Here is a 72,089-nt window from a genome sequence, read left to right as displayed (position 1 = left end):
AAAAAAAAATTAATGCTAGTTCGGTCATAGGTATAAACTGACCGTCATCGCTTTCAGCCGAATGAGCTGACATAGTAGAATTGTTCAATTCTTCGAGAACTTTTACTCTAGATAATCCATCCGCCACAACGTTCTGCTTTCCTGGCCTGTGACGAATTTCATAATCAAACTCTTCCAACCTTAGCTTGTATCTTATTAGCTTACTGTGGGGGTCTTTTAAATTCATCGCGTAAGTAAGAGGTTTGTGATCAGTGTACAAAATAAACTTCCTTCCAAAAAGATATGGTCTGAAATATTTGCATGCCCAATCTATTGCCAAAAGCTCTTTTTCTATTGTAGAATAGTTTTCCTCGTGTTTCGAGAGTGTCCTAGAAGCAAAAGCAATGGGTTTATCCTGTCCGATAGGCCCTTGGGAAAGCACTGCTCCAATAGCAAACTTGGATGCATCCGTAGTAAGAACAAATGCTTTTGTGAAATTTGGATAAATAAGAATACTACTACTACTAAGAATTGCCTTGCATTTTTCAAACGCAGCAGCGTATTCCTTTGAAAGAACGACAGAATAACCTTTACGCAATTGTGCAGTCAATGGTTTGGTAATTTTGGCGAAATCTTGTATGAACTTTCGATAGTATCCGATAACTCCCAGGAATGTTCTTAATTCTTTCTCAGATTTCGGTATAGGCCATTTTTGAATTATCAAAATTTTTTCGGGATTGGGTTTAACGCCCTCAGGAGTAACTATATGCCCCAGGAATGCAACTTCTTTATGTAGAAATTTGGTCTTTTCTAATTGAATTTTTAGGTCATATTTTCTTAGCGTTTCAAATATTTCTCTGAGATTAATCATGTGTTCTTGTAGACTGGTTGAAAATACAATGATATCGTCCATATACACGAGACATTGTTTGCCAATATGTGGTCTAAGGATGTCATCTAGTACTCTCTGTAAGGTGGACGGTGCGTTTTTCAGTCCAAATGGCATCCTAAGAAATTCATAATGACCATTATCGACACTAAACGCAGTTTTTGGGATATCCTTTTCAAAAACTTCAATCTGGTGGCATCCAGAAGCGAGATCTAAGGTCGTAAAATAAATGCTTCTTCCAAGTTTATCCAATATTTCTGTGATGTTAGGAATGGGGTAACGGTCACTTATTGTCTTTTGATTGACTTTACGGTAATCTATGACGAGTCTCCATTTAGGTACGCCTTGTAAAAAGTTCTTTTTTGGGACAATCCATATTGGTGAGGACCACGGGCTATTAGAAGGTCTAATAATCCCTTGCTCTAACAGTTTATCTATTTGATTTTGTACCTCATCTTTGTGACAATATGGATAGCGATATGATTTTGTGTATACTGGTATGTCATCTTTTGTATTAATGTGATGCTTGATAGCATTGGTAAATGTTAATTTATCACCTTCCACAAAAAAAATATCTTTGTAATCTGATAACAGTTTTTCAAGCTTCTTTATCTCCTCTGAATTCAAATGATCATTTTTAATGTTGTCAAGAAAATTATCGAGATTATTTTTGGACAAATTAGAAATAAATGTTGATTCAGATGGAATCTCGAAATTATTAATTTCAAAATCCATCAGTTTTGGGATCTCTATAGCCATTTTTGACGCATTACAATTGAAAATAGCAACATTAGCGACATGATTTCTTGAACTGTATACTCCAGGCAAAATAAAAACATTAGAAAAAAGTTCAAGTTCCTTCTCCAAATAAAAATCACCAGTTTCGTACGGGGTCTGTACAGGAGTAATTTTATATTCAAATCTTTCCAAATTCGTAATTTCGTTTTCACAATTTTTTGTATGTAAAGGAATAATAGTTTGGCCTATTTTTAAAGTGTTATTTGCCGTTATGATACTTGCATCTAGTTTTTTCAAAGATTCATAACCTAACAGACCATCGAAGAACGGATGAAAATCAAACACATAGAACCTGCATTTTTCCGAACAAGGGTTTCCAGGAAAAGGATTGAAATCCACAAATCTATCCACTTTGAACAACCTATGTACACTGTGTTCAGCCAATGGTTTTGTAGTGCGACAATTTTCAATTTTAACTAAACTTTTACGTATGTAATTTTTGTTTGCTCCGGTATCTATGAGAAAGTTTAATAGTTTCCCACTGCTGGTGCGAATTGTAACAAATGGTATACTGTTAGCTATGTTTGGTCTTTTTGCTGTTGAGCCATGTGAAAATTTAAATCATCATTAACTTCATCTGATTCATTCTGATGGACATTAGTTAAATCTTCGACATGAAAACGTGGTTGGCCTGTTGGCTTAAAATAACTTGTTTGCCTATTTCCTTGCATTTCATTTGATCGCCGATTCGATCGACTATTGTTTGACTGTCGCGTGGATGGGTCAACATCCATTGCTTCATTAGTATCACTTCGATTATAATGTGCAGAATGATTCGTTCTTACCGAAGGTTTATCTGTCGACTGATTCCTTTGTTTTTCTCTAACGTGTACTTCTGTTAATTCTCTTGCTGCCTTAAATGCATCTTCTAGTGACTCAGGTTTACTTGTTCTAACCAGTCTAGGCAAATCATAATTTAAACCATCGATAAACGCGTTCGTTATAGTGATCGTCATAACACGCATGATTGCACACTCATGCCCCGCATTGATTTGGTCCTGATAAATATTTGTGTTAAGCTCATAATAAAGTTCCTCACACACACTGATATAATTTTTAAGCGATAGACTATTTTGCTTTAGAACCAAAATATCTGACACAATATTGGATAAAATCCTTTTCGAAGAGAAATGTTCATTTAGGATTTGTTTCATTGTAGTCCAATTAAGTGGACAGTTCTTCGTCAGTAATGCTTTGTTTGCCTTGCCAACTACTCTATTTCGCACGTGTCCCAACCACATTTGATACACCGCACTTCCTTCTGACTCTTGACAAAGGATCAATGTCCTCTCCACTGTGTCAATCCATGTGGTTAACGTATTTTTATCGCCCGTAAATTCCGGTAGATACTTTAATGTGTCGGGTAGCTGGGTGTATTTCACCGCCGCGTCAACCTGTTCTACTATTTGTCTTTCCGCTAACCTCCTAGCTAGATCGTTTATCTGCGCTTGCAAATTTTCGACGGTCTTCTCCATTATTCACTCGGTATCGCAAACCTATACTCACAATTGTATTGATAATGCGAGGTCACGTCTATCGAGCAGCACAAATCCGCTGGTATTCCGCCAGAGATGGGTAAACCGGTTGCTCGGGTTCACCTTTCGAAGTCCAATACTCTCCGAAAATAATCGTTAATTGTTCACCAGTTGAACCGCCTTGGATGTACTGGATAAGCAACGTTGATTAGGGTTTCGTTTTTTTTTGTCGTTCGAAAGCTTCGGCTGCGCCAGTTATCGTTTGTTGCTCCCCGTTCTTTATTAACGTCCTTCCTTGTCGACGGTTGTAATAAAAGAGGGCGGACTGATGTGCTCAACTGACAGCGGAAACTAGCTGCTGTCAGAGAATTCCCGGTGCAAATGCTTAAGCAATAGTTCAACACAACCTTATTTGAATAAAGTTATACTAGCTATAACTTATATATATATATATATATATATATATATATATATATATATATATATATATATATATATATATATATATATATATATATTATATATATATATATATATATATATATATATATATATATATATATATATATGCCGTAGGAACCAATTAATGATGCCGTGGGGGCAGAGGATTACAGCGTATCTTTTACAATTTGGCACCGGTATTAGGAGAGGTAGGGTAAATGTACCTATAGTGGTGCTAGTACCAATAGTGGTGGTATTTCACTAAAATGCGTCTCATACGATAAATTAACAGTAGTTAAGTTATCTACGATAGTGTGAAATGTTCTCTAGCCTTTTGCAAAGGATTTAAAAATGAAATGGGGTCATTCCGTTTCTTAGTGACCGAAAAATCCATTATTTTGTGAAATGTGTCAACATTTTTCCAAAATCCTTAGGATTTCATAACTATACTCATATTTTTTTAACGTTCCAAATGACCACATAACAACGCAATTATTAGTTTTTTAACATAATTGTTATCAAATGATATTATTTTATTCAAATTCATTGGCTTTTGACCATATTTATGCATTTTTAAGTGTTTTTTTACCATAGTGCCATTATAGGTACACAAAACAGGCATGTTCCTATAGTGGTTATAGTTATAAAATCAATAAAAACAGGACGTTTTAGATTTTTTCGAGAATATTTTTGACATTTCGTACTGTTTTCACTAAAATAAGCAACAAAAATGAGTTTTCTGTAAGTAATTTACCTATCAAAGGCCAAAATTCGCTTATTCTACTGAGTGAAAAATCGACTTCAAATCAAGCAAACACTTCTGGGTATGGTTTGAGGACAGGTGTGATGCAGTACTTTAGTCAAGAGTTTCATCGATCAAATTTATACATTTTTTACGATCAAATTACGCAAGAAACCAATATTATGGCAGTAATCCTTGCTATTCATACGAAATCAGGTTCGAAACTAAGTTTCATTAATATTATACACTGTTTTTAAGGCATCTTTGTTTACCACCACTATAGGAACACAATACGACGACTATAGGAACCATACCACCATTATAGGTACAACGAAGCAGTCACAAAAAAATATATTTTTTCGTAAATTTGATGTATTTTATGGTAAAAATGATTGTGATAGCCAAGATAAAACATATTTCAATTGCTATGCGTTAAAATATTCAGAAATTGTCCTTCGTGACACTTTAAATCCATTAAAACACATCGGTATTATTTTATTCAAATTCATTGGCTTTTGACCATATTTATGCATTTTTAAGTGTTTTTTTACCATAGTGCCATTATAGGTACACAAAACAGGCATGTTCCTATAGTGGTTATAGTTATAAAATCAATAAAAACAGGACGTTTTAGATTTTTTCGAGAATATTTTTGACATTTCGTACTGTTTTCACTAAAATAAGCAACAAAAATGAGTTTTCTGTAAGTAATTTACCTATCAAAGGCCAAAATTCGCTTATTCTACTGAGTGAAAAATCGACTTCAAATCAAGCAAACACTTCTGGGTATGGTTTGAGGACAGGTGTGATGCAGTACTTTAGTCAAGAGTTTCATCGATCAAATTTATACATTTTTTACGATCAAATTACGCAAGAAACCAATATTATGGCAGTAATCCTTGCTATTCATACGAAATCAGGTTCGAAACTAAGTTTCATTAATATTATACACTGTTTTTAAGGCATCTTTGTTTACCACCACTATAGGAACACAATACGACGACTATAGGAACCATACCACCATTATAGGTACAACGAAGCAGTCACAAAAATATGTATTTTTTCGTAAATTTGATGTATTTTATGGTAAAAATGATTGTGATAGCCAAGATAAAACATATTTCAATTGCTATGCGTTAAAATATTCAGAAATTGTCCTTCGTGACACTTTAAATCCATTAAAACACATCGGTACCACTACAAAAAGCACCACTATTGGTACATCTACCCTATATCCGGATCCCCCTAAGCCACCGATGGCACCTCAAGAAATTCCCAAATATGATAATGCAGTTAAACGCCTTCACGCGTTCTTCATTGGGAAGCGAAACGAAAGGGTTGAACTCGAAGTATTCCGGTCAGTTCACTAAAAAAATGATGAACCCTTCAATCGCTACATGTTACGTCTGCGAACACAAGCTGCTAGTTGCGATTTTGGGGACCGCATAGAAAAAGAGATTCTCCAGCAAATCACGGTTGGAGCAAGTGATGAGAGAGTTAGAGACAAGGGGCTAGAAGGAGCGATGGATTTGACTAGTCTAATCAATTACGCGGTCGATCGGGAAGTGCTGGTAAAACAAAAGGAAAAACACACCCCTTTCAGGGAGAGGACAATGTGCTAGCTGTTAATTATACCACGGAAAAGAAAGCAGCATCTTCGGGGAGCGATTATCGGGGACGAAACTGGAGAACAGTTAACAGATCGTCTTTGGATTGTAATCGATGTGGCTCATGGAGACATCTACAGAAAGATTGTTATGCTAGAAATTCTCGATGCAACAGATGTGGACAATTGGGGCATTTTGCAAGGAAATGCACTGGTGGACAAAACAGGCGAGCAATTCAACCAGCGGATCGGTATCGGTGGCAGAAACCTGAAGGGACCAACGCATTGCGAAATGAGGTTTCTGAGGCAAGAAAAGGTAAAGTGACAACCTTTAATGATTTAGGGCGCTGGTGGATACCTTTCTATTGATTGGGGTATGTTGAATTCTTGTGTTCCTGTTAGTTGGTATATTTTTGGTTTACATTACTTAGTATGAAGAGAAAACGGAAATTATTGTAGAAATTATTGGAATTATGATATTCGTGAATTGAGGAGTAGAAGTCGTAAAGAAATATTATTAATAATAGTAATAAAAATAAATAAATAAATAAATAAATAAATAAATTAATAAATAAATAAATTAATAAATAAATAAATTAATAAATAAATAAATTAATAAATAAGGAATCTGAATATTCAACTATGCTAAAACTAATGACAGTATAATACCTTATATTTTAGCCACATAACACCGATGATGGAATGATCGAGGGATGCATCGACCAAGTACCGATTGTGTTTCTGAAATTTTGTGTGTGGTGAAATTTAAATGTAATTCAGTCAGGTTAATGCGTATGCATCCAATATACCATTAAAGGTGTTTTTGAGGCCTGGGTAAAAATTAACGAATCGAAACCAAAGGCATACACAGAATTCTTTGTGATAGAGGGAGCTAATCGATGTTTACTTTGCAAAAAGACAGCAGAAGAGTTAAGAATATTGAAGGTTGGATTAAAAGTTAATACCTTAGGACAAAGCAAAACCCCGTTTCCAAAATTTCCAGGCATTCAGTTACAGTTATCGATAGATCAGACTGTTATACCTAAGAAGCTAGCTTACCTCAGGATACCCATTGCAATGGAAGAGAAAGTTAATCAAAAACTACAAGAAATGTTGGATGCAGACATTATCGAAGCAGTTATTGGGCCTGCGAAATGGATATCACCAATGGTGGTAGTCCCCAAGGGTAAAGATGACATCCGTCTTTGTATTAACATGCGATACCCAAATAAGGCAATCCAATGGGAACACTACCCTCTCTCGATCATCGATACACTCCTTAACAAACTAAAAGGTGCCAAAACATTTTACAAGCTTGACATCACGTCAGCCTACTACCATGTGGAGTTACACCCAGATTCTCGTGAAATTACAACCTTTATGTCAGGAAAAGGGCTAATGAGAATTAAGCGGCTAATATTTGGGATAAACTGCGCACCTGAAATATTTCAGAGAATCATGATAGATGCTAGCTGAGATAGAAGGAGTAATTTTCTATAGAGATGATATTGTTGTATGGGGAGCATCCATTCTCGAACATAACACACGTTTGAAACAGGTGTTGGATAAACTAGAGCAAAATAAGGCACTGCTCAACAAAGAGAAATGCATGTTTCAGGTTGAAGAGCTAGAAATATTAGGATTCAAAATCAATTCAAAGGGCATAAGACCAACAGAGGATAAAATTGAGGCGATAAAAAATTTCAGGCTTCCAGAAACAAAAGAAGAAGCTCGTAGCTTTTTGGGCCTAGTTAACTTTGTGGGTCAATTTATCCCACATCTGTCCTCGCGGACAGAGCCCCTAAGAAGCTTCATTAGAGGCGAAACTTACGTGTTTGGAGAAGAACAACATAAGGCGTTTGATGATCTACGCAATGAGTTAGCAAACACAGTGCACAGTTTGTGTTTTTTCGATCCTAAAGACGCCACTGATTTGTATGTGGACGCGTCAGGAGTGGGCCTGGGGGCAGTACTGACGCAGAGAAATAGTAATGAGGATCCCAGGATTATCAGTTTCGCATCAAAGGGCCTCACAGATACCGAGAAAATTTACCCGCAAACGCAGAGAGAAGCGTTAGCTGTGGTCTGGGCTGTAGAGAAATTTTACACATACCGGAACACAGTTTACAATGTACACGGATCATAAAACATTGGAATACATATTTGGGGGAAAGCACCAAGAAGGAAAACGGGCCTGTACTCGGGCCGAGGGATGGGATTACAACCGTATGATTTTACAGTTGTACATGTTCCAGGCCATAACAATATTTCGGACATCTTGTCGAGGTTGTGTCCTCCCTCTAATATACCCTTTGATGAAGATCCAGATCACTATGTATGTTCTATTGGCACAGGACAATTGGCCATAACGTTAGAAGAAATCAAAGAAGAAACCTCTTCGGATACTATAATGAAAGGGCTTAAAAGAGCTATTGAAACACACACATGGCCACCACAGTTGTTTGTCTTTCAGGCCTTTGAAAAGGAACTAGGAGTGATAAATGGAGAGGTAGTCCGAAATGACCGCATCGTGCTTCCAAAAGAACTGCGACCTAGAGCATCCAGCGCCCATAGGGGTCATCCAGGAGTAGCAACAATGAAGAGAATTATCAGAGAGAAAATGTGGTGGCCGTACATGGATCGGGATGTTGAAAGTAGGGTACAGGAATGTGAAGGATGCGCGTTAGTAGGTCAACAAGGGCCACCGGAACCAAAGATAAGGAAAGAAATGCCAGAAAGAGCTTGGTAAGATCTAGCAATAGACTTTTTTTACTGCAAAGGAGAGTGCCACATTCTTAGTTCCAGTTGACTATTACAGTCGGTTCCTCACGGTTACGGAAATGCATGCTACGACTGCCATTAAAGCAATTGAAGCACTGGAAGATATATTTCATTGTCATACTTATCCTGAGACAATTCGATCTGATGATGGGCCACCTTTTAGCAGCGAAGAATTCTTAAGTTACTGTGGAAGTAAGAATATTCGACTCATACATACTATTCCGTACTGGCCGCAGATGAATGGGTTGGTTGAGCGACAGAATAGAGGTATCCTCCGGACGCTAAGAATTGCCAAAGCAACGAAAAACGATTGGAGGAAAGCTATTCAGGAATACGTGTATATTTATAATACAATGCCCCATTCGGTTACAGGAAAACCTCCAATGGAACTCCTAACGAGTAGACCTGTAAAAGATTTACTACCCTCATTAAAAACGGACCCTTACTGGAATAGGGACGAAGAAGTTCGGGACAAAGATAGGATGAAGAAGTTGCATGGGAAGTTGTATGCTGATAAAAAACGACATGCGAGAGCAGCTAAAATCAGTGTTGGAGACACCGTATTTAGAAAGAACTATGAAATAGGGAAACTGGAGCCTTTCCATCAGAGCGTTTTACTGTAACACAAACAAACGGTACAGAAGTAATTATCGTTAATGAGCAAAGAAACAAGTATCGTAGGCCAGTAGCACACGTAAAAAAAATGTCCTATAGCTAGCGAAATACGAGATGCCCTACAGGGTGAAGGCACAACTATGGACGCTCCCTTAATAGATAATTTATTTAAGGAAAAGATAGGACATAAGCAAAATCGAGATGAGACCCCAATAAGTAAAAGGCCAAGAAGTTGCATCAACATGCCATCGAGATACAAGGATTGAGTTTTCTTTATATATATATATGCGCTGTTAATTGCCATGTGTACAACCGCCCACCCGGGTAAGTTTCGCATCTTTATTCCAAAATAACTTTGGATTAAAGAATCGTATCGACTTACAATTTTTAAAATGCCTCAGAAAAGATGTTTTCTACCCATGTGAAAAAAATAAAAAATATCAAAAATGTTAAGATATTTTTTTATTTTTATAAGTTTATATACCCTTCACATGTACAACCGCCTACCCGGGTAGGCCATACATTTTGTATGGAACAATTTTTCGTGGTTAAAAGCGTATATCTTTTGAATTACTAGTTAGATTTGAATGAAAATTGTCTTATAGGATAACAATAATGTTTTATAAGATATCGTAGTAAAATTAGAATTTAAAAAATCCTAATAATATTTTTTTCAATAAAAAATATGCTGTAACTCCAACACCCCAACCGGCCTTGCCGCATGTTTTGAGAGGATGTTTATGTCTTTTTCTTTTCTTTCAAATGTTGTATTACAGTTGTGTACAGTTAAATAGTATTGCTTGTTGTGTAACAATATACTGAAATTAACACTGAAACCACCTCTTTTAAAATGATACCAACCACTACAACCAAACGAAATAGAATTGGCTGAAAGTTAACACACACATTCATACTTTTGTGTTACTCATAGTGTCATAGTGTTACTTGTTGTGTTTCGGAACGGGACGTACATTTGATACACTTAAATAAAACGGCACACTCGGACTCTTATCAAAACTTATACTCTATTACAACAATTATAAAACATCGACCATCCTGATCTGCAGCTTGATACCGAGTCGCAGCGATCGATCACCCGATCGCTGCCGAAGTCCTTCCCGGCCTTTTTGACATCACATGCTGTCAGTTACGTGACAGCATTGAGTCGCGGCTACACCTGCGCTACCTACACAACATCTCCTTCTCTTAATTCAACTGGTACGGTTGTAATCTACGCGGCAGTCTTCTAATGCGAGAAGAACGGCGAGGTGGACCGTCCAGTTGTACATACACTCGTTCACGACGTCTCGGAGGGTTCGATATATCACTCGTTAAAACTCGAGTAGGTGGCCTAGCTTCTAACACTTGTAACGAACTGCACTGTTCCGGTAGCTTCCACTCAGCCATTAAAATATCAAGCGGCAAGTTAATACTAGTGGTTTCTCTGCTTTAGTTCGGTATAATGCGTTTTCGTAGCTGATTTATATGACGCCTGTGTAACTGATTATTGCCAGTTCTAACCTCATACATAACATTTCCGATTCGCTTACTAATCAAATCAGACATCCATCTATAATTATTGTTTGCGTAAACCTTTGCGAATATTCTATCTCCTGCATTCAAAGCTCTTGTGGTCTTCAACGATTCATTTTCGGTTTTGCTTGCAGTCGGTCTTATGAGATCCAAATCGGTACGAATAGGTCTATTAAACATTATTTCAGCGGGTGTTTGATTTCGGTCTAACAAAGGGTTCGGGGTAGTGCGGTACGTTAGCAAAAATGTATCAAGAGCTTCGTTGAGCTTTATATCGGCTATTCTTATTTTCTTCAAAGCTCTTTTAAACGTATCAACAAAGCGTTCGGCCTGTCCATTACTTTGCGGGTGATATGGTGCAGTGGTTAAGTGTGCTATGCCGTAACGCTTACAAAAATCCTTAAAATCCTGTCCGACAAATTGTGGGCCGTTGTCGCTTACGAGGGTTATAGGCGCTCCGTATCTAGCAAATACTGCTCTTAACAAGGCTATGGTTGCGTATGCTGATATAGACGTGGTTTTAATTATCTCTGGCCATTTAGAAAACGCATCCACAATCACAAGGAAATACACTCCGTCTATCGGCCCGGCATAATCAATGTGTATCCTTTTCCACGGACCTAACGGCTTGGGCCAAGCTGCTGGTTCCACCTTCGACGGAGATCTCGATGCGCACTGACACAATGTACAGGTACCCACTGTCTCAATAATGTCTTCATCCATATGCGGCCAATAAACATAACTACGCGCAATTGCCTTCATGCGTACGATTCCCGGGTGTCCCTTATGCAACTGCATTAAACATCACTTTTGTAGTATTCTTGGTATCACTACCCTCTCTCCGAAAAGAATGCACCCTTTTACATTGCTCAACCATTCTCTTCTTCTATAAAAGCTAGCAATCTCTGAGCCATGCTCCATCTTTTTCGGCCATCCATTCACTATGTAGCTTTTCACGTTGCGTAAAAGGTAATCTCGTTGCGTAGCTTCAGCAACCTCGTTGAACAAAAGCGGGAAAATACTAAGCGCGTTGACTGCCACGTGCGCTAAATCATTGTCGGCCTCTATATTCGCGATTACGCATTCTGGCTCTGGCTTACTGTGGTTTCCGATCAACCGCGATAAAACAGCTGCTCCTCCAAATTCTTCCGATCGCACATACTGGATTTCAAAACCATACGCCAACAGAGTTAAGGCAAAACGCTGCAAGCGATTCGCGGTATAGGCCGGGATCCCCTTCTTTGATCCAAATATCCTCAATAACGGCTTGTGATCAGTTTGCAAAAGGAAGCGGCGGCCAAATATCATCTTATGGAACTTAGTGATGGCAGATACTATAGCAAGTGCTTCACGATCTATCTGACTGTAGGCCTGCTCAGTTTTTGTTAGTGCTCGCGAGGCATGTTGAACTACACGTACCGATCCATCCGCATATTTGTGGTTTATAGTAGCGCCTAAGCCTATTGACGATGCGTCCGCGGAAACAATAATTTCCTGTCTTGGATCGTAATGGGTGAGCAAAAGATCAGACGATAGGACTGCTTTAAACTTCTCGAACGCCGCCTTGCATTCCTCAGTCCAACGAAATGGCTTGTCTCCTTTCAGTAAGCAATCTAGAGGGTATCGCAACTCCCTCATATTCTTCACAAATCTCCCATAATAATTAACAGCTCCTAAGAATGCACGGACTCCGGTAACATCAGTCGGTTCTGGGAGTTTCAAGATAGCCACAATCTTTGCTGAATCCGGTCTTAATCCTCTACGATCTATAACATGCCCCAAATAGCTGATACGCTCCACGTTAAATGCACACTTTTCCGGTTTAATAGTAAATCCATACTCTTCTATACGTTTCAGCACCTCTTCTAAATTGGCATTATGTTCTCGAACTGTTGAACCACCGATAACGATATCATCCATACATCCAAATACGCCATTCAAACCAGCTAACATGACATCAATAATCTGCTGAAAAGCAGCCGGTGCTATTTTTAAACCGGGTGGTAGCCTGTTGTAACTGAAAAGCCCACGGTGCGTGTTGATGGTCAACAACGACCGATACTGCGGATCTATTTCTACCTGGAGGAAAGCGTCAGAGAGATCTAGCTTGCTGAAGACGCTGCAGTTTGCCAAACGTGCGAAAATATCCTCCGGGAGAGGCAAAGGGTAATCATACGGCTGAAGTGCATCATTCAGTCCCGTGGAATAATCTCCGCAAATTCTCACTGCTCCACTGGCTTTCCTTACTACCACTACTGGTGCTGCCCATTCTGAATGATTTATCGGGGTTATCACACCAATCTCTTCTAAGCGCTGAAGTTCTTTTTCGACGACCTCTTGCATGGCGTACGCTACTGGCCTTTTTGGTCTAAATACTGGCTGACAGCTGTCCTTGATCACAAGCTTTCAAATTGCCTTCTTACACAGCCCCGTTCCTTGGAACACTTGCGGAAACCGTTTCTGTACATCAAGCGGTTTCGAATCTGAGCCCTCTACGTAGCAGCAAAAACTCTGTATGGGTAAGGACCACAAATCCAAAGCATCAAACAAATCTGCACCACAAAGCAGAAGATCTTGCTTTGCCACTCTTATGGTTGCCTTTGTCGTTGCATTCCCTAATGTGGCCTCACATATAAACTCGCCTTCGAGCTCAAGTCCAGCTCCTGATGCAGTTTTCGCTATAACCGATACGGGCGTAAGCTTTAGACTCCCTATATAATTCCATGCGCTTCTATTGATAATTGATATGTCCGACCCTGTGTCGAGCTGCATGCGAACTGGTGCATTATTCAGTAATACCTCCACACATTTTCTTCCGGATTCTATATTCTGCACTTTTACCGTAACCACCCGTGATACGCTGTTATTCCGCTTCTTATATCCACGATTAAATTGGAACCTTGGTTGTCTAAATGGCCTTCGGTCTTTCTTACAATGGATCGCCTTGTGGCCTATCCCCTTGCATTTGAAACACTCTTTGTTGCGATATGGACAATCGCGCGCCCAGTGCCTATCACCACATGCCCAACACGGTTTACTTGGTCCCATAAACTGACCCGGTTGCGACCTTTTAAAATGTACTCGTTCTGACTGGACTGCCAACACACTTTCCTGTGCTGGGGACTCTATTATGGCACTATCTTTCTTTAAATTCACTATTCGGTTGCACTCCGCCGACAATTGTTGAAGCGTCAGATCGGCTTTATCCTCGATGCGCGCCAAAAGCTTCGTACGAAATTCGACCCCATGTTCTGACCTCAAACCACATACAAAGAGCAAGCACTTGAATTGCTCTTCCGATAGCTTGCCAAGCTCAAACTCAACGCAACCCTTATTAGGCCGACACGCATACGCTAAGTGATCCTCATTCCTTTTCTTCGTTATTTGCAAGCACTTAAACCGTTTACTTAACAAGGATTCCCGTGAATCAAATAGGTTTGTAAGCATCCGAACCGTTTCCACAAAAGAGATATCTCCCGCCCGCTGCGGTAATATGAATGACGCCCGCTGCGCAAAGCGACGGAAGGCGTTATGGCGTTCTGAGAATTTTATCATGCCTTCCTTTTCTCTCCAACGGCAAATTTGTCAAGCAGCTCGTCGAGCTACCCGTCCCTGGCTCCGCCTCGTACCCCTCGCCTGAGCGGGCTGCCGAAGGTTTGGATGTGTTGGTGCATCAGACGGCCAATCGCTGTCAGCCGTCGTCCGTGCTTTTTCCCTCCATAGCGCCATCTCTTTCTCGCGTGCGGTCAATGCTCGCGAGCTGTTGTGGCGCCTAAAAATGCCGTTAACAAACATTGCGGCGATGAAGTTGCATTTTCACAAATCAAACCAAAAAATCGCAATGAGTTCAATTGCTGCAATATAAAAATGACTAAAGAATCGCTAGTTTACGCAGGAGGGTTTGCTGTGCAACGCGCAGAATCCTAATCCGCATTAACACGTTCAGTCCGGCACTGATTTTCATGAGCTTACCGTTCCGCCGGCATCTAGAACACATTGTGATTGTGAACGTGATTGTGGAACCGGTATACTGGAAAGTTCACTGGCAGTCCCTGGGGCCTGCCATCGTGCTGAACGTGTTAAGCAGTAAGCATAACACTAAGATTTTGCTTTCGCCTGTTGTGGATTACATAGATATGCTAAGCATCCTGCGCATGGTTGTGAGTGTGCGTGTGTATGCAAAACTGTCGCCGAATGTATGCTCTTCCGGAATGTTATGATCCATAGGTCAAAGAAAGAAAGGTGTTCATGAAAGGCGAAAAGACGAATTGAGGCCCCTGTAAATGGTAACTGATGACCGGGAGGAGGGGGTACTGGCACACAGCTGTTGGGAGATAAATTGAACATTATACTTAAATTGCAGGCGGATGGAGGGGGGATGGATGGATTGAACATTATACTTCTCTAGCCACGGGGCACCAACGACCATCTTTCCGGGGGCCCTTGTCGCTAATACTCTGTCCACTTGTAGACATACGACATACTACAGACTAGAAATCTTCGGCGACCGCCTAGTCCGCCTACCGTTAGATCCACCGCTGGTTCATGACGGTGTTTTTTTCTATCGTGGAGTTGCATCCTTCCCCCTGCCTGCAGCGTATGCATCGAGCAGGAGACAGTGTGGCAGTATGCAAGTTGCCCGCTGGATAGGAGCGGTCCCGCGGCACCGCCATCATTCCGCACATCTTAACAGCATGCCCGTCATGGGTTCTAACCGCGTATGAACCGTCCGCCGTAGCAAAGGCTTACTATCCGGCTACGTGGTATTCAAGTCCTGAAAAGGCCGGCATGATCGCATAGGCTATTACCCCAACAATAATAATAATAATAAGAAGAAGAACTTAGCATAGCAGTTCACACCTGGGGAAGAGTTTGTCTTGACTTTGTTGCTGCCGGGCTACCGCTGTGACGCGACAAATGCACGGAATGCACTCGACCAAAACATGAACCTACCGAACCGAACTCATTCCAAGGCATTACCGGTCAATCGGTGTCATGATAACGACTACAAACCAACAAGCCACCAGATTCTGGACGGACTGGTGCAGTACCATACGCGCATCATAATAAACAAATCCAGAAACCTTTTTTGTATGGATTCAATTAAAAATGTTGTTTCCACTTGCGTCCGCTAGCTGAATTAGAAATAAATGTGCAATATATCACACGCACGTTTGCTTAGATCGTGTGTCTTTTTAATACCCCCAACAGCAGAGCCGATCGCAAAGATGCCAATGCCAATGGTTGTGTTGTCTCTCAGGTAGCGAGATCGAAAATGCATGGACTTTGTAGCCGCAGCGGATGAAAATGTACGCATCAGAATCAAATAGTTTTGAGGTTTCCAAACGCACGCACACAAACACACAAACACGCGCTAGCGAAATACGAGATGCCCTACAGGGTGAAGGCACAACTATGGACGCTCCCTTAATAGATAATTTATTTAAGGAAAAGATAGGACATAAGCAAAATCGAGATGAGACCCCAATAAGTAAAAGGCCAAGAAGATGCATCAACATGCCATCGAGATACAAGGATTGAGTTTTCTTTATATATATATGCGCTGTTAATTGCCATGTGTACAACCGCCCACCCGGGTAAGTTTCGCATCTTTATTCCAAAATAACTTTGGATTAAAGAATCGTATCGACTTACAATTTTTAAAATGCCTCAGAAAAGATGTTTTCTACCCATGTGAAAAAAATAAAAAATATCAAAAATGTTAAGATATTTTTTTATTTTTATAAGTTTATATACCCTTCACATGTACAACCGCCTACCCGGGTAGGCCATACATTTTGTATGGAACAATTTTTCGTGGTTAAAAGCGTATATCTTTTGAATTACTAGTTAGATTTGAATGAAAATTGTTTTATAGGATCACAATAATGTTTTATAAGATATCGTAGTAAAATTAGAATTTAAAAAATCCTAATAATATTTTTTTCAATAAAAAATATGCTGTAACTCCAACACCCCAACCGGCCTTGCCGCATGTTTTGAGAGGATGTTTATGTCTTTTTCTTTTCTTTCAAATGTTGTATTACAGTTGTGTACAGTTAAATAGTATTGCTTGTTGTGTAACAATATACTGAAATTAACACTGAAACCACCTCTTTTAAAATGATACCAACCACTACAACCAAACGAAATAGAATTGGCTGAAAGTTAACACACACATTCATACTTTTGTGTTACTCATAGTGTCATAGTGTTACTTGTTGTGTTTCGGAACGGGACGTACATTTGATACACTTTGTGATAGTGTGCAACACACTATCCGTTAGGATTCGGATACGATCATTTCCGAGTACACTCTTCGTTAGGATTCGGATACGATCATGATACGATCGGATACGAGTAATGATATGAGTTACCGTGAGTGGCATATATAAGCCAATTGCCGAGATAATAAACGCCCTCTTTTGCTCTCGAAACTACGACACCAAAGCGTTGCGTAATACTCTCCTGGTACACACATTTTGTAACATGGCGATCCTGCCAGGAGACAAGAAGCCAACAAGACAAGTCGAATTAGCAACGCACGGCAAAAAGTAAAGTTCGAGTCGATATTTTCTGAAAAGTTTTCGCGCTGTCGTAGAACGTTACGTTACATTAAATGCTGATTGATTTTCAACGAGCATTAATGCTGCTGGACGGACGGAGCAAATCCATCCGCTAAGTGCTGATCGATTATCGACGAGAATCGACGCTGTTGGACGAACGCAGTTTGGCGAAGAAGACGAAGAAACCGGGAGATGTAAAAGGAAGCGGTACAACGGTTGCGGAACAACTTTAACACGATATACAGCAGACGCATTTGGAGCACGTATAAGAGAGAACGAGACACGATACGCTACCGGTTGCAGATCACACATTATCCGTCTACACATCCGTTGTAAGTATGCGTGTCACGTGGTATGCGTAAAAAGCGAACAAAAAAAAAACGAACAAAAGAAAGATAAGGCTGTGGTATAAGTGAAAAAAAAAATTAGTGAAAGCACGTAGTATATGTAAACGAACAATTGAGACGGTGGTGTCAAAAAAAAAAAAATAAATAATATAATTAGAGCAGTGGTAAAAAAAAGAAAAAAAAAAAAGGCTGTGGTGTCAGTGAAGTGATTAGGTTGTGGTTGTGCTCGTTATAATGGCTGTAAGGTAGTTATTGCGAAAAAAAAAGAAATCTTATTCAATGTGTTCCTTGCCGTTACCAACAAGGCCCTACTAGAAAAAAAAGGAAAAAAAGCTGTATAAAAAAAAAAAAAAAAATTAGACTCACTTTTCTGCATTACATAATGGCATGAACCTATACATATGCATATGTTTTTCAATATAAAAGTGACTGTTTTACTTAAATTTGCAAAAAAAAAATAATGATAATCAGTTCAAAATATTAATAATATATTAATTATTAATTCCTACCTTTCCACGTATATCTTTTCCACATAACCTTTAATTTATGTACAGTGTGCGTTATACAAGTGCCTTGCATGTACCTCGCATGTCCACCAAACCACGTGGTAGACCAAAGGGTAAAACTGTAAAGAAGATGGCGAACACTTTGGACTTGAATTTAGCACTCAAGCTAGTTAAACCATTTGCAGGTAATCCTACAGAATTGTCTAGCTACAAAGAAAGTGTCGAACTTTTGAGGGATTATTCGAAAGATGTTAGCGAAACGCACATCTTAAGGTTAATGAAAGTTACACTAACTGGTGCTGCACATGGTGCTATTGACGGTGCCACGACTATCGATGAAGCATTTGTTTTTTTGAAAGCTAGATTCGGTATAAAAATTTCACCTAACGCAGTCGAGAATGAAATTAAATCCACTAGGCAGGCAGGAAAATCAATCACTGATTTCGGGGCTGAAATTGAGGCTCTTTCGACCAAGCTAGCAGCAGCTCATGTATCAATGGGAACTTTTCCTACTGAAGCATCAGCAGCAAATGTAGTGCAACCTATAGCAGTGAGAGCTTTTGTTAACGGTCTAACCAATGCGACAACCCGTTTTTTTTTGAAAGCCAGGAACCCCACGTCGATGACGAAGGCAATTTCAGATGCGCTCGAATGTGACGATTCAACACCAGAATCCACTACTGACTGTGCATTTTTAAATTCCTATTATCCACACCGGGTTGAGAATCAAAATATGCGCTATGCATATCCCCCTAGGTATTCTCAATACAACCGAAGCCAATATTACAATAGGGGCTACTACCGACAGGGTTACCAATCGAATAGAGGGTTTTATCCACAAAACAACAGGGCACATGGTCGAAATCGTCCTCCTCCACACCGAGGAAATTTTACTAGAGGTAATCCAAATGTGAGATCGTGGAAAAGAAATAATGCCAATTTAGCAGTGTTAGCACAGGCACCAGATAAAAATGAGGCAAACGGAACAGAAGTAAACGAATCCACTTCTCAATTAACTGATCTTTTTCGTTAGTTACAGTTTAAACAGTAACATATTGGCAAATTTCTTTCTTTTTAATAATCCGATTAAATTAATAATTGATAGCGGAGCATCTTGTTGTATTTTAAGCTCAAAAAATGTCCCTGAATATATAAACATAAATATTAGCCTTCAATTATCAGTACGAGGCATAAGTGGTTATACGAAAACAATAGGATTTATTGATACTTTTATTACTTATCAATCTATTCAATATCCGATAAGATTTCACGTTTTAGAAAATTTACCATCGAATGTTGAAGGATTAATTGGCACTGATTTTCTTAAGCAAGTAGGAGCAACTTTAAATTTTCAAAATCAAACTCTTTCCTTAAATAAATTACCTTATTCTCTAAATTTAGAAAAATCTAATAATCAAATATTGATACCAGCCAGGACAGAAATTGTCACCTTTGTTGAAACCAGCGAACAAGAGGCTTGTGTCGTATGGAATGAGGAATTATTACCCAACGTGTTTATTTCCAACACTATTTCAACCCCGTTAAATGGTAAAATACCAGTGAAAATATTGAATGTGAGAAACAAAGCAGTAATAATTGAACATCTTAGACCCACAATACGACCCTCCAAAGAGTATTTCATATTGACTGTGGAAACGAATAAGCATGATGCTGAACATGCAAAACAAACTCTTAAGGAATTTAAGTTAGATCATCTTTCTGAAAGGGAGAAAAATATGATAGAAGCTATTTGCCTTAAATATAATGATATATTTTGCATAGAAAACGATCAATTGAGTACAACCAAATTACTACAAGCATCTTTGAATGTTAAAAATAACGAACCTCCATCTTATTGCAAACAGTATAAATTACCTTACTATCAGAAGGAAGAAATAGCGAAGCAAATCCAAAGCATGTTAGACAACAAAGTAATAGAAGAAGCTCAATCCGAATGGAATAGTCCGATACTTCTTGTACCCAAGAAGTCGTCAACCGATAAGAAAAAGTGGCGATTAGTAGTTGACTATCGGAATGTTAACAAGGTACTGAAGGACGATAAATTCCCGCTACCTAATATCGAAGAAGTTATAAATTCTCTTTCAGGCGCGAAGTACTTCTCACACTTGGATTTATCGCAAGGATATTACCAGTGCGAGCTTAGGAAAGAAGATCGAAACATCACTGCTTTCACTACTTCGCAAGGACAATTCCAAATGACCAGGTTACCTATGGGATTGAAAGTGAGCCCATCAATTTTTTCACGTCTCATGACTGTAGCTATGTCTGGATTAAATTGTGAAAAATGTTTAATATATTTGGATGATATTATTGTTTTCGGCGATTCCATCGAACAACATAATAAAAACCTCATTGCAATTTTTAACCGATTACGGAAAGTATCTCTCAGACTTAATCCCAGCAAATGTAATTTTCTCCAAAAAGAACTTGTCTATTTGGGGCACTTAATTTCTGCTGAAGGTATAAAACCTGATCCCAGCAAGGTAGCGTGCATTAAAGAATGGCCGATTCCAACTACCGCAGATGAAGTCAAAAGATTCATAGCATTCGCTAACTATTATAGGAAACACATACCAAATTTCGCAAAGCTTTGCATTCCATTGAACATATTAACCAGAAAAAATGTACCCTTTGAATGGACAACTGAGTGTCAGAAAACATTTGATATATTAAAAGAAAAATTTATTAATCCTCCAGTGTTAGAATTTCCAGATTTCAGTAATAATAATACATTCGTACTTCATACAGATGCATCAGGGAAAGCTATAGGAGCAGTCTTGAGCAATAAAAATAGAAAACCCATAGCTTTCGCCAGTAGAGCTTTAAATAAAGCAGAGCAAAATTACGGCACAATAGAAAAGGAGCTACTTGCCATAGTATGGGCAATCAAACATTTCCGGCAATATTTGTACGGAAAACAGTTTGATATTTATACAGACCATCGACCACTGGTTTATCTCTTCTCGATGAATGACCCATCTAGTAGACTTACTAAGTTCAGGTTAGCTCTTGAAGAATATTCATTCACAGTTCATTATGAGAAAGGTTGTGAAAACGGAGCAGCGGACGCGTTGTCACGAATTCACATTTCTGATCTAAAGGACCTAAACCAGCAAGTCTTTGCTGTTACAAGAGCACAATCAAGAAAGGCAAGAAGTGCAAATCCAGATATGGATAAAGAGCAAAAAACAAACAGTGTCGGAACAATGGGAACTGATCAGCCCAGCGTACCAACTGTATTTGTGGAATTGCAAATTTGCGATTATATTAAAGAAACTGAGATAGGAAAAGAGACTATTAAAATTCCATCGATCATTAACTTAGTTCACCTACGGGGAACTTTGACACAGATCAAGGAACATTTAAAAAACAAAAAAGGGAAGGTGTGTCTGGTACTAAAAAATGAAAATAAAAAGGAAGATACATTCATGAAGAAACTAAAACAATTAAAGATAAAAGGATTACCGAGGATAATAGTCATCAACAAAAACATTAAAGTGTTAAAAGATGAAGAAAAACATAAAAAGCTTTTAATAATGAATGAACATCATATTTTACCTACAGCAGGTCATGCAGGAATTCATCGCACTTTAAATACCATACGACAAAAATATACATGGAAAGGTATAGAAGCAGATGTAAGGAAAATGGTCACAAACTGTAAAGAATGCCAAATGTATAAAAAGCGAAATGAACCTAAAATACCAATTCGAATCACAACAACAGCTAGCGAACCATTTCAAAAAATTTATCTGGATCTGGTGGGACCCTTGGTGAAATCAAAGGGATACGAATATATATTAACAACACAATGCGACCTTACAAAGTTTGTAACGGCCACACCCATTTCTGATAAACGAGCTGACACTGTAGCTAGAGCGTTGATGGAAAATGTAATTTTAAAATATGGAGTACCACAATCCATATGCACAGATAGAGGAACAGAATTTATGGCAAAAATATTTGAGGAGTTATGTATCGAACTTAATATTCAAAAGCTCAACTCGACAGCATATCACCACGAAACAATAGGAGCTTTAGAGAACTCGCATAAAATGCTAGGAAATTTCCTGCGAATCTATTGTAACGGCGCTCCGTTAGCATGGAAAGACTGGGTGCAATTTTATGAATTTGCGTACAATAACACGGTGCATTCAGCGACAGGATACACTCCGTTTTATTTAGTTTATGGTAGGCAATCTAATGTTCCATCAAATCAAAAATGTGACAATAATAGAATAAGCTATAATTTAGAAAATTATGTTGAATTACTCAAAGCAAAACTAACCATCGCGCATAAAGAAGTAAGAGATAGATTATTAAATCGGAAATCGGAAACAAAAATTAAATATGATGTGAATTGTAAACGGAAGGAATTTCATGAAGGAAACAAGGTATTAATACGGAGCGAAACGGCCAAGAAACTCGAACCTAAGTATCTAGAGCCATACGACGTAATCAGTGATAGAAATGAAAATGTAGAACTAAACATAAACGGAAAATCAGATATTGTACATAAAAATAGAGTTAAAAGGTTTCATGAAATGTAAAAAAAAAAAGGGATAGGGCGTGTGATAGTGTGCAACACACTATCCGTTAGGATTCGGATACGATCATTTCCGAGTACACTCTTCGTTAGGATTCGGATACGATCATGATACGATCGGATACGAGTAATGATATGAGTTACCGTGAGTGGCATATATAAGCCAATTGCCGAGATAATAAACGCCCTCTTTTGCTCTCGAAACTACGACACCAAAGCGTTGCGTAATACTCTCCTGGTACACACATTTTGTAACAACTTAAATAAAACGGCACACTCGGACTCTTATCAAAACTTATACTCTATTACAACAATTATAAAACATCGACCATCCTGATCTGCAGCTTGATACCGAGTCGCAGCGATCGATCACCCGATCGCTGCCGAAGTCCTTCCCGGCCTTTTTGACATCACATGCTGTCAGTTACGTGACAGCATTGAGTCGCGGCTACACCTGCGCTACCTACACAACATCTCCTTCTCTTAATTCAACTGGTACGGTTGTAATCTACGCGGCAGTCTTCTAATGCGAGAAGAACGGCGAGGTGGACCGTCCAGTTGTACATACACGCGTTCACGACGTCTCGGAGGGTTCGATATATCACTCGTTAAAACTCGAGTAGGTGGCCTAGCTTCTAACACTTGTAACGAACTGCACTGTTCCGGTAGCTTCCACTCAGCCATTAAAATATCAAGCGGCAAGTTAATACTAGTGGTTTCTCTGCTTTAGTTCGGTATAATGCGTTTTCGTAGCTGATTTATATGACGCCTGTGTAACTGATTATTGCCAGTTCTAACCTCATACATAACATTTCCGATTCGCTTACTAATCAAATCAGACATCCATCTATAATTATTGTTTGCGTAAACCTTTGCGAATATTCTATCTCCTGCATTCAAAGCTCTTGTGGTCTTCAACGATTCATTTTCGGTTTTGCTTGCAGTCGGTCTTATGAGATCCAAATCGGTACGAATAGGTCTATTAAACATTATTTCAGCGGGTGTTTGATTTCGGTCTAACAAAGGGTTCGGGGTAGTGCGGTACGTTAGCAAAAATGTATCAAGAGCTTCGTCGAGCTTTATATCGGCTATTCTTATTTTCTTCAAAGCTCTTTTAAACGTATCAACAAAGCGTTCGGCCTGTCCATTACTTTGCGGGTGATATGGTGCAGTGGTTAAGTGTACTATGCCGTAACACTTACAAAAATCCTTAAAATCCTGTCCGACAAATTGTGGGCCGTTGTCGCTTACGAGGGTTATAGGCGCTCCGTATCTAGCAAATACTGCTCTTAACAAGGCTATGGTTGCGTATGCTGATATAGACGTGGTTTTAATTATCTCTGGCCATTTAGAAAACGCATCCACAATCACAAGGAAATACACTCCGTCTATCGGCCCGGCATAATCAATGTGTATCCTTTTCCACGGACCTAACGGCTTGGGCCAAGCTGCTGGTTCCACCTTCGACGGAGATCTCGATGCGCACTGACACAATGTACAGGTACCCACTGTCTCAATAATGTCTTCATCCATATGCGGCCAATAAACATAACTACGCGCAATTGCCTTCATGCGTACGATTCCCGGGTGTCCCTTATGCAACTGCATTAAACATCACTTTTGTAGTATTCTTGGTATCACTACCCTCTCTCCGAAAAGAATGCACCCTTTTACATTGCTCAACCATTCTCTTCTTCTATAAAAGCTAGCAATCTCTGAGCCATGCTCCATCTTTTTCGGCCATCCATTCACTATGTAGCTTTTCACGTTGCGTAAAAGGTAATCTCGTTGCGTAGCTTCAGCAACCTCGTTGAACAAAAGCGGGAAAATACTAAGCGCGTTGACTGCCACGTGCGCTAAATCATTGTCGGCCTCTATATTCGCGATTACGCATTCTGGCTCTGGCTTACTGTGGTTTCCGATCAACCGCGATAAAACAGCTGCTCCTCCAAATTCTTCCGATCGCACATACTGGATTTCAAAACCATACGCCAACAGAGTTAAGGCAAAACGCTGCAAGCGATTCGCGGTATAGGCCGGGATCCCCTTCTTTGATCCAAATATCCTCAATAACGGCTTGTGATCAGTTTGCAAAAGGAAGCGGCGGCCAAATATCATCTTATGGAACTTAGTGATGGCAGATACTATAGCAAGTGCTTCACGATCTATCTGACTGTAGGCCTGCTCAGTTTTTGTTAGTGCTCGCGAGGCATGTTGAACTACACGTACCGATCCATCCGCATATTTGTGGTTTATAGTAGCGCCTAAGCCTATTGACGATGCGTCCGCGGAAACAATAATTTCCTGTCTTGGATCGTAATGGGTGAGCAAAAGATCAGACGATAGGACTGCTTTAAACTTCTCGAACGCCGCCTTGCATTCCTCAGTCCAACGAAATGGCTTGTCTCCTTTCAGTAAGCAATCTAGAGGGTATCGCAACTCCCTCATATTCTTCACAAATCTCCCATAATAATTAACAGCTCCTAAGAATGCACGGACTCCGGTAACATCAGTCGGTTCTGGGAGTTTCAAGATAGTCACAATCTTTGCTGAATCCGGTCTTAATCCTCTACGATCTATAACATGCCCCAAATAGCTGATACGCTCCACGTTAAATGCACACTTTTCCGGTTTAATAGTAAATCCATACTCTTCTATACGTTTCAGCACCTCTTCTAAATTGGCATTATGTTCTCGAACTGTTGAACCACCGATAACGATATCATCCATACATCCAAATACGCCATTCAAACCAGCTAACATGACATCAATAATCTGCTGAAAAGCAGCCGGTGCTATTTTTAAACCGGGTGGTAGCCTGTTGTAACTGAAAAGCCCACGGTGCGTGTTGATGGTCAACAACGACCGATACTGCGGATCTATTTCTACCTGGAGGAAAGCGTCAGAGAGATCTAGCTTGCTGAAGACGCTGCAGTTTGCCAAACGTGCGAAAATATCCTCCGGGAGAGGCAAAGGGTAATCATACGGCTGAAGTGCATCATTCAGTCCCGTGGAATAATCTCCGCAAATTCTCACTGCTCCACTGGCTTTCCTTACTACCACTACTGGTGCTGCCCATTCTGAATGATTTATCGGGGTTATCACACCAATCTCTTCTAAGCGCTGAAGTTCTTTTTCGACGACCTCTTGCATGGCGTACGCTACTGGCCTTTTTGGTCTAAATACTGGCTGACAGCTGTCCTTGATCACAAGCTTTCAAATTGCCTTCTTACACAGCCCCGTTCCTTGGAACACTTGCGGAAACCGTTTCTGTACATCAAGCGGTTTCGAATCTGAGCCCTCTACGTAGCAGCAAAAACTCTGTATGGGTAAGGACCACAAATCCAAAGCATCAAACAAATCTGCACCACAAAGCAGAAGATCTTGCTTTGCCACTCTTATGGTTGCCTTTGTCGTTGCATTCCCTAATGTGGCCTCACATATAAACTCGCCTTCGAGCTCAAGTCCAGCTCCTGATGCAGTTTTCGCTATAACCGATACGGGCGTAAGCTTTAGACTCCCTATATAATTCCATGCGCTTCTATTGATAATTGATATGTCCGACCCTGTGTCGAGCTGCATGCGAACTGGTGCATTATTCAGTAATACATCCACACATTTTCTTCCGGATTCTATATTCTGCACTTTTACCGTAACCACCCGTGATACGCTGTTATTCCGCTTCTTATATCCACGATTAAATTGGAACCTTGGTTGTCTAAATGGCCTTCGGTCTTTCTTACAATGGATCGCCTTGTGGCCTATCCCCTTGCATTTGAAACACTCTTTGTTGCGATATGGACAATCGCGCGCCCAGTGCCTATCACCACATGCCCAACACGGTTTACTTGGTCCCATAAACTGACCCGGTTGCGACCTTTTAAAATGTACTCGTTCTGACTGGACTGCCAACACACTTTCCTGTGCTGGGGACTCTATTATGGCACTATCTTTCTTTAAATTCACTATTCGGTTGCACTCCGCCGACAATTGTTGAAGCGTCAGATCGGCTTTATCCTCGATGCGCGCCAAAAGCTTCGTACGAAATTCGACCCCATGTTCTGACCTCAAACCACATACAAAGAGCAAGCACTTGAATTGCTCTTCCGATAGCTTGCCAAGCTCAAACTCAACGCAACCCTTATTAGGCCGACACGCATACGCTAAGTGATCCTCATTCCTTTTCTTCGTTATTTGCAAGCACTTAAACCGTTTACTTAACAACCCGCACAACAAAATCGAGCAGTTTTTGAGCTCGCTTTCTAGCTCGCTTTCCGCCGAAACCGATCGAGAAAGCGAGCAGAAATGTCCGAAGAACCGATCGAAGCTCTTGATCGGTTGAAGCGTTTACGGAATTTCGAGAGAGCGCGCTGTATGTGTATGTCTCTTTTTGACAAAAAAGCTCCGGTACGCGATCGTGTTGGCGCAAAAATGATAATGGCCGAAAAATGTTTCACATCCACGTTCTCTTTCTTTTCTCTTTTCCCTTTCACCTCGCTTTATCGTTATTGATTTTTGCTCTCTAGCTACATTGAGCGAGTGGCTGACAAGTTTTCGATCGCTTTGCGCAGCGGGAAGGATTCCCGTGAATCAAATAGGTTTGTAAGCATCCGAACCGTTTCCACAAAAGAGCTATCTCCCGCCCGCTGCGGTAATATGAATGACGCCCGCTGCGCAAAGCGACGGAAGGCGTTATGGCGTTCTGAGAATTTTATCATGCCTTCCTTTTCTCTCCAACGGCAAATTTGTCAAGCAGCTCGTCGAGCTACCCGTCCCTGGCTCCGCCTCATACCCCTCGCCTGAGCGGGCTGCCGAAGGTTTGGATGTGTTGGTGCATCAGACGGCCAATCGCTGTCAGCCGTCGTCCGTGCTTTTTCCCTCCATAGCGCCATCTCTTTCTCGCGTGCGGTCAATGCTCGCGAGCTGTTGTGGCGCCTAAAAATGCCGTTAACAAACATTGCGGCGATGAAGTTGCATTTTCACAAATCAAACCAAAAAATCGCAATGAGTTCAATTGCTGCAATATAAAAATGACTAAGGAATCGCTAGTTTACGCAGGAGGGTTTGCTGTGCAACGCGCAGAATCCTAATCCGCATTAACACGTTCAGTCCGGCGCTGATTTTCATGAGCTTACCGTTCCGCCGGCATCTAGAACGCAAGCTGATTGTGGAACCGGTATACTGGAAAGTTCACTGGCAGTCCCTGGGGCCTGCCATCGTGCTGAACGTGTTAAGCAGTAAGCATAACACTAAGATTTTGCTTTCGCCTGTTGTGGATTACATAGATATGCTAAGCATCCTGCGCATGGTTGTGAGTGTGCGTGTGTATGCAAAACTGTCGCCGAATGTATGCTCTTCCGGAATGTTATGATCCATAGGTCAAAGAAAGAAAGGTGTTCATGAAAGGCGGAAAGACGAATTGAGGCCCCTGTAAATGGTAACTGATGACCGGGAGGAGGGGGTACTGGCACACAGCTGTTGGGAGATAAATTGAACATTATACTTAAATTGCAGGCGGATGGAGGGGGGATGGATGGATTGAACATTATACTTCTCTAGCCACGGGGCACCAACGACCATCTTTCCGGGGGCCCTTGTCGCTAATACTCTGTCCACTTGTAGACATACGACATACTACAGACTAGAAATCTTCGGCGACCGCCTAGTCCGCCTACCGTTAGATCCACCGCTGGTTCATGACGGTGTTTTTTTCTATCGTGGAGGTGCATCCTTCCCCCTGCCTGCAGCGTATGCATCGAGCAGGAGACAGTGTGGCAGTATGCAAGTTGCCCGCTGGATAGGAGCGGTTCCGCGGCACCGCCATCATTCCGCACATCTTAACAGCATGCCCGTCATGGGTTCTAACCGCGTATGAACCGTCCGCCGTAGCAAAGGCTTACTATCCGGCTACGTGGTATTCAAGTCCTGAAAAGGCCGGCATGATCGCATAGGCTATTACCCCAACAATAATAATAATAATAAGAAGAAGAACTTAGCATAGCAGTTCACACCTGGGGAAGAGTTTGTCTTGACTTTGTTGCTGCCGGGCTACCGCTGTGACGCGACAAATGCACGGAATGCACTCGACCAAAACATGAACCTACCGATCCGAACTCATTCCAAGGCATTGCCGGTCAATCGGCGTCATGATAACGACTACAAACCAACAAGCCACCAGATTCTGGACGGACTGGTGCAGTACCATACGCGCATCATAATAAACAAATCCAGAAACCTTTTTTGTATGGATTCAATTAAAAATGTTGTTTCCACTTGCGTCCGCTAGCTGAATTAGAAAGAAATGTGCGACATATCACACGCACGTTTGCTTAGATCGTGTGTCTTTTTAATACCACCAACAGCAGAGCCGATCGCAAAGATGCCAATGCCAATGGTTGTGTTGTCTCTCAGGTAGCGAGATCGAAAATGCATGGACTTTGTAGCCGCAGCGGATGAAAATGTACGCATCAGAATCAAATAGTTTTGAGGTTTCCAAACGCACGCACACAAACACACAAACACGCGCGCGCAAACTCACACACAAACACGCGCGCGCAAACTCACACACAAATACGCGCGCGCAAACTCGCACACACATAACACACACACACACAAATACGCGCGCGCGCACATGCATGAACGCGCGTACGCCAGCACGCACGCACGCACACACACACGCACGTACGCGCGCCCGCGAGCATGAAAGCGCGCACGCCAGCACGCACCCACGAAAGCGCGCTCGCGAGCACGCACCCCCGAAGTCGCGCAAGCACGCACTCCCCCCCCCCACTAGACCACCCCCCCCCTCCACGCATGATCGATTACGGCTACCTTCTCGGTAGAACGGCTGGTTCAGGTTTCTTGTAGCGCATCCTCATCCCTAGCGCCGGGCGGGGTGGGGGATCGCGACATGATAGAGTGAACGGTCACTTTCCCCGCGCTGTGTGTGTGTTTGTAACGAGACCCAAAAACTCGAGACAGATTTCGGCACATTAAAAAAAAAATTTATAGCCACTATATATTGTGCTACATGATGCTTAGAAGGTTGTTGAAGCATCAAACATGTTCAAATTAAAAAATATTAGATTAGTGTTAGACGTTCTCCTACGCTTGTTTTAAATAGGCTTCTTCACCCTCAGTTGGCAGGGGCATCGAATGGTCTCATCAGCAGCGGCACGAAATAAAATAAACCATCAATACACCGATAACACTTTGAATGCCAATCCAGCTTCTCCCATAGCGCCTCAAAGGTCATACACAAATTAATAAATGCTAACACCCACCAATAACAATACACAACCGCAATGCACATATGAGTATCAACGCATACACCGCAACAGCCAATCAGCTGGCGGCGGAAGGCACGGGCAGAAGCGCAAGTAAGGCAAGGCAGGGCGAGGGAGGGAGAAGAAGCGGACGAGACAATGGGCGCCAATATTTTTAAATTTTTTGACCGTTTTTTTTTTTTGCTCCGTTGCCATAAATATATTTATAATTTATAAATATATTTAATATATTATAAATATATAAATATATTTATAAATATATTTATGGCAACGGAGCAAAAAAAACGGTCAAAAAAATTAAAATTATTGGCGCCCATTTTCTCGTCCGCTTCTTCTCCCTCCCTCGCCCTGCCTTGCCTTACTTGCGCTTCTGCCCGTGCCTATAATTTTTTTTTTAATGTGCCGAAATCTGTCTCGAGTTTTTGGGTCTCGTTACAAACACACACACAGCGCGGGGAAAGTGACCGTTCACTCTATCATGTCGCGATCCCCCACCCCGCCCGGCGCTAGGGATGAGGATGCGCTACAAGAAACCTGAACCAGCCGTTCTACCGAGAAGGTAGCCGTAATCGATCATGCGTGGTGGGGTGGTCTAGTGGTGGGGGGGGAGTGCGTGCTTGCGCGACTTCGGGGGTGCGTGCTCGCGAGCGCGCTTTCGTGGGTGCGTGCTGGCGTGCGCGCTTTCATGCTCGCGGGCGCGCGTACGTGCGTGTGTGTGTGTGTGCGTGCGTGCGTGCTGGCGTACGCGCGTTCATGCATGTGCGCGCGCGCGTATTTGTGTGTGTGTGTGTTATGTGTGTGCGAGTTTGCGCGCGCGTATTTGTGTGTGAGTTTGCGCGCGCGTGTTTGTGTGTGAGTTTGCGCGCGCGTGTTTGTGTGTTTGTGTACGTGCGTTTGGAAACCTCAAAACTATTTGATTCTGATGCGTACATTTTCATCCGCTGCGGCTACAAAGTCCATGCATTTTCGATCTCGCTACCTGAGAGACAACACAACCATTGGGATTGGCATCTTTGCGATCGGCTCTGCTGTTGGGGGTATTAAAAAGACACACGATCTAAGCAAACGTGCGTGTGATATATTGCACATTTATTTCTAATTCAGCTAGCGGACGCAACTGGAAACAAAACTTGAATTGAATTCATAAAAAAAGAGGATTCTGGATTTGTTTATTACGGTGCGCATATGGTGCTGCACCAGTCCGTCCAGAATCGGGCGTCTTGTTGGCTTGTCGGTATCGTGACGCCGGTTGACCGCCAATGCCTTGGAATGGGTTCGGATCGGTAGGTTCATGTTTTGGTCGAGTGCATTCCGTGTATTTGTCTCGTCACAGCGGTAGCCCGGCAGCAACAAAGTCAAGACATACTTTTACCCGGGTGTGGACTGCTATGCTAAGTTCTTCTTCTTATTATTATTATTATTATTATTATTGGCGTAATAGCCAACGCGATCATGCCGGCCTTTTCAGGACTTGAGTACCACGTAGCCGGAGCCGGTGACTAATCCCTTGCTATGACGGACGGTTCATACGCGATTAGAACCCACGACGGGCATGCAGATGTGCGGAATGATGGCGGTGCTGCGGGCCCGCTCCTATCCAGTGTGCAACTTTCATACTGCCACACTGTCTCCTGCCCGGTGCATACGCAGCAGGCAGGGGGAAGGATGCACCTCCACAGTAAAAAAAACACCGTCATGAACCAGCGGTGGATCTAACGGTAGGCGGACTAGGCGGTCACCGAAGATCTCTAGTCTGTAGTATGCCGTATGTCTACAAGTGGACAGAGTATTAGCGACAAGGGCCCCCGGAAAGATGGTCATTGGGGCTCCGTGGCAGGAGAACCTTTTGCACCCCTGCCCCCCCCCCCCCATGGCGACAACAATTTTAGGGCCTGTGACCGATGATCGTTGGGGTTCCATCGCCAATCCCTCCCCCCCCACCCCGCCGGCAATTTAAGTATAATGTTCAATCTCTTAACAGCTGTATGCCAGTACCCCCTCCTCCCGGTCATCAGCTATCATTTACAGGGGTCTCAATTCGTCTTTCCGCCTTTCATGAACACCTTCCTTTCCGATGGATCATAACATTCCGGAAAAGCATACATTCGGCGACAGTTTTGCACACACACGCAAACTCACACCCTTGCGCAGACGGCTCAGCATATCTGTGTAATCTACACCATACGAAAGCAAAAAAGCTTAGTGTAGCAAAGTTATGCTTAATGCTTAACACGTTAAGTTCGATGGCAGGCCCCAGGGACTGCCAGTGAACTTTCCAGTATACCGGTTTCACAATCAGCTTGCGTTCTAGATGCCGGGGGAACGGTAAGCTCATGAAAATCAGCGCCGGGCTGAATGTGTTAATGCGAATTAGGGTTCTGCGCGTTGCACAGCAAACCCTCTATCGTGCTAGCGATTCCTTAGTCATTTTTATATTGCAGCAATTGAACTCATTGCGCTTTTTTTGTTTGATTTGTGAAAATGCATCGCCGCAATGTTTGTTAACGGCATTTTTAGGCGCCACAACAGCTCGCGAGCATTGACCACACGCGAGAAAGAGATGGCGCTATGGAGGGAAAAAGCACGGACGACGGCTGACAGCGATTGGCCGTCTGACGCACCAACACATCCAAACCTTCGGCAGCGCGCTCAGGCGAGGGGTATGAGGCGGAGCGAACGGACAAAATAAGTAGAAGAATTCTACACACATATATATACATATATATATATATATAATATATATATATATATATATATATATATATATATATATATATATATATATATATATATATATATATATATATATATATATATATATACATAAATATATATATACGGCCTCAACGGAACGTGTCGAAGAGGTAACATTGTAGTAGGGTCAACGTTAGACTCTTGAAAGGAAGAGGATCTAGATGCCGTATTCCTTTTGGTTGCAAGAAGAGTTGTATTATAATTCCAAAGCAAGTGCAGACGTCTAAAGTTGTGTAGATGAATTGTTGCCAGAACGATTTTTTCAGCTACTTGTGGTTCTAATTCCATTGGTTTTGCTAAAACTCGCCAGACCTTTACATCAATGCCAAAACCGTTTTCTACCGTTCGACGAGCTCGCGAATGTTTGTAGTTAAAGTGGCGTTCTATTGAGTTTGCGGTGTGCATTCCAGCAAAAGGCCGGAGACAATATTCTTTCAATGCAAACGCTTGATCACCCAAAAAAACATAGGGAACCTCGATCTCGTAAGGAACTAGTAAAATTTCAGGAGCGGGTATATTTAGCTCACGGCGCTCCAGTTTCTGGTATATAGCACTGTTTGCTAACACTCCACCATCAGAAATTCGACCCTGGCAACCGACGTCAGCAAATATAAAATTTGAATTAGCATCCACTATGCCTAGCAAAACCATGCTGAAAGTGCTCTTATAGTTGAAAAACTGGCTTCCGCTATTAGCTGGTTGTTTTAAGGTGACATGTTTTCCATCAATGGCACCAATTACATGAGGAAAATTCCATTGTTCCTCGAATCCTTTTGAAATCTTCAACCATTCTGTAGCAGTAGACGGCAACTGTAAAGAAAAGTTATTTAAAAAAATATTATTAAACAACGTTTTGTTCTTCTTCTTCTATTTGGCGTAACGTCCTACGCGGACATGCCGGCCTATATACAGGCTTTCGGGACTTAATTCATTACCACGTATTCGGATAGTCAATCCTAGCTACGGGGGGACGGTCCGTTCTAGGTTTGAACCCATGGCGGATATGTTATTGAGTCTTTTGAGTTGACGACTGTACCAGGACCGCCCCGTTTTGTTATAATCATTACAATAACTCATACATATTCGCGGTTATCATTGAATACGTTTGTAGCGGTGGCTTACGTCCCGACAACCATTTTCGTGACTTACTAGATAGTTGCTTTAAATTGTTGCTATACCGCGACATTGGAAAACCGGGCACGAGAAATGTGTTGCCTACCCTAGAATTTCTTGTAAGCACCGTAAATTCCCGCTACGAACAGATTCAATGATACTAGCCATTATCACTGTTATAAACTATGTATTAAAACGATTAAATTTCTCTGTTTGTATGAACACCTAAAACATTAGTGTTAAGTTCCTTTCTTTCATTTGTTTCGCACACAAAGAGGTACACGCGTTCTTATATAAACGACACATGAACTTATACAATAAAACTTAGACGTTATTCTAACATTTAAAATACAAAAACAAAACATTCCCACCATTCCCTTTACGTGTGATTTCTGCTTTTGCCAGTTGTCAAATGCCGGCGTGTTCGCCGGTCAACTCCGTTGACCGCGCAAACGATGACCCGGATGGATTGCACAAACACATTGACCAATGACCGCTTACGCGTCAATGGTGAGTTACCAGTATCAAACCATCTCGTCCACGTTAGCCTACAACATTAATGCCCATAAAGGGATATGCGGTTATGTTAGCAATAAAAGTAGAAAAATCCAATCCAGACTGATACAATTTTAAATGAAAGTTCCCCAGCACGTTGGAACGAACATTGGGAAAATTAACTGTGCTATAAGACAAAGTTCGTTCCTATTTTTATGGTTGGTTAGTAAAAAAATTGTCCTGTGAACCTTACGTTTAACTGAGTTTTGTATTTTTAGTAGGGTACAATCTCAATGTGCAATAGTTTTTATATTCAAAAAGGTTTTGACATAAATTTATTTCCATCAATATAATTTTAATACTATGAATTTAGTCATTTCTAGCATAATCCAACGCCAAAATTTAAGCTTTTTGCGTGTTCACAAGGTTTTAATGTTGCAGCCATTTGTTTTACATCGAACATGGTCAGGGCTGTGTGGATTGATGGACAAACTATTCATAAACTTAACAATAGAAAAAGCACTATTCATTCTTTAAAAAATATATAATACAGGGTTTGTTGGTAACTACGGTTGTGTAAAACAAGTTACCAACAAATCCTATATTATATATTTTTTAAAGAATGAATAGTGCTTTTTCTATTGTTCAGTCTATGAATTGTTTGTCCATCAATCCACACAGCCCTGACCATGTTCGATGTAAAACAAATGGCTGCAACATTAAAACCTTGTGAACACGCAAAAAGCTTAAATTTTGGCGTTGGATTATGCTAGAAATGACTAAATTCATAGTATTAAAATTATATTGACGAAAATAAATTTATGTCAAAACGTTTTTGAATATAAAAACTATTGCACATTGAGATTGTACCCTACTAAAAATACAAAACTCAATTAAACGTAAGGTTCACAGGACAATTTTTTTTACTAACCAACCATAAAAATAGGAACGAACTTTGTCTTATAGCACAGTTAATTTTCCCAATGTTCGTTCCAACGTGCTGGGGAACTTTCATTTAAAATTGTATCAGTCTGGATTGGATTTTTCTACTTTTATTGCTAACATAACCGCATATCCCTTTATGGGCATTAATGTTGTAGGCTAACGTGGACGAGATGGTTTGATACTGGTAACTCACCATTGACGCGTAAGCGGTCATTGGTCAATGTGTTTGTGCAATCCATCCGGGTCATCGTTTGCGCGGTCAACGGAGTTGACCGGCGAACACGCCGGCATTTGACAACTGGCAAAAGCAGAAATCACACGTAAAGGGAATGGTGGGAATGTTTTGTTTTTGTATTTTAAATGTTAGAATAACGTCTAAGTTTTATTGTATAAGTTCATGTGTCGTTTATATAAGAACGCGTGTACCTCTTTGTGTGCGAAACAAATGAAAGAAAGGAACTTAACACTAATGTTTTAGGTGTTCATACAAACAGAGAAATTTAATCGTTTTAATACATAGTTTATAACAGTGATAATGGCTAGTATCATTGAATCTGTTCGTAGCGGGAATTTACGGTGCTCACAAGAAATTCTAGGGTAGGCAACACATTTCTCGTGCCCGGTTTTCCAATGTCGCGGTATAGCAACAATTTAAAGCAACTATCTAGTAAGTCACGAAAATGGGTGTCGGGACGTAAGCCACCGCTACAAACGTATTCAATAATAACCGCGAATATGTATGAGTTATTGTAATGATTATAACAAAACGGGGCGGTCCTGGTACAGTCGTCAACTCAAAGGACTCAATAACATATCCGCCATGGGTTCAAACCTAGAACGGACCGTCCCCCCGTAGCTAGGATTGACTATCCGACTACGTGGTAATGAATTAAGTCCCGAAAGCCTGTATATAGGCCGGCATGTCCGCGTAGGACGTTACGCCAAATAGAAGAAGAAGAACAAAACGTTGTTTAATAATATTTTTTTAAATAACTTTTCTTTACAGTTGCCGTCTACTGCTACAGAATGGTTGAAGATTTCAAAAGGATTCGAGGAACAATGGAATTTTCCTCATGTAATTGGTGCCATTGATGGAAAACATGTCACCTTAAAACAACCAGCTAATAGCGGAAGTCAGTTTTTCTACTATAAGAGCACTTTCAGCATGGTTTTGCTAGGCATAGTGGATGCTAATTCAAATTTTATATTTGCTGACGTCGGTTGCCAGGGTCGAATTTCTGATGGTGGAGTGTTAGCAAACAGTGCTATATACCAGAAACTGGAGCGCCGTGAGCTAAATATACCCGCTCCTGAAATTTTACTAGTTCCTTACGAGATCGAGGTTCCCTATGTTTTTTTGGGTGATCAAGCGTTTGCATTGAAAGAATATTGTCTCCGGCCTTTTGCTGGAATGCACACCGCAAACTCAATAGAACGCCACTTTAACTACAAACATTCGCGAGCTCGTCGAACGGTAGAAAACGGTTTTGGCATTGATGTAAAGGTCTGGCGAGTTTTAGCAAAACCAATGGAATTAGAACCACAAGTAGCTGAAAAAATCGTTCTGGCAACAATTCATCTACACAACTTTAGACGTCTGCACTTGCTTTGGAATTATAATACAACTCTTCTTGCACCCAAAAGGAATACGGCATCTAGATCCTCTTCCTTTCAAGAGTCTAACGTTGACCCTACTACAATGTTACCTCTTCGACACGTTCCGTTGAGGCCGTCTAGAGTGTTGCAAAACATGCGATTACACTTAGCACGACATTTAAAGTTTAATGATTCATTACCATTTGATTTACCGCAACCTCGTAGAGTTATGTAATTTTCGGAAGCATATAAACCACCACGTACTAATTAGAATTATGGTATTAGGCAAAAGCAAATTTGTATTTGATTTTTGTGTGCATTGCGAAATCTTTATGAATGCTTCCTATTTTTCCTAACACGTTTTATATTTTCCTTTCGTGGAAATAAAAATCATTTATTTGTGATTTGTAGCATTCTTTATAAATAAAGGCACCGTTTATTTGAGACAAGCCTCGCAAGTTAAAAGCTAACTGTGGTGAACTATATACTAATATTATTGTTTAAAGAATAGTAGAATTCTTTACATGGCAATTAACTCAATGTGTGCATACAATCTTAGAAACCAAGGAAGAATAACTGTAACCAATAAAGTTCCTATCGTTTTGCTAAACCGATGCAAACATGAAATGTAAGGCATATGTGGCAGCATAGCCTTTTCTTGTACAGCACTGTCCCGCGCTAACGCTTCCAGTGGTAGTCCGTGCTATCACACTAACACTAACGCTAAGCTAACACGAAGAAAACCGAAGGATACCGAACATCTAACGAAGCGAAGCGATGATAACGATCATCTAGGACTTACGATAAAATAAACGGAGAGATCGCTCTCATTCTAGTGTGGTATTCAGAACAAACCGTGCTTCAATAATTACGCCAAAAACGAAATCGAAAGAACGCGCTAAAGTGGTGACCCCGACGTGATCGTTCAGTTCAGTTTTTTTTTTTTACGAATTTTGGTGTACATCGCAGTAATGGAAGAGGATAAGGTTGCGCCTAATCCCATTTTACCTGGCCATTTTCGGGCTGGTTCTTTGGTGCCGACCCCCAGTGGGCCTAGTACAGCAGTGCCCAACCCTAGTGCGCCTATCCCTAGTGTGTCCAGCCATGCTCCTCAACCCGCTGCCGTAGAAGCAATCCATGCGCCGCGACTGAACCCACCAAATATGGTGGATACGAATATCGAGACGTATTTTTTGTCTTTAGAATTTTGGTTCGCTGCTTCGGGTATCAGCGCATTACACGATACGCGAAAATATAATATAGTGATGGCGCAAGTGCCCCCGAACAAATTGACCGAGTTGAGGTCAATTATTGACGGTACACCGGCAGTAGAAAAGTACGCGTACATTAAGGCAAAACTGATCGGATATTTTGCCGACAGTCAGCAGCGGCGCCTGCAGCGTGTATTGCCCGATATGCCGCTTGGTGATAAAAAGCCGAGCCAGCTTCTCAACGAAATGAAGCGCGTTGCTGGCAATTCCCTTAGTGAACCGGTTCTTATCGATTTGTGGGCATCAAGGCTGCCACCACATGCCCAAGCTGCAGTGATCGCTTCTCGCGGTGACGCCGCGGACAAAACCACCATCGCTGACGCCATTGTGGATTCAATGAGCCTGAGAAGCATTAACGCCGTCGAACGTAGCAACGCAGCGATGGCGCCTGGCCACGTGGCTGATGCCACAATGTCAACGACCGCATATACGGCCAACGACCCCATATCCGACCTACGGAAAGAGATTGCCGAATTGTCAAGGCGCCTTGAAAACGTGCTGCCTAACCGAAGGTACCGAGGACGATCGAATTCCCGCACCGGCTCAGCACGTAATCGCAGTTTAAGTCGCGGAAGCGATTTTTCGACCGGCCCGTGCTGGTACCATCGCAAATTCGGTAGTGATGCACGGAAATGCCGAAAACCCTGCACCGTTCAAAGTGCACCATCGGCACAATAGTGTCGCTCTGCTGATGCTGCGGTGGAGATTGGCAAACTCACCACTACAGCCGCAATCTTTCGTCTACGAATTGCTGATAAAACGACGTCAACGCAATTTTTAATCGAAACCGGCGCTGATGTGTCTGTGGTTCCGAAAGATATGCTAACAGCCAGAGTAAAACCATCACCGATTAAACTGTTCGCCGCGAACGGATCGCCGATTAATGTATACGGTGAAGTGTTGTTGAAGATCAACCTCGGTCTTCGTCGCGAGTTCCTGTGGTCGTTCCTGATAGCTGACGTCACTTCGGGGATAATTGGCGCGGATTTTTTAGGCAATTTTGATCTGCTGGTGGATATGAAACGGAAGCGCCTCATCGATAATACCACTCATCTTGAGTCGGTTGGCTTGCTAGCGAAGAGTGAGCAGTGTTCGGTTAAGACCTTCAGTTCAGTGTCGCCTTACGCTGACCTATTAGCCGAGTTTCCTAACATCACTCGTCTAGCGCCACCGGGTACGATTAGCGATGCTTCGATTTACCATCGAATCGAAACAACAGGGCAACCTGTTTACGCACGCCCACGACGTCTCTCGCCCGACAAACTTCAAGCAGCGAGGGCCGAATTTGAACATCAACTGAAGCTTGGTATATGCCGACCATCCAGCAGCAGTTGGGCGAGCCCGCTCCATATGGTGAAGAAAGCAGACGGTTCTTGGCGGCCATGTGGGGACTATCGGGCGCTCAACGCACAAACCATCCCGGATCGCTATCCCATACCGTACCTGCAGGACTTTTCGACTATATTGCAAGGTAAAATTATTTTCTCTAAAATTGACTTGCAAAAAGCCTTCCATCAGGTACCAATCCATCACGAGGACATCGCTAAAACGGCCATCACGACACCGTTCGGACTGTTCGAGTTCGTGTTTATGACCTTCGGATTGCGAAACGCAGCGCAAACGTTTCAACGGATGATCCACGAAGTGGTCAGAGGACTGGAATTTGTATTTCCTTACATCGACGACCTATTCATCGCATCATCATCACCCGAAGAACATCGTGATCATCTGCGACAATTGTTTGAAAGGCTCAAACAATATAACTTGGCGATAAACATTGCTAAGTGCGAATTCGGCCGAGACAAGATGGATTTTCTGGGTCATTCCGTCTCTGCCGACGGTATCCGTCCCTTACCTGACCGCGTTCGAGCTATCGTGGAGTTCAAGGTTCCTGCTACGGAGAAGGAATTAAAAAGTTTTTTGGCAATGCTCAATTTTTACCGTAGGTTTTTGCCAAACGCGATCGAGCACCAGATTCCACTCCTTGCCATGATTCCTGGCAACAAACGCAACGATCGCTCCCCGCTGACATGGAATGACGCAACCATCGCGAGTTTCGAACGCTGCAAACATCAACTCGCAGAAGCAACGCTTTTATCGCATCCCGCTAAAATTGCAGAACTTTCCCTTTGGGTCGACGCATCGGATACTGCCGCAGGGGCGGTCCTACATCAAATCGTTGATGGACACCCTCAACCACTCGGGTTTTTCTCAAAAAAATTCGACAAGGCCCAGCTGCGATACAGCACCTACGATCGCGAACTCACTGCAATCTACCTAGCGGTGCGGCATTTTAAATACATGCTCGAAGGACGTAAATGCCACATCTATACCGACCACAAACCCATCACCTTTGCCTTCCAGCAGAAACTTGACAAAGCCTCGGACCGTCAAGCTCGCCAATTGGATGTGATTGGACAGATCACAACGGACATCCGTCACATTGTAGGAAAGGATAACATCGTGGCTGACTTGCTCTCTCGCATTAATGCTATACATCCAGCGCCATCACTGGATTATGAAGCACTTGCGGAAGACCAAAAAGACGATCAGCAGCTCCAGAACATCGCACAAGGTAAAATCGAAAGTTCGCTAAATCTAAAGTATTTTACCATTCCAGGCAGCACCAAACAACTTTTATGTGACTGCACTGGGAATCGCATTCGCCCTTTCATAACGGAACGCTTTCGGAACGCTGCGTTGCAGGCAACGCACCAATTATCTCATCCTGGCACCCGTACAACGGCCAAATTAATGACGGAGCGATTTGTTTGGCCAGGCATCCGCAAGGATAGTATTGTTTTCGCTAGGAGCTGCTTGCCATGCCAACGTTCGAAGGTGACGCGACACACACAATCACCTATATCCCGATATTCGGCTCCGGACAGCCGATTTGCACATGTAAACATCGACATCGTGGGGCCCTTCCCTCCAAGTAAGGGCAACCGTTATTGTTTAACGGTCATCGACAGGTTCACGCGTTGGCCTGAAGCGTTTCCAATTCCTGATATGACCGCGGTAACAGTTGCCGAAGCTCTAGTTTGTGGATGGATAGCCCGGTTTGGTGTCCCATCTTTCATTACGTCTGACCAAGGACGCCAATTCGAATCAACGCTTTTCGGGGAACTGACTCGCTTGCTCGGATCCAGCCACCTGCGCACGACTGCATACCACCCACAGTCAAATGGGATTATCGAACGGTGGCATAGGACCCTTAAGGCATCTATTCTGTGCCATGACCCCGAGCACTGGAGCGAGCATTTGCCTATGATTTTACTCGGGCTGCGTTCAGCCTATAAGGAAGACCTTAAGTCATCACCTGCTGAGATGGTATATGGCACAACTCTCCGAATACCGTCTGAGTTTTTCGTAAACGACACCGAAAACCCGAACGAAGCCGAATTTGTCGACAAGCTTCGAAGAGCTATGCGAAAAATCCGTCCCCAAGAGACTGCCAGGCATGGAAATCGCAGTGTTTTCGTTAATCAGGACTTACAAACGTGCGAGAACGTCTTTGTACGCAATGATTCGGTTCGACCCTCGCTATCACCACCGTACGAAGGACCATTTAAGGTGGTAAAGCGAGCCGAAAAGTTCTTCAAGTTGAACATGCGTGGTCGCCAAGTAAACGTTTCGGTCGATCGCTTGAAGCCAGCATATGTGATAGGAGATCAGGAAAACGCAAGTAACAGGGAACCTGCAGCCACAACTTCTGATAAGCTTTCTTCGACTAGAGTCACTCGTTCCGGTCGACGAGTTATAATCCCTTCGAGATACTAGAAAAGGGAAATCTAGTCTAGGAGGGGAGTACTGTGGCAGCATAGCCTTTTCTTGTACAGCACTGTCCCGCGCTAACGCTTCCAGTGGTAGTCCGTGCTATCACACTAACACTAACGCTAAGCTAACACGAAGAAAACCGAAGGATACCGAACATCTAACGAAGCGAAGCGATGATAACGATCATCTAGGACTTACGATAAAATAAACGGAGAGATCGCTCTCATTCTAGTGTGGTATTCAGAACAAACCGTGCTTCAATAATTACGCCAAAAACGAAATCGAAAGAACGCGCTAAACATACATACAAAATAAATGTCATTATTACTATGAACGATACGAATAAGTTTTTTTTTATAAACAGGAATTATCTTAAGCAATACGGCCTTTTTGGACCGTTACTCCTGGACAGTAAAAACAGAAATTTCGGATTTTCACAGTTCATGGAAAATAATTACAATGTTCAATTCAGTAATTCATAAAATTCATTAATTCCAAAAACACTTAAACTATCTTAACAATACATAATACATAACAATACATAATTCACTTATTTATAAAAGTCTTAAATTCCAACAAACACTTAAACAATGTTAACATTTAAATTTTAAACCTTCAGATATGCAAGATCATGCATCGATGCATGTTGGTCCGCATAAAATTGATCAATTTGATCATTCATGACCGTCGTTATGGACCTGATCAGTTTAGCACAGAACTCTGGATGTTTGTCTTCGAAGGTGGCAACTTGTGCCTCTACAAAGTTGCCCAGAGCCCTGGCTTTTGTGCAAGGTGCAGCAGCAGTAGCAGTATTAGCAATGCTTTGAATGGCTGTCAAGCATTCGCTAATCTGACTTGATCGAGTCGTTTCACTTAACTTTCTTTTGCGTCCTTTGGACGCTGTGCGACCCTCTAGCATGCCACTAGAGGAGCTAGTGGAGGATGTTATGGCAGTTGTCGTGGCTGTTGTTGAGGCAGTTGAACTGCATGAAGCGGCGGTTGCAGGAGCGGTCGAGATAACAACAGGTTCCCGAGAATTTCCTACAAGATTTGCCTGACATGAGAACAGAAACGCTATATTAATTTATTCCTCCACAAATCGATACATAAACACTGTCTACTTACAATATTGATTGTACGACGTGGAGCTGTCGTTTCATGTAGAAAAAACATATGCTCGTAGGCATACCAAACCTCCTTCAATAGCTCGCTGGAACCTGAATATTTATACAATAGAAACGATCTTAACAAATATGAAGTAATAAAAAAGCAAAATTTACTCACCGGAACCTGTTGTCTGACTCAAAGTGATCTCCTTTTTTGTCTGCCGGTAGGAATTCATTAAATTCCTCCATTTAGCATGAACGCACAGTGGATCCTCCTCCAGCACGGATGCTATCTGTTGGCAGGCTTGATGCCTTATTAAATTATTTTTATACTGGCGATCAGTATCTAACCAGATGCACGGATAAGTTTTCACCAAATTGATCAATTCCATGACTTTTTCCTCATCTTGAATAGGCTTAAATAATAATAAAAAAAACAATAATTTAGTGTGTCATTCTATGAGAAAAGGTGTAACTTACATTTTTATTCGATTTTTGGGCGGTTTTATTCCTTCCATTGTTAAGTGCTGGCAGGGTTGACTGCTAATCGAAAATGTCCGCTTGAAAACTTCCAAGGAATCACCAAACACAATACCAACACATCCCCACATAATGTATCCAACATTTTTGTTTTCGTATACGTTTATTTAAGCCTCATTTTATTCTCAATATTATTATTGCCCTCAAATAAAACATTACATAAAAATATTTTTAATAATTTGAATTTATTTTATCAGTAGCTTAAATAAGCACGTAATTTTAAATTTTATTTCACTCAAATTTAAAAATTGAATTCGATGGTCATCCCTCCCTTCAACACTTGAAACAGCAATGTAAACATAGCAGGTGGAAGATACGTCACTTGTTGCCGCTCGTAACCCGCATACATCGGGTTACGAGCGGCGACGAGCTGACAGATCGAGAACAATGGAAATTTTTAGCTGTCATTTGTAGCCGCATACATGAATGCAGCGTCTAGGGCCAGCGCCAGCTTTAGAATCCAACAAGTTGAAGAAGTGTTAGCGACAAGGGCCCCCGGAAAGATGGTCATTGGGGCTCCGTGGCAGGAGAACCATTTGCAACCCCCCCCCCCCCCCCCATGGCGACAACAATTTTAGGGCCTGTGACCGATGATCGTAGGGGTTCCATCGCCAATCCCCCCCCCCCCACCCCGCCGGCAATTTAAGTATAATGTTCAATCTCTTAACAGCTGTATGCCAGTACCCCCTCCTCCCGGTCATCAGCTATCATTTACAGGGGTCTCAATTCGTCTTTCCGCCTTTCATGAACACCTTCCTTTCCAATGGATCATAACATTCCGGAAAAGCATACATTCGGCGACAGTTTTGCACACACACGCACGCTCATACCCTTGCGCAGACGGCTCAGCATATCTGTGTAATCTACACCATACGAAAGCAAAAAAGCTTAGTGTAGCAAAGTTACGCTTAATGCTTAACACGTTAAGTTCGATGGCAGGCCCCAGGGACTGCCAGTGAACTTTCCAGTATACCGGTTTCACAATCAGCTTGCGTTCTAGATGCCGGGGAACGGTAAGCTCATGAAAATCAGCGCCGGGCTGAATGTGTTAATGCGAATTAGGGTTCTGCGCGTTGCACAGCAATCCCTCTATCGTGATAGCGATTCCTTAGTCATTTTTATATTGCAGCAATTGAACTCATTGCGCTTTTTTTGTTTGATTTGTGAAAATGCATCGCCGCAATGTTTGTTAACGGCATTTTTAGGCGCCACAACAGCTCGCGAGCATTGACCACACGCGAGAAAGAGATGGCGCTAGGGAGGGAAAAAGCACGGACGACGGCTGACAGCGATTGGCCGTCTGACGCACCAACACATCCAAACCTTCGGCAGCGCGCTCAGGCGAGGGGAATGAGGCGGAGCCAGGGACGGGCAGCTCGACGAGCTGCTCGACAAATTTGCCGTTGGAGAGAAAAGGAAGGCATGATAAAATTCTCAGAACGCCATAACGCCTTCCGTCGCTTTGCGCAGCGGGAGTGAAAAGTTGTCTTCGAGAAGAAATTGATGTATATTTTTGAATTTCTGAGCTGATAACCGTTACACACACATTTCCAAAGATTCCATAACTACCCGATATTGAATATCTATATCGTGTAATCGGCTTTTTGTGTAAAATTAATACATTATCGAACATTGTTTCAAATAAAAAATACGATATCATAGATTTCGACTCTTCAACTTTGGTTATAAACTTAACATTGACAGATATTCGACATACGACTTTTTCGACTTACGCCTTGCATTGGGATTTTTTTTCGGTCCCAAATACAGTCGTATCTCGGGGGACACCTGTACACTGTTTGATGGGTACACCTGCCAAACTATATACACCGATGTACATGTACACCCGCCGTACATACAACTCGATCATCATCCAAGCCGCCGGACACTGAACCAAGGTTACTAGACTCTATACAGGTTATAAAAAAAGGGCTAAAGAGTAGAGAAGGCCCCGGGAATGTTGTACGATAGCCAGGTGAGGGCATTGCGTAGCACATACGCAAACCCCGATATCGTGTATGCGGATTGCATAAGATATGGCGTATAACGATTGAAATGTAAATTTAAATTTTCGTTGGCGGTTATTTGCTTGAAATGTTTCGATTTTAATTTAATTTTATACTTTGACTATCATTTCTAGTGATTAGGATTATAATAAAAAAATAAAAAGAGAACAGCAAAGCCATTTTGCTCTAGTACCTACTATTTTTTCATAATCTCTTTACTTAAACTCTAGTGAAGTTTGACGCTGAGTTACTTTCCTGTGGCTGTAAGATTGCTTTTTGCGTAGGATGTATGCAGTAAGATGACTAAGTTTTAAGTTCTTTGAGCAGAAAGGAAAGATTAATTTTTATTTCGTTACTTTCTGATGCTTCTGGGAAAATTTTAATATATACCGCTATAAAAATGTCACGGCAACATTTTCTCGCTCAGAATTGTTCAGTTTAAATAAAAAAAAAATTAATTTGGTTTTTGGCTATAAAATTAATACTTTTTTACAAGCGTTCCGTTAATATTCGTGTATCAAAAAGTTATTTTTGAAATAAAGACTTATAGGACTAAACAGACTCACACATCACGCAGTCTTAGTATCACATAGCCCAGGGGTCTCCTAACTTTTCAATTCGCGGGCCGCATTGCTTCGCAAATAACGTTGTTGAGGGCCATTTTGACTTTACTTTTGGTAATGAGAACGTTTAAATCTCGTGTTCATATGAAAATACTTAATGAATATTTAAAAAAAAACTGCATTTTCTTTTATAGTACCTTGATTTTTGGCATGGTTCAGTAAAAATTAAAAATTTGATGAAAATTGCGAAATTAATCAGATATTTACATTATCCTTTGCAACATCACCGCGGGCCGCATTATAGGCTCTCGAGGGCCGCATGCGGCCCGCGAGCCTCTGTTTGGAGACCCCTGACATAGCCTGATGGTCAGTAAGTATCGCAAGATCCTACGATGTTGCATCAACAGATAAACAAAAAGGAAAACCACTGCACTTGTTAGCTCCATGTCTGGTCACAACCCATTATGGTGTCAGGATCAGTTTCAGTTCTGATATATAATTGGAATCAGTTCCAGGGCCACTATAGGTTAGTCAGTTCTAGAAACCATAGAAAAAGCTTCCAGGATAAATATTGGGTCAGGATCATTTCCAGGACCGATATGTATTCAGTGTAAGTTTATGGAATGAGTTCGGGATCAACTAATCGACTTTGGTAGTACGATCGGTATGGGGTTAGTTCCAAAACCGGTACAGGTTTGGTAGCATTTCTAGGACCGGTATCTGTACCGGGACAGGTGTCGGATCTGATGAAATTAAAAGACTGTTTTAGCGTCATAATCAGCATCAGTAAGTGGGGCTCATGAGTATTTTGTATTTTAGAGGCTCATGGGAAATGCGTTGTTTAAAATGTGCACACCCTAATACCTTTTATAATTGCCTTATTAATTATATTACGTAGCTCAGTGACTAGTGCAGTTGAAAAAATAAAATGAATAAAAACTAATTTATGGTATCCTTATGAAAAAGTCAATAAATCGCTGTTATAATTTAAATGATATAACAAAACGAAAATGTTTAACACAAAGGTTTATTCTTCTACATACAGTCATGTTGATATTTATTATTGTGATCTGTTTTGAATAGTGGTAAATTCTGTATCTCACTCCCTTTGTTACCAGTTTTGATTTGAATTTTCTGTTAATGAAAATGACTGTCAATGTTTCAGTAAATTTTGTTTGTTCATGGAATGTATGTGTGTATAAATGTTGTGTCAGCCATGGTTAGTTAAACAAAAATTAAGACTAACACAAGGACCGTAAAGATATCAGGTCAAGTTATAAGCCCGTTTTGACAGCTAGGTGGAAGAAGAATCGACGAAGAAAACTGACAGTTAGTTTTCCGCGTTTGGCGAACGCTTCAAGTTCTCGAAGGAAAATTTCCATTTTAAATCACGAGCTGTGTTCTAATAAACTAAAATATTCATCCAAATTGATCTCCACCAAATATTGACCATGCAAAACGTAAACAATCCATCAATACATATACAAGCGGAAAACCATCTGTCAAAATCGGAGCCTAGGGGGGGGGATCGCAAAAAGCGCTATAACTACACCTCATTATACATTCCACCTTGGACTAACATAAAAAAACAGACAGGTCTTAAGAAATAGAAACAAAAGGTGATACGATGTGAAGTATGTGAGTTCAAGGAGGCATGGAAGTCAAAAAGATGGAAGAGCTTATTGAAACGTCGAAGATAGACAAAAAACGGATCAAAAGACCTGCCATTCGTTTTAGCACAGCTGCCACATTGTTTAAAATATTAATTCATTCCTAGTTTTTCAATAAAACATAAAAATCATTTTTGAGCTCAACAGCTAACTGGAGCATGATTTAAATTGAATAAAGCATCGAGTGACCCGGTAAATTGAGCAATTCTTAACCGACAAAAGATCGATGCCTAGCGCTTAGTTTGTGTAGTGCTAGATATCCATTTGAAAACAACATCTCACTTTCGAATGAAAAATCAAAGCTCTAAAGTGAGACAAACGAATGTGAGTTTGCTTTTTTTAAGCAGTCATGTTATTTTTTTTGTAGTCATTTATTTACACTATTACAGTATTTCCTACGGTTTATCTAATCTTCCACTTCTTCTTTGGAACAACAACCGTTGTCGGCGAAGGCCTGCCTGTACCACTCATAGATTTGGCTTTCTGTGACACATTGATTACCATCACAGGTTAGTCAGTCCTATGTATGGGGACACGGTCCATTCAGGGCTTGAACCAATGACGGACATGTTGTTAAGTCGTACGAGTTAACGACTGTATCACCAGACCGGCCCCGGTTTATTTGTTGGTTCCCATAATTTTTTGGACTCGTCTCACGATTTATTCGTCGTATCTTTTATATGTTTGGTTTGTTCCCACAATTTGTTGGTATCGTCCGATTTATTTTTTAATTATTTTTTTAATTATTACGGCCCGGCCGATACGGCCTATGTCCGATTAGACATCAATACAATTGAACCATGCAAATGATGCAAACGCTCTGGGCGTGTTTGAGCGACACATCCTCCGGACCGTCTTTGGCGGTGTGTTCGAGCATGGAGTGTAGAGGAGAAGGATGAACCACGAGCTTGCTGAGCTGTACGGCGAACCGAGCATCGTGACGGTGGCGAAAGCTGGCAGGATACGATGGCTGGGGTATGTCATGAGGATGCCCTACTCATGCCCCACCAAGAAGGTGTTCGACAGCGATCCCCAGTTCGGCATAAGGCGCAGGGAGCACAGCGAACTCGATGGCTGGACCAGGTGAAGCGAGACCTGACGGAGATCGGGTGTCTGCATGGATGGGAGGCTGCAGCCAGGGACCGAACATCCTGGAGAATTGTTGATCCTGGAGAATCATGGTCGCTTCGGGCTGTGCTTTTGTTCCCCGTTTCGATTCATTGTCGCGTAGGGAGAGGGGGATGGAAATAATACAATGATTTTGACACATATTGCTCATCATCTTTTCTGTAAAGCAACGGTTTGCATAATGGGCCAACATTATTTTCTTTTGTAAACTTTTTGCCATCACTTTATTATGGGTTTGCGCAATTTCTAAAATTTTTGAGACTGTCAAAGGATTAAACATATCATTCTTTATCTTCTTCTGTTTGGTGTATTGACCTAAGAGGTAATACTTGCTTAAAAGAGCTTTTGAGATATGATAAGTATAACGCAGCCGGATACTTTGTCCTTAAAAGAGCGCCTACCACAACTATATGAACAGTCGTATTTCGCGATTTGCGTAAAATCCGTAAGAGATAAATAAAAACAATGAATGTATGAGATGTGCTGAATACTATTTAACATATTTGTAGATTTTTTATTTTTAAAACATTTTTACACGACCTATTACGAAAAAAACAAATGTAAGGTCGTACCATAACTATAAAGATACTTCAAAAAACATGTTTTTTGTGCTAAATAACGCATTTAAAAATCGTTCAAAAATATAAATATCATAAGTGTCGATTATCTGATTCAAACGGAAAAGTATCAAACAAAACCGCGCTACACGAACTGAAACAAAATCGGTATTATACAAGCTTGTTAGAGACTTCTTTCGTTGACTCGAAACATTGCTACCAAATAGAGCTGAAATGAATTGGTTGCCAACACAAATTGCAACGCGTAACGCAGGAAGTATCGTACCAATTTAAAATTATTTCTACGTGTGGCATATTATTGTTCTTTAAATGTGTTTGGCAATGTCATGAAAAGTAGCGCTTGTGGTATGATTCTCCCATCTCTGTGTGTTTTGTTATTCCCACCATTTTTCCAGTGAATAATTACAAAAAAAATTCCTTCTGAATGTAATTACATGCAATACGTTTGATTTAAGAATATGTATTTAATAGTTAAACCATAAAACTGAACGATTTCCGTAGCTTTAACCTGACGGAAAGCTGTTGGACAAAAAACGGTCTCCGTTTGAGTCAGGTAATGCAAATGACCTTCGTTCACTTAGATATATCAAACCAGAGACAAATCGAGTGCTCTAAAATGGATCTTAATAGAAAATGAGTATTTTTGATACTTTTTCTAAAACACTTGAGTCACATAATTGGCCCTATACTCTCGACAGGTTTAAGAGAAAAATATATTTAAACGATTTTAAGAAGTTTTTATTATAATTTTTTAAGGTAGGTTTTACGAGTTTTATAAGAATAATTATCAAAATTATTTTTCGAACAAAAAAATAAATAAAAAAAATTCTTTACGTGTATTGTTTTGAAAATACAAATCAAAATATGTAAACATTTTTTTTTATTTTTTAAATGGCCATGAGAACCATCAATTAATTAGTGAAGTATTTAGTATTCAATCAAATTAGTGAATAACGGTTCTAAACTGATTCGATCAAACAAAAGCAAAACAAAAACCTCAGCGATTTTTTTGCAGAATCTAATAATTTCCCTTTGTCACATACATATTTAAGGAATGTAATCCTAGCCCGATATTTTTTCCCATTTTTCTACGATTGCTTAAACGTAGTGATTGCTAACACTCTTCTAATATTTCGCGCTCCGTTCGTGGGGCAGCAACAACGACTACACAACAAGGTGTTTGTTGCTCGGGTTACCCCAACTCGACAACCGAATACGAAATGCTAGGCTGGCTTTTATCGTTGGGCTTCTCAACGGTAGCATCGATTGTCCGGCTTTGCTCTCGTCGATACAGCTATACGTGCCTGCAAGAACCCTCCGCCCTCGGGCGATGCTGGCCATCCCAGAGACAAGGACCGCCTTCACCTCTCGAGACCCGTTTTTGCGTATATGTCTTGCTCTCAATGCGGCATCTGATGCGTATGAGCCCGGCATGACGATAGCAAATGTGTTGAGTCGCATTAATTTGCTTCGCGCATCTCGCCAGAATCTTTAGCGCTCTTGTTATTGTTGTATAAAGTGTGTGACTGTATATGTTTTATTGTACTCTTATCTATATCGAGTGGGCTTATGAGGTCCGTCGATCATTTTAATAAATAAACAAACAAACAAATATATTTATAAAAAACGACGATGATTGTTTAAAAAAAAACATGAGTCCGTTGTTAGTTGGTTATGCTAATCTCGTAACGAGAAAGAGTCAATAAATATGATTTTTTATGTTCAGTTCGACAACAAAAAACCATTTTGTTCTTTTTTACTTACAGTGTATAAAAACTGTAGTGGAAATCATTTTTAATTTTTAAGTAAATTTAAAAAAAACGACGACATTGCTTTAGCCTGGATACCATTTCACTTGTATCCCGTTCAATTAAATAGAAACATAAAAAATAGAAACAAATGAAGTAAGTAGGATAGAGGAGAAGCAGATCACAAAATTGCTTCTCTGCTACACTGGACCCCCCCTATCTTGTGATGAGCTTTATAAAATATAGTTTTTTTAAACTTTAAAACCACTATACTTGTGCAGCAGCGCGATGGTCATGTAAACGAAGAAACGATGAACGATGGAAAAGGATCGATGTAAAAAAATAAAAAAATTATAAAAAAAACGATGAGCGCGCTTGACGCAATACTGGCATGTGCCGTATTACTTGCACAGAAAGAAAATGTGCATCAATCAGCAGGACGATCCAGCTACTAAAATTATATTGATTTGACACATTTCATTGATTTCGGATTGTTGATCGCCGATTGTGTTGTGGACTGGAATGACCTTGTAACTGTTTTCCTTTAATGCCGGGTTTCCTCTCCCTACCTACCGGTACCGAGACGGCGGGCACTCGTGCTCGTCACTCATGCTCGTCAGCCGATGAGAGATTGCTCTCTCGGAAAGCGCACCAAAGCGGAACAGCGGAATAACGCATCCAATACAACTGTAGCAGGTGGAAATCTTATGGACGAATTTCGGATAAAAAAATAAAATAAAAATTACCACGCAGTGTCTGCAGACATTTTTTTTCAAATCACGTCACGTTTGAACCATCGATCGCACTTTTATTATCTAATAGTAATGTCACGGTCGTGGGGGTGAGGCAGATTCTGTTTCCGAGTTGCGCGATTGGGCGCCCATCGGCCTCAGCAGATTGGTCGGTGGAGGGCGGATCATTTGACGGGCATGGCGTTGGGTGACCGATCGTGTCGTTGACTGTGCCGTGCTGTTAGCTCAACGCGAGCCCCAGGTGTTGAACCTTACGCTGTGCTGTAACTGTGCTGATCGTGCAATCGGGCTGTGGGTTCACAGCTTTGTTCTTCGGACAGCATACCACCGATGATTCGTACGACGCGTGCTGACATTTGTCGCAACAATAGAAATAGGTCGCTGGGGCCTGGTAGAAGAAACAATATTGCATGTTAATGGTTAGAATTACTAATCATGAGCTATGAAGGACTCACCATATTTACGATGTTACGATTCCGATACCGCAGCAGAGGAAGAAAACGTTGAGCAGCTTAGATGATGTATCTGTAAGCAATATAAAAGAAAATGTGTCATATATTGTGACTACAAGAGCAATTGTTTTTCTTATTATTAGTATTAACCACGTACCGTTTGACACTCACTCCGCACGCCGCATACATCATATAAACCGTCCTTGGTGAGAGTGTCGACAGGACATGGTTCTGAGATGGATTGGTGGTTCGATGTCGCACATAAAAGTTACTGAAAAAAAATAGTTACAATAATTAGATTGTTACAAAATGATACGTAAGTATTATTGTAACCTACCTTTGTTTTGCTGCAAGCAAAACTATAAATGTATCCGTTGATCGACAGCAAAACGGTGATCTGAAACGACAAACAAAAAACACAACACCCCCGCCCCAGTTGGTATACAATTGTTGCACATTTTGTGCAACAGTTGTAGTCCAGCCAGCACCACGTGGAGGTTGGGGTCGGAGTTCTGAAAATGTGTGAGCATGATTATTTTAATCGTGCTTAAAACACTTCTCAGCATTTGCTAGCCACCTTGAATGATAAAATGTGATTAAAATAGTCGTAAAAAATAAATGGATCTTGGTCCCTATGCTGGTCCTAAGCTGGGCCTACTCAGCTTTTAAGGCGAGCAGAATGCTTTCAAAAACATTCGTACTACACCGTTTGAACTCGTACTCTCTGATGTACGAGATCAACGTCTTCTTGTTTGTTCCCTTGCTCCTCAAAAATGGCTTAATTTTACCCCATAAATTTTCTATAGTCTGTGTATGAATTTCCCTATCTTCTGGATTTATAAAGCTAACTGAATGATTCACCTTTTTATGCACGTATCCATAATCCTCGAGAGTGTCGTATGCTCTCCAACAATCGGTCATGATTGTGGTGCCCCAATCAACACTCTCGAGGATTAGGTCGTGCAAATTTTCCCTAGTTCTCCTACCGACTATCTCTAAGAAAATTTCTTTACTTTCCCTGCAAATACCCCCTACCAACCATAGTTCCCCAGTCCTTGGCAATCGGCCTCGGTTGTACTTACGTTTTACGATGAGGGACTCGTCGATCTCCACCGTTAGTCCTTGGCCTCCTATCAGCCGCCTATTCTCCTCAACATACGCACTACATTTTTCCCTAAGCAGCTTAAACCATTCGTTAACCGTTTTGCGGCTAACACCTGACTCGGCCCTAGTACGCTTCACGTGCGAGTTTTGCGACCACTCGAAGGTAATGCGGAGAAGTTGTGCAAGCGACAATCTCGAGTTTTGGAATACACTACCCTTTCGGATAGAGCATTCCGAACCTTCACAATTGTCGTTTGCACAAATCCATTTGTACGCATTCCTTCTTTGCGTACCTCGCAAAACCATCGAGTGGTGGCACTTCTCACATTCCTGTTCTGTCCTTAACAATCCTGCATCCTGCATCAGTCGCACTACCTGTTGCCTATCCTGCGTTAAAACCGCTAACTGCCCTATCGACTTAACCTGGCTAAGCTCGCTCATTTCTTTATCTTAATTTCTTTCTTTCCTCTCTGCTCTACACTTTTATAAAATTAAATTTCCGATAAATGCCGAATAAATCACCGCTATGATTTTAAAATTTCCTAAACAATTAAAAAATATCGCACAAAACACCAAACCACAGTTTAACACCAATCCAAAAAAACACCTTCGCTCGCGATGCTTTGGCTGTGATTTATTGGTGAAGCACAACCGATTGTTTACATTGTGGTTAAACGGTTTAACTGTCAAAACATGCAAATGGCCCTATTGCCCCAACTTTAACCCCCGGGTAATTTACTGATAAAGCACATACCACCCACACGAACAAATAATTTATTATTAGCGTTAAAGTTAAAGTTCCACGTTTAAAGTTTTAAATGCATTGGAAAAAATATGTTCTATTCAAATTACCGTATAAAATAAAATTACGATCGTAATTTTATCAGTTTATCAGTTAATTTATCAGTAAATTACCCGGGGGTTAAAGTTGGGGCAATAGGGTCATTTGCATGTTTTGACAGTTAAACCGTTTAACCACAATGTAAACAATCGGTTGTGCTTCACCAATAAATCACAGCCAAAGCATCGCGAGCAAAGGTGTTTTTTTGGATTGGTGTTAAACTGTGGTTTTGGTGTTTTGTGCGATATTTTTTAATTGTTTAGGAAATTTTAAAATCATAGCGGTGATTTATTCGGCATTTATCGGAAATTTAATTTTATAAAAGTGTAGAGCAGAGAGGAAAGAAAGAAATTAAGATAAAGAAATGAGCGAGCTTAGCCAGGTTAAGTCGATAGGGCAGTTAGCGGTTTTAACGCAGGATAGGCAACAGGTAGTGCGACTGATGCAGGATGCAGGATTGTTAAGGACAGAACAGGAATGTGAGAAGTGCCACCACTCGATGGTTTTGCGAGGTACGCAAAGAAGGAATGCGTACAAATGGATTTGTGCAAACGACAATTGTGAAGGTTCGGAATGCTCTATCCGAAAGGGTAGTGTATTCCAAAACTCGAGATTGTCGCTTGCACAACTTCTCCGCATTACCTTCGAGTGGTCGCAAAACTCGCACGTGAAGCGTACTAGGGCCGAGTCAGGTGTTAGCCGCAAAACGGTTAACGAATGGTTTAAGCTGCTTAGGGAAAAATGTAGTGCGTATGTTGAGGAGAATAGGCGGCTGATAGGAGGCCCAGGACTAACGGTGGAGATCGACGAGTCCCTCATCGTAAAACGTAAGTACAACCGAGGCCGATTGCCAAGGACTGGGGAACTATGGTTGGTAGGGGGTATTTGTAGGGAAAGTAAAGAAATTTTCTTAGAGATAGTCGGTAGGAGAACTAGGGAAAATTTGCACGACCTAATCCTCGAGAGTGTTGATTGGGGCACCACAATCATGACCGATTGTTGGAGAGCATACGACACTCTCGAGGATTATGGATACGTGCATAAAAAGGTGAATCATTCAGTTAGCTTTATAAATCCAGAAGATAGGGAAATTCATACACAGACTATAGAAAATTTATGGGGTAAAATTAAGCCATTTTTGAGGAGCAAGGGAACAAACAAGAAGACGTTGATCTCGTACATCAGAGAGTACGAGTTCAAACGGTGTAGTACGAATGTTTTTGAAAGCATTCTGCTCGCCTTAAAAGCTGAGTAGGCCCAGCTTAGGACCAGCATAGGGACCAAGATCCATTTATTTTTTTACGACTATTTTAATCACATTTTATCATTCAAGGTGGCTAGCAAATGCTGAGAAGTGTTTTAAGCACGATTAAAATAATCATGCTCACACATTTTCAGAACTCCGACCCCAACCTCCACGTGGTGCTGGCTGGACTACAACTGTTGCACAAAATGTGCAACAATTGTATACCAACTGGGGCGGGGGTGTTGTGTTTTTTGTTTGTCGTTTCAGATCACCGTTTTGCTGTCGATCAACGGATACATTTATAGTTTTGCTTGCAGCAAAACAAAGGTAGGTTACAATAATACTTACGTATCATTTTGTAACAATCTAATTATTGTAACTATTTTTTTTCAGTAACTTTTATGTGCGACATCGAACCACCAATCCATCTCAGAACCATGTCCTGTCGACACTCTCACCAAGGACGGTTTTATATGATGTATGCGGCGTGCGGAGTGAGTGTCAAACGGTACGTGGTTAATACTAATAATAAGAAAAACAATTGCTCTTGTAGTCACAATATATGACACATTTTCTTTTATATTGCTTACAGATACATCATCTAAGCTGCTCAACGTTTTCTTCCTCTGCTGCGGTATCGGAATCGTAACATCGTAAATATGGTGAGTCCTTCATAGCTCATGATTAGTAATTCTAACCATTAACATGCAATATTGTTTCTTCTACCAGGACCCAGCGACCTATTTCTATTGTTGCGACAAATGTCAGCACGCGTCGTACGAATCATCGGTGGTATGCTGTCCGAAGAACAAAGCTGTGAACCCACAGCCCGATTGCACGATCAGCACAGTTACAGCACAGCGTAAGGTTCAACACCTGGGGCTCGCGTTGAGCTAACAGCACGGCACAGTCAACGACACGATCGGTCACCCAACGCCATGCCCGTCAAATGATCCGCCCTCCACCGACCAATCTGCTGAGGCCGATGGGCGCCCAATCGCGCAACTCGGAAACAGAATCTGCCTCACCCCCACGACCGTGACATTACTATTAGATAATAAAAGTGCGATCGATGGTTCAAACGTGACGTGATTTGAAAAAAAATGTCTGCAGACACTGCGTGGTAATTTTTATTTTTTTTTTTATCCGAAATTCGTCCATAAGATTTCCACCTGCTACAGTTGTATTGGATGCGTTATTCCGCTGTTCCGCTTTGGTGCGCTTTCCGAGAGAGCAATCTCTCATCGGCTGACGAGCATGAGTGCCCGCTGTCTCGGTACCGGTAGGTAGGGAGAGGAAACCCGGCTTTAGAGGAAAACATTTAGAAGGTCATTCGAGTCCACAATACAACAACGAGATCAACAATCCGAACTGAATGTAATGTGTAACTTAATAGATAATAACTTTGTAGAAAAAAAAAAAAACAGATTAAATAATAGACATAAACACGTTTTACTTTTTATGTGGAGAACTATACACGAACTACGGACATCGTAGCTGTTTCCCTCGGAGCGTCGTCGGCGGAGTTCGGAGTTTTCGGATCGGAGCCGTCGGATGGATTTATGCATATGGTTATCCTCGATGGAAAGAAGCGACGCATTTCTTTTGCGATAACAAATCAAAGGTGGTTCTAAAGAACACACCTACGTGTAACTAACACCTTTTAGAAAACACAATGGATCACTTTTTGACCCCATTTTGAAAACAGCATCAAGCAGTCTTCTGAGATACACTACTTACACAAGAAAGGATTACGTTATGTGGAGAAAACATTCGTTTCAATTAGGTCTAACGCCGTTCAACGCTGGGTGATGTGATCTATGTGATATGATTTGGATAACGTATGAGTTGGAGTGATGAGTTCTTTCTTTCTGAGTGATGAGGCAATTTCTTTGACCTGTACATAAATGCTCGCCTCACGAGTTAACGAGCAGTACGAGATGTTACAAGCCGTAGGTTATCCAGCCTCAGCTACAGCTGTATTACCTATTTTATATCGGTTATGCGGATTAAGTGATCGAACGCTACGTATTCGGCGTTTGCAAAAGCTGCTTTGAGACCAAACGCTCCATTGGATCACCATCTTAATCTACCGGGCAGTTAAAATAAGGATGACGAATCTTTATAATCAGCTGCTGTGAGCCAAGATAAAAAAAACTGTGACATATTCATATAGCGCTATTTGTTAAAAATAGCCTTTATGACCAATTTGATTCGTAAGTATCCACCCATCCAGTTGGACCATGTATAAATATTTTCGTGTTTGGCCTGTTTCCATGTTTTTTTGAAAAGAGTTTTGCTATACCAATACAATCGTCCAAGTTAAAAAAAACCACTTGTCACACAGCAATGTATATTCACACCTACATCCTAAAAAGAACAAAGGTAAATTATTGCTTGATAGCGAAAAATTAACAACGGTACTTATCGTCACACAAGTGTCTCACTTTGTGTGGCGTGTAAGGTTTTTTGTAGAAAATGTTGTAGCCGCAAGCGTTTTTATGCGATTATTAAGAGGAATGACTATTTGTCACCATAAAGTTGAATGAAGATATCACGAATTGTGATTACATTGATACATTGATACAGTCATTTTCGGGATTGGTTCAACCGCTTCAGTTCTGAACAAACTTGATTTAGATGATCAGCCTCAACTTTTATAATAAATTGACGATCGGATGTTTAATTTGGGAGTACGTAATTATCTGCAAGTAAACGAGGAATATTTTACCAGATGCACTCAAATCGGGCATTATATAACTTAGTTTATAATGTATAAAGCGCTTCTGAATTTGATAATTTGCAATGTTTACACAGCAAACGATTTTATAAACAACAATGGTGCTATGCTGTCAATTTGCACAGTGGTATCACCAATCAACCAATTCAGTTGGCGCGATTATCCGGGCCCGTACCCGAACGTTCGTTTTTAAACATAATAAATAAATACCGCTTAAGCGAACAAAAAGATATTCCTATCTATTTTCAGTTATTTTCTCTAATATCTAACTTTCAGTAGGAAAGACAAAAGCATCAACACATTGGGAAAGTCTGCAACCGGATACGATTTAAATGCCATAACGATGATTTGTTTTCAAATGTGAAAAATTTCATGAAAATTTTTGCGAAATATTTCAACCGCTTCAAACCCTTAGGCGCCGATGGCTATGCTATGCGCATAGCACAAAAATCATGCCCGAAAAAAAAAGATGGCCGACACCTGCCGTACTTTTTGCTCACTTGCATCCAAGTTGCGTGCAAGCAAAACTTGTAGGGCCTTCTCTACTCTTTAGCCATTTTCTGTTAATGAAAATGACTGTCAATGTTTCAGTAAATTTTGTTTGTTCATGGAATGTATGTGTGTATAAATGTTGTGTCAGCCATGGTTAGTTAAACAAAAATTAAGACTAACACAAGGACCGTAAAGATATCAGGTCAAGTTATAAGCCCGTTTTGACAGCTAGGTGGAAGAAGAATCGACGAAGAAAACTGACAGTTAGTTTTCCGCGTTTGGCGAACGCTTCAAGTTCTCGAAGGAAAATTTCCATTTTAAATCACGAGCTGTGTTCTAATAAACTAAAATATTCATCCAAATTGATCTCCACCAAATATTGACCATGCAAAACGTAAACAATCCATCAATACATATACAAGCGGAAAACCATCTGTCAAAATCGGAGCCTAGGGGGGGGATCGCAAAAAGCGCTATAACTACACCTCATTATACATTCCACCTTGGACTAACATAAAAAACAGACAGGTCTTAAGAAATAGAAACAAAAGGTGATACGATGTGAAGTATGTGAGTTCAAGGAGGCATGGAAGTCAAAAAGATGGAAGAGCTTATTGAAACGTCGAAGATAGACAAAAAACGGATCAAAAGACCTGCCATTCGTTTTAGCACAGCTGCCACATTGTTTAAAATATTAATTCATTCCTAGTTTTTCAATAAAACATAAAAATCATTTTTGAGCTCAACAGCTAACTGGAGCATGATTTAAATTGAATAAAGCATCGAGTGACCCGGTAAATTGAGCAATTCTTAACCGACAAAAGATCGATGCCTAGCGCTTAGTTTGTGTAGTGCTAGATATCCATTTGAAAACAACATCTCACTTTCGAATGAAAAATCAAAGCTCTAAAGTGAGACAAACGAATGTGAGTTTGCTTTTTTTAAGCAGTCATGTTATTTTTTTTGTAGTCATTTATTTACACTATTACAGTATTTCCTACGGTTTATCTAATCTTCCACTTCTTCTTTGGAACAACAACCGTTGTCGGCGAAGGCCTGCCTGTACCACTCATAGATTTGGCTTTCTGTGACACATTGATTACCATCACAGGTTAGTCAGTCCTATGTATGGGGACACGGTCCATTCAGGGCTTGAACCAATGACGGACATGTTGTTAAGTCGTACGAGTTGACGACTGTATCACCAGACCGGCCCCGGTTTATTTGTTGGTTCCCATAATTTTTTGGACTCGTCTCACGATTTATTCGTCGTATCTTTTATATGTTTGGTTTGTTCCCACAATTTGTTGGTATCGTCCGATTTATTTTTTAATTATTTTTTTAATTATTACGGCCCGGCCGATACGGCCTATGTCCGATTAGACATCAATACAATTGAACCATGCAAATGATGCAAACGCTCTGGGCGTGTTTGAGCGACACATCCTCCGGACCGTCTTTGGCGGTGTGTTCGAGCATGGAGTGTAGAGGAGAAGGATGAACCACGAGCTTGCTGAGCTGTACGGCGAACCGAGCATCGTGACGGTGGCGAAAGCTGGCAGGATACGATGGCTGGGGTATGTCATGAGGATGCCCTACTCATGCCCCACCAAGAAGGTGTTCGACAGCGATCCCCAGTTCGGCATAAGGCGCAGGGGAGCACAGCGAACTCGATGGCTGGACCAGGTGAAGCGAGACCTGACGGAGATCGGGTGTCTGCATGGATGGGAGGCTGCAGCCAGGGACCGAACATCCTGGAGAATTGTTGATCCTGGAGAATCATGGTCGCTTCGGGCTGTGCTTTTGTTCCCCGTTTCGATTCATTGTCGCGTAGGGAGAGGGGGATGGAAATAATACAATGATTTTGACACATATTGCTCATCATCTTTTCTGTAAAGCAACGGTTTGCATAATGGGCCAACATTATTTTCTTTTGTAAACTTTTTGCCATCACTTTATTATGGGTTTGCGCAATTTCTAAAATTTTTGAGACTGTCAAAGGATTAAACATATCATTCTTTATCTTCTTCTGTTTGGTGTATTGACCTAAGAGGTAATACTTGCTTAAAAGAGCTTTTGAGATATGATAAGTATAACGCAGCCGGATACTTTGTCCTTAAAAGAGCGCCTACCACAACTATATGAACAGTCGTATTTCGCGATTTGCGTAAAATCCGTAAGAGATAAATAAAAACAATGAATGTATGAGATGTGCTGAATACTATTTAACATATTTGTAGATTTTTTATTTTTAAAACATTTTTACACGACCTATTACGAAAAAAAACAAATGTAAGGTCGTACCATAACTATAAAGATACTTCAAAAAACATGTTTTTTGTGCTAAATAACGCATTTAAAAATCGTTCAAAAATATAAATATCATAAGTGTCGATTATCTGATTCAAACGGAAAAGTATCAAACAAAACCGCGCTACACGAACTGAAACAAAATCGGTATTATACAAGCTTGTTAGAGACTTCTTTCGTTGACTCGAAACATTGCTACCAAATAGAGCTGAAATGAATTGGTTGCCAACACAAATTGCAACGCGTAACGCAGGAAGTATCGTACCAATTTAAAATTATTTCTACGTGTGGCATATTATTGTTCTTTAAATGTGTTTGGCAATGTCATGAAAAGTAGCGCTTGTGGTATGATTCTCCCATCTCTGTGTGTTTTGTTATTCCCACCATTTTTCCAGTGAATAATTACAAAAAAAATTCCTTCTGAATGTAATTACATGCAATACGTTTGATTTAAGAATATGTATTTAATAGTTAAACCATAAAACTGAACGATTTCCGTAGCTTTAACCTGACGGAAAGCTGTTGGACAAAAAACGGTCTCCGTTTGAGTCAGGTAATGCAAATGACCTTCGTTCACTTAGATATATCAAACCAGAGACAAATCGAGTGCTCTAAAATGGATCTTAATAGAAAATGAGTATTTTTGATACTTTTTCTAAAACACTTGAGTCACATAATTGGCCCTATACTCTCGACAGGTTTAAGAGAAAAATATATTTAAACGATTTTAAGAAGTTTTTATTATAATTTTTTAAGGTAGGTTTTACGAGTTTTATAAGAATAATTATCAAAATTATTTTTCGAACAAAAAAATAAATAAAAAAAATTCTTTACGTGTATTGTTTTGAAAATACAAATCAAAATATGTAAACATTTTTTTTATTTTTTAAATGGCCATGAGAACCATCAATTAATTAGTGAAGTATTTAGTATTCAATCAAATTAGTGAATAACGGTTCTAAACTGATTCGATCAAACAAAAGCAAAACAAAAACCTCAGCGATTTTTTTGCAGAATCTAATAATTTCCCTTTGTCACATACATATTTAAGGAATGTAATCCTAGCCCGATATTTTTTCCCATTTTTCTACGATTGCTTAAACGTAGTGATTGCTAACACTCTTCTAATATTTCGCGCTCCGTTCGTGGGGCAGCAACAACGACTACACAACAAGGTGTTTGTTGCTCGGGTTACCCCAACTCGACAACCGAATACGAAATGCTAGGCTGGCTTTTATCGTTGGGCTTCTCAACGGTAGCATCGATTGTCCGGCTTTGCTCTCGTCGATACAGCTATACGTGCCTGCAAGAACCCTCCGCCCTCGGGCGATGCTGGCCATCCCAGAGACAAGGACCGCCTTCACCTCTCGAGACCCGTTTTTGCGTATATGTCTTGCTCTGAATGCGGCATCTGATGCGTATGAGCCCGGCATGACGATAGCAAATGTGTTGAGTCGCATTAATTTGCTTCGCGCATCTCGCCAGAATCTTTAGCGCTCTTGTTATTGTTGTATAAAGTGTGTGACTGTATATGTTTTATTGTACTCTTATCTATATCGAGTGGGCTTATGAGGTCCGTCGATCATTTTAATAAATAAACAAACAAACAAATATATTTATAAAAACGACGATGATTGTTTAAAAAAAAACATGAGTCCGTTGTTAGTTGGTTATGCTAATCTCGTAACGAGAAAGAGTCAATAAATATGATTTTTTATGTTCAGTTCGACAACAAAAAACCATTTTGTTCTTTTTTACTTACAGTGTATAAAAACTGTAGTGGAAATCATTTTTAATTTTTAAGTAAATTTAAAAAAAAACGACGACATTGCTTTAGCCTGGATACCATTTCACTTGTATCCCGTTCAATTAAATAGAAACATAAAAAATAGAAACAAATGAAGTAAGTAGGATAGAGGAGAAGCAGATCACAAAATTGCTTCTCTGTGATTGGCTACACTGGACCCCCCCTATCTTGTGATGAGCTTTATAAAATATAGTTTTTTTAAACTTTAAAACCACTATACTTGTGCAGCAGCGCGATGGTCATGTAAACGAAGAAACGATGAACGATGGAAAAGGATCGATGTAAAAAAATAAAAAATTTATAAAAAAAAAACGATGAGCGCGCTTGACGCAATACTGGCATGTGCCGTATTACTTGCACAGAAAGAAAATGTGCATCAATCAGCAGGACGATCCAGCTACTAAAATTATATTGATTTGACACATTTCATTGATTTCGGATTGTTGATCGCCGATTGTGTTGTGGACTGGAATGACCTTGTAACTGTTTTCCTTTAATGCCGGGTTTCCTCTCCCTACCTACCGGTACCGAGACGGCGGGCACTCGTGCTCGTCACTCATGCTCGTCAGCCGATGAGAGATTGCTCTCTCGGAAAGCGCACCAAAGCGGAACAGCGGAATAACGCATCCAATACAACTGTAGCAGGTGGAAATCTTATGGACGAATTTCGGATAAAAAAAAAATAAAAATTACCACGCAGTGTCTGCAGACATTTTTTTTCAAATCACGTCACGTTTGAACCATCGATCGCACTTTTATTATCTAATAGTAATGTCACGGTCGTGGGGGTGAGGCAGATTCTGTTTCCGAGTTGCGCGATTGGGCGCCCATCGGCCTCAGCAGATTGGTCGGTGGAGGGCGGATCATTTGACGGGCATGGCGTTGGGTGACCGATCGTGTCGTTGACTGTGCCGTGCTGTTAGCTCAACGCGAGCCCCAGGTGTTGAACCTTACGCTGTGCTGTAACTGTGCTGATCGTGCAATCGGGCTGTGGGTTCACAGCTTTGTTCTTCGGACAGCATACCACCGATGATTCGTACGACGCGTGCTGACATTTGTCGCAACAATAGAAATAGGTCGCTGGGGCCTGGTAGAAGAAACAATATTGCATGTTAATGGTTAGAATTACTAATCATGAGCTATGAAGGACTCACCATATTTACGATGTTACGATTCCGATACCGCAGCAGAGGAAGAAAACGTTGAGCAGCTTAGATGATGTATCTGTAAGCAATATAAAAGAAAATGTGTCATATATTGTGACTACAAGAGCAATTGTTTTTCTTATTATTAGTATTAACCACGTACCGTTTGACACTCACTCCGCACGCCGCATACATCATATAAAACCGTCCTTGGTGAGAGTGTCGACAGGACATGGTTCTGAGATGGATTGGTGGTTCGATGTCGCACATAAAAGTTACTGAAAAAAAATAGTTACAATAATTAGATTGTTACAAAATGATACGTAAGTATTATTGTAACCTACCTTTGTTTTGCTGCAAGCAAAACTATAAATGTATCCGTTGATCGACAGCAAAACGGTGATCTGAAACGACAAACAAAAAACACAACACCCCCGCCCCAGTTGGTATACAATTGTTGCACATTTTGTGCAACAGTTGTAGTCCAGCCAGCACCACGTGGAGGTTGGGGTCGGAGTTCTGAAAATGTGTGAGCATGATTATTTTAATCGTGCTTAAAACACTTCTCAGCATTTGCTAGCCACCTTGAATGATAAAATGTGATTAAAATAGTCGTAAAAAAATAAATGGATCTTGGTCCCTATGCTGGTCCTAAGCTGGGCCTACTCAGCTTTTAAGGCGAGCAGAATGCTTTCAAAAACATTCGTACTACACCGTTTGAACTCGTACTCTCTGATGTACGAGATCAACGTCTTCTTGTTTGTTCCCTTGCTCCTCAAAAATGGCTTAATTTTACCCCATAAATTTTCTATAGTCTGTGTATGAATTTCCCTATCTTCTGGATTTATAAAGCTAACTGAATGATTCACCTTTTTATGCACGTATCCATAATCCTCGAGAGTGTCGTATGCTCTCCAACAATCGGTCATGATTGTGGTGCCCCAATCAACACTCTCGAGGATTAGGTCGTGCAAATTTTCCCTAGTTCTCCTACCGACTATCTCTAAGAAAATTTCTTTACTTTCCCTACAAATACCCCCTACCAACCATAGTTCCCCAGTCCTTGGCAATCGGCCTCGGTTGTACTTACGTTTTACGATGAGGGACTCGTCGATCTCCACCGTTAGTCCTGGGCCTCCTATCAGCCGCCTATTCTCCTCAACATACGCACTACATTTTTCCCTAAGCAGCTTAAACCATTCGTTAACCGTTTTGCGGCTAACACCTGACTCGGCCCTAGTACGCTTCACGTGCGAGTTTTGCGACCACTCGAAGGTAATGCGGAGAAGTTGTGCAAGCGACAATCTCGAGTTTTGGAATACACTACCCTTTCGGATAGAGCATTCCGAACCTTCACAATTGTCGTTTGCACAAATCCATTTGTACGCATTCCTTCTTTGCGTACCTCGCAAAACCATCGAGTGGTGGCACTTCTCACATTCCTGTTCTGTCCTTAACAATCCTGCATCCTGCATCAGTCGCACTACCTGTTGCCTATCCTGCGTTAAAACCGCTAACTGCCCTATCGACTTAACCTGGCTAAGCTCGCTCATTTCTTTATCTAAATTTCTTTCTTTCCTCTCTGCTCTACACTTTTATAAAATTAAATTTCCGATAAATGCCGAATAAATCACCGCTATGATTTTAAAATTTCCTAAACAATTAAAAAATATCGCACAAAACACCAAAACCACAGTTTAACACCAATCCAAAAAAAAACACCTTCGCTCGCGATGCTTTGGCTGTGATTTATTGGTGAAGCACAACCGATTGTTTACATTGTGGTTAAACGGTTTAACTGTCAAAACATGCAAATGGCCCTATTGCCCCAACTTTAACCCCCGGGTAATTTACTGATAAAGCACATACCACCCACACGAACAAATAATTTATTATTAGCGTTAAAGTTAAAGTTCCACGTTTAAAGTTTTAAATGCATTGGAAAAAATATGTTCTATTCAAATTACCGTATAAAATAAAATTACGATCGTAATTTTATCAGTTTATCAGTTAATTTATCAGTAAATTACCCGGGGGTTAAAGTTGGGGCAATAGGGTCATTTGCATGTTTTGACAGTTAAACCGTTTAACCACAATGTAAACAATCGGTTGTGCTTCACCAATAAATCACAGCCAAAGCATCGCGAGCAAAGGTGTTTTTTTGGATTGGTGTTAAACTGTGGTTTTGGTGTTTTGTGCGATATTTTTTGATTGTTTAGGAAATTTTAAAATCATAGCGGTGATTTATTCGGCATTTATCGGAAATTTAATTTTATAAAAGTGTAGAGCAGAGAGGAAAGAAAGAAATTAAGATAAAGAAATGAGCGAGCTTAGCCAGGTTAAGTCGATAGGGCAGTTAGCGGTTTTAACGCAGGATAGGCAACAGGTAGTGCGACTGATGCAGGATGCAGGATTGTTAAGGACAGAACAGGAATGTGAGAAGTGCCACCACTCGATGGTTTTGCGAGGTACGCAAAGAAGGAATGCGTACAAATGGATTTGTGCAAACGACAATTGTGAAGGTTCGGAATGCTCTATCCGAAAGGGTAGTGTATTCCAAAACTCGAGATTGTCGCTTGCACAACTTCTCCGCATTACCTTCGAGTGGTCGCAAAACTCGCACGTGAAGCGTACTAGGGCCGAGTCAGGTGTTAGCCGCAAAACGGTTAACGAATGGTTTAAGCTGCTTAGGGAAAAATGTAGTGCGTATGTTGAGGAGAATAGGCGGCTGATAGGAGGCCCAGGACTAACGGTGGAGATCGACGAGTCCCTCATCGTAAAACGTAAGTACAACCGAGGCCGATTGCCAAGGACTGGGGAACTATGGTTGGTAGGGGGTATTTGTAGGGAAAGTAAAGAAATTTTCTTAGAGATAGTCGGTAGGAGAACTAGGGAAAATTTGCACGACCTAATCCTCGAGAGTGTTGATTGGGGCACCACAATCATGACCGATTGTTGGAGAGCATACGACACTCTCGAGGATTATGGATACGTGCATAAAAAGGTGAATCATTCAGTTAGCTTTATAAATCCAGAAGATAGGGAAATTCATACACAGACTATAGAAAATTTATGGGGTAAAATTAAGCCATTTTTGAGGAGCAAGGGAACAAACAAGAAGACGTTGATCTCGTACATCAGAGAGTACGAGTTCAAACGGTGTAGTACGAATGTTTTTGAAAGCATTCTGCTCGCCTTAAAAGCTGAGTAGGCCCAGCTTAGGACCAGCATAGGGACCAAGATCCATTTATTTTTTTACGACTATTTTAATCACATTTTATCATTCAAGGTGGCTAGCAAATGCTGAGAAGTGTTTTAAGCACGATTAAAATAATCATGCTCACACATTTTCAGAACTCCGACCCCAACCTCCACGTGGTGCTGGCTGGACTACAACTGTTGCACAAAATGTGCAACAATTGTATACCAACTGGGGCGGGGGTGTTGTGTTTTTTGTTTGTCGTTTCAGATCACCGTTTTGCTGTCGATCAACGGATACATTTATAGTTTTGCTTGCAGCAAAACAAAGGTAGGTTACAATAATACTTACGTATCATTTTGTAACAATCTAATTATTGTAACTATTTTTTTTCAGTAACTTTTATGTGCGACATCGAACCACCAATCCATCTCAGAACCATGTCCTGTCGACACTCTCACCAAGGACGGTTTTATATGATGTATGCGGCGTGCGGAGTGAGTGTCAAACGGTACGTGGTTAATACTAATAATAAGAAAAACAATTGCTCTTGTAGTCACAATATATGACACATTTTCTTTTATATTGCTTACAGATACATCATCTAAGCTGCTCAACGTTTTCTTCCTCTGCTGCGGTATCGGAATCGTAACATCGTAAATATGGTGAGTCCTTCATAGCTCATGATTAGTAATTCTAACCATTAACATGCAATATTGTTTCTTCTACCAGGCCCCAGCGACCTATTTCTATTGTTGCGACAAATGTCAGCACGCGTCGTACGAATCATCGGTGGTATGCTGTCCGAAGAACAAAGCTGTGAACCCACAGCCCGATTGCACGATCAGCACAGTTACAGCACAGCGTAAGGTTCAACACCTGGGGCTCGCGTTGAGCTAACAGCACGGCACAGTCAACGACACGATCGGTCACCCAACGCCATGCCCGTCAAATGATCCGCCCTCCACCGACCAATCTGCTGAGGCCGATGGGCGCCCAATCGCGCAACTCGGAAACAGAATCTGCCTCACCCCCACGACCGTGACATTACTATTAGATAATAAAAGTGCGATCGATGGTTCAAACGTGACGTGATTTGAAAAAAAATGTCTGCAGACACTGCGTGGTAATTTTTATTTTATTTTTTTATCCGAAATTCGTCCATAAGATTTCCACCTGCTACAGTTGTATTGGATGCGTTATTCCGCTGTTCCGCTTTGGTGCGCTTTCCGAGAGAGCAATCTCTCATCGGCTGACGAGCATGAGTGCCCGCTGTCTCGGTACCGGTAGGTAGGGAGAGGAAACCCGGCTTTAGAGGAAAACATTTAGAAGGTCATTCGAGTCCACAATACAACAACGAGATCAACAATCCGAACTGAATGTAATGTGTAACTTAATAGATAATAACTTTGTAAAAAAAAAAAACAGATTAAATAATAGACCATAAAACGTTTTACTTTTTATTGGAGAACTATACACGAACTACACATCGTACTGTTCCCTCGCTCTCAGGCAGTTCGAGTTTTGGATTGAGTGATGGATTTATGTATGTTTTTATTCATTAATTGACGTATTTAATTTTAATAATAACGTTGTAATTTTCAACGTACTTTGCACATTTTGTAAGCAATAAAAGTTTTATAGGAATATGTACATACATGCTGTTTTGATCGTCATTTGCTAATCATAAAATATTTAAAAAATAAGCATAAAATATAAAACATTACATTTTTAAGAAAATATACATTTATTCATTCTTATCATTATTGTGACCACTTTCGCAAATATAATTTTAGCATCTCGAGCCTCCTGAGTAGAACTACACAGGACAGTGATACGTCTCTCGCGCGCGCCCTGGACGATACATTCGCAGTTAAAAAATTTTGTTATGTCATGCGTAGAGACTTCGAAATGTTCGGACATCTAGCTTTCGTGGAAAAACATACGCAAATTTCACGATATACACATGATGGGTCACCGGAATCGCACCCACGGCTCGGAATCGCTTCCGAGCATTGCTACTCCGGCTCCGATTCCGAATAATTCAAACCGTCGATTCCGCCCGGAGCCGTCGGAGCCGTCCGGAGCCACTAGTCGACAGCTGGAGCATTCGGAGCCGTCCGGAGCTGTCGGAGCCGTCGGCGCCGTCCGGAACCGTCCGGAGCCTTCGGAGCCGTTGCAGCCGTCGGAGCCGTCGGAATTGTCCGGAGCCGTCGGAGCCGTCGGAGGCGTTGGATTTATGCATATGGTTATCCTCGATGGAAAGAAGCGACGCATTTCTTTTGCGATAACAAATCAAAGGTGGTTCTAAAGAACACACCTACGTGTAACTAACACCTTTTAGAAAACACAATGGATCACTTTTTGACCCCATTTTGAAAACAGCATCAAGCAGTCTTCTGAGATACACTACTTACACAAGAAAGGATTACGTTATGTGGAGAAAACATTCGTTTCAATTAGGTCTAACGCCGTTCAACGCTGGGTGATGTGATCTATGTGATATGATTTGGATAACGTATGAGTTGGAGTGATGAGTTCTTTCTTTCTGAGTGATGAGGCAATTTCTTTGACCTGTACATAAATGCTCGCCTCACGAGTTAACGAGCAGTACGAGATGTTACAAGCCGTAGGTTATCCAGCCTCAGCTACAGCTGTATTACCTATTTTATATCGGTTATGCGGATTAAGTGATCGAACGCTACGTATTCGGCGTTTGCAAAAGCTGCTTTGAGACCAAACGCTCCATTGGATCACCATCTTAATCTACCGGGCAGTTAAAATAAGGATGACGAATCTTTATAATCAGCTGCTGTGAGCCAAGATAAAAAAACTGTGACATATTCATATAGCGCTATTTGTTAAAAATAGCCTTTATGACCAATTTGATTCGTAAGTATCCACCCATCCAGTTGGACCATGTATAAATATTTTCGTGTTTGGCCTGTTTCCATGTTTTTTTGAAAAGAGTTTTGCTATACCAATACAATCGTCCAAGTTAAAAAAAACCACTTGTCACACAGCAATGTATATTCACACCTACATCCTAAAAAGAACAAAGGTAAATTATTGCTTGATAGCGAAAAATTAACAACGGTACTTATCGTCACACAAGTGTCTCACTTTGTGTGGCGTGTAAGGTTTTTTGTAGAAAATGTTGTAGCCGCAAGCGTTTTTATGCGATTATTAAGAGGAATGACTATTTGTCACCATAAAGTTGAATGAAGATATCACGAATTGTGATTACATTGATACATTGATACAGTCATTTTCGGGATTGGTTCAACCGCTTCAGTTCTGAACAAACTTGATTTAGATGATCAGCCTCAACTTTTATAATAAATTGACGATCGGATGTTTAATTTGGGAGTACGTAATTATCTGCAAGTAAACGAGGAATATTTTACCAGATGCACTCAAATCGGGCATTATATAACTTAGTTTATAATGTATAAAGCGCTTCTGAATTTGATAATTTGCAATGTTTACACAGCAAACGATTTTATAAACAACAATGGTGCTATGCTGTCAATTTGCACAGTGGTATCACCGATCAACCAATTCAGTTGGCGCGATTATCCGGGCCCGTACCCGAACGTTCGTTTTTAAACATAATAAATAAATACCGCTTAAGCGAACAAAAAGATATTCCTATCTATTTTCAGTTATTTTCTCTAATATCTAACTTTCAGTAGGAAAGACAAAAGCATCAACACATTGGGAAAGTCTGCAACCGGATACGATTTAAATGCCATAACGATGATTTGTTTTCAAATGTGAAAAATTTCATGAAAATTTTTGCGAAATATTTCAACCGCTTCAAACCCTTAGGCGCCGATGGCTATGCTATGCGCATAGCACAAAAATCATGCCCGAAAAAAAAAAGATGGCCGACACCTGCCGTACTTTTTGCTCACTTGCATCCAAGTTGCGTGCAAGCAAAACTTGTAGGGCCTTCTCTACTCTTTAGCCCAAAATCTTTATGAGCTAGAGTTGCAGTTAGAAACGAGACGATCTGCAAATATGTGTATGACAGCGGTGAGTACACTAAAGCCTCGTAATGAATATTTTCGATTTCAAGCTACAGGCATGGTGATGCAAAACTGTATGGTAGACGGTCGCGATCGAAAATCGACACATTTTTGCGACGCAGGCCGAGAACCATATAAAGAAAATCAAGAATTGGCCTTTATCTCATTGGATAACGACACTTGTGGTTCTGAAAATCGTGAACAGCGTTCTGACCTTTCGTGAATAGCGGGACAATGACCGTTTTCAGCAAGAGGGGGAAATGGTCGGAAAAGACAATGCTGCCAACGGTTTGCAAGTGCATCAAAATTTAGTCGATATTGAAGAGAATAATGAGGAATATTTTGAAATATTAAGTGATAAAGGAATACGTGAAAAAGAAAGTGGCGAAAGGGAAGAACCGATAACTTCAAAACTCAGCGCAAACGTAAGTCGTTATAATTGTGAAATTAGGAAGAAAGCTATCAAAGGTGAATCGTTAACATCAAGCCCTGATTTTGAAGTAGCATTTCTTTATGGAAAGCTGCCTGAAGCTCTTGCTGGTTTGTTGA

This window comes from Anopheles merus, unplaced genomic scaffold (genome assembly GCF_017562075.2).
Source record: "Anopheles merus strain MAF unplaced genomic scaffold, AmerM5.1 LNR4000009, whole genome shotgun sequence".
In the NCBI taxonomy this organism is placed as follows: Eukaryota; Metazoa; Arthropoda; class Insecta; order Diptera; family Culicidae; genus Anopheles; species Anopheles merus.
This window is presented reverse-complemented; position numbering follows the sequence as displayed.